Source organism: Schistocerca gregaria, chromosome X, assembly GCF_023897955.1.
Source record: "Schistocerca gregaria isolate iqSchGreg1 chromosome X, iqSchGreg1.2, whole genome shotgun sequence".
Classification (NCBI taxonomy): domain Eukaryota; kingdom Metazoa; phylum Arthropoda; class Insecta; order Orthoptera; family Acrididae; genus Schistocerca; species Schistocerca gregaria.
The window spans coordinates 312,530,436-312,602,524 of NC_064931.1; the positions used below are offsets into that span (position 1 = coordinate 312,530,436).

Genomic DNA, 72,089 nt, shown 5'->3' on the forward strand with positions numbered 1-72,089 from the left:
ATTAATAGTTCATAGGTGTTAAACCTGGAGACTATTGAGGGAACTAAATGTTCCCTTTTTGTCCAATCCAATGACCCAGAAAACTGTCAACCAGGAAACCTCAAGCATCTAGGTGATAGTGGGGTGGTGGCCAATCCTGTTGGCAGAAGAGCTCTTCATCAGCTCCATAAAGCACATGTATACCTGGAAAAAGTTATGTGTGTAACATTTCCAGGTACACATATCCAGTAACAGTAGCTTCAAGCAAAAAGGTCCTGCTAAGACCCTAGATGATTGTCCACACCACATATGAACCCCTGGTAGATTTACTGTTTTACCCACATAACCATGCGGATTTTCTACTGCCCAGTACACACTTTATGCTGATTCATGGTTCCATTAAGTTTAAATTGTCCCTCGTCACTTCACACTACCTTTTCCACAAATTGTTTATCATTAGTTACCATTTGCTGATACCAATCGCAAAATTGCGATAAGGATCGTTGTCATATATTGTGTGCAGTAAACATGGAATGCAAATTGTACACATTGAGCTTTGTGAATTTTTGTACACTTCTCCTGCTAACCCCTACTTCACATGCACATTGCATAGCAGACTTCTGTACAGAATTAACAAACATTTCCACCACGAGATCCAACGATGCAGAACTTGCAGCTGTACACTGTTCTCCTGATCTACCTTTGCGAATATCATATATTGTTTCATGCAATTCAGACTTGTCAATTATACGTTTAACTGTTAGGCAGAATGGTGGCTCTGTTTCAGACTCCAACCTCCACTGATGTTGCACTTCAACAGAATTATCAAATTTGAAGAGCCACTTTACAATACATTTTCGTTGCTTGAATGTCAAGTGTGCTCCAGCTATCTTGTTTTCTAAATACTGAAACGATAGTACTAACATCTGTTGAGCCAAAGACCATACTACGACACACATGTTGCTCAAATCTAATGACAATGTCGATATTTTGATAGAGCCTGAAAAAGAGTGTATATACTTTTCTGGCGGACTCTATATTAGTAAACATAACTCATGCACAATACACACATCAAAAAAAGTTTTGAATCACCTTGGGTCAAAATGGCTCTGAGCACTATGGGACTTAACTTCTAAGGTCACCAGTCCCCCAGAAATTGGAACCTAAGTAACCTAAGGACATCACACACGTCCGTGCCCAAGGCAGGATTCGAACCTACAAGCATAACGGTCGCGCGGTTCCAGACTGTAGCGCCTAGAGCCGCTTGGCCACCCAGGCCGGCCGAATCACCTTGGTTCCGAGAGTTCCGGAAGCTGGACAGAAAATTGGGATAGAGATCAACATAAACATCATTTCCGCCCTTTTCCTTGCTCATGAAAACCACACATTGCATGCTACACCAAGACCTCCAGAGGTGATGCTCCAGATTTGTGTACACACAGGTACCTCTAGTAGCCAGTAGCACGTCCTCTTGCATTGATGCATGCCTGTATTCGTCATGGCGTACCATCAACAAGTACATAAGGCACTATTAGTCCAGACTGTCCCATTCCTCAACGGAGATTCGGCGTAGATCTCTCAGAGTGGTTGGTAGGTCACCTCATCCATAAACAGCCCTTTTCAATCTATAGCTCAAATGGCTCTAAGCACTATGGGACTTAGGTCTGAAATAATCAGTCCCCTTTTCAATCTATCCCATGCATGTAGGATAGGGTTCATGTCTGGAGAACATGCTGTTCACTGTAGTCGACCAATGTCATTATCCGGAAGCAAGTCATTCACAAGATGTGCGTGAATTGTCGTCCATGAAGACGAGTGCCTCGCTAATACACTTCCAATATGGTTGCACTATCTGTCAGAGGATGGCATTCACATATCGTACAGCCATTATGGTGCCTTCCTTGACCGCCAGTGGCGTACATCGACAGCAAGGAACATCCACATTGCTGCACTCGCTGGACAGTGTGTCTAAGACATTCAGCGTGACCGGGTTGCATCGAAACAGGTCTTTTATGATTGTCTGGTTGAAGGCATATGCGACCACACATTGGTGAAGAGAATGTGATGCCAATCCTCAGCTGTCCATTTGGCATGTTTTTGGGCCCATCTGTACTTCACTGCATGGTGTCGTGATTGCAAAGATGGACCTTGGCACGGACGTCAGCAGAGAAGTTGAGCATCATGCAATCTATTGCGCACAGTTTGAGTCGTAACACGACGCCCTGTGGCTGCACGGGAAGGACTATTCAACATGGTGGCGTTGCTGTCAGCGTTCCTTCGAACCATAATCCGTAGGTAGCGGTCATCCACTGTAGTAGGAGCCCTTGGGCGGCCTAAGCGAGGCACGTCATCGACATTTCCTGTCCCTCTGCATGTCCAAACAACATCACATTGGTTCACTCTGAGACACCTGGCACTTCCCATATTGAGAGCCCTTCCTGGCACAAAGTAACAATGCGGTCGCGATCGAAACGCGGTATTGACAGTCTAGGCATGATTGAATTGCAGAGAAGATGAGCCGTGTACCTCCTTTCTGGTGTAATAATTGAAACTGATGGCCTGTCGGACCCCTGCTAATGCATGGTTGTTAACATATTTTGGCATGTTTAGTGACATCTCTGAGCAGTCAAAGACATGTGTGATACAATATCAGTCAGGAGTTCTGGGAACTGGTCTGATGCAAAGTTTTTTTATGTGTGTAGTTAAAAAAAGCAACACACATGACCATCAATTACGTCATCAAAATTTTGTATTCTGACGATTATTTTTCCCAGACAGTTAAGTAATTGTGGAATATTTCCCCAATGTGAATCAAAAGCAAACTTTGTATCTTTATTTTTATAATAACAAATCCAATGAGTTCCAACATGTCTGCTAGTTTTTAAATTTACTATTCCACATTGTACATTTTTTAGTAATTAGCTAATTCATCAGTCACGAAGATGATCAATTTTTAGTTGTTTAAGTAACTCTTCTGTGTCAAAATGAGATAAGGTCTATTAAATTTTTCGATTATTTCTTTGAATTTCTTTACTCTTTTTCCTTTTTTCCTTTTACAAATTATGTATTTTTGTTCTTCTAACTCTGTATCACCCTTTTTTCGTGTTTATAACTGCATTTGCAACTGCTGAGTTCCAGCATCAAGTGAGCCAATTATTGCTGAATAATGTAATGCAGCTAATTATAATGGTAAAAATTCACCTCGATATTATGTTTTTTTGTTTGTTACATATTCATCAGTATTTTTCACAACTGGAATAATTAATGAAACAGTTTATTTTCTCTTTCTTACTGTTTTGTACGTCATTTACAATTGCTCAATGGTATTTTATTGTAGAATATTGAGTTTAAGTTTAACAGACTTTGGTTTAGTTTTACGACTTGGTAGCAAAGTGTAATCAATCGAAAGGCTGTTCATTTATATGGATTAAAAAATAATAAAAAATATTTATAAATCCCATAGATTTTTATCAATATTTAAACCCTGTTCCTAATTTTCGTTTTCCATACGTAATTCTTCTCGTACCAGTTGCAGCAATTTTTTCTCCTAGTGAAGAATAATTTGCAAACATTATTTCTTTTCCAAATCACTGTAATTTTTTATTTGCTACATGTCTTTTTCTTCAATCTTTATAATACCTACAAAAAGTATCATGTTCTTTAGATCTAATGGATCAATTCCCTTGTCATTTCTAGCTAATCTTTCTTCTAGTTTTGTTGCTGGATTTCAATAATTGTAATCAGGTAATAAATATTAACTGATAGTGTGTTAATTACAGTACTAACTAAACTTTCGCATATTTTTCATTTTCCTAAAATGTATGTTGTAAATAATTCAAATATCTAATTAAATAACGAATTCCTATTAGATCTTTAATAATAATGAAATCACTAAATTTGTTTGTTAACATTTGAGTTATTCCAACTGTTACAGTATGATAATTTTTATTTTGTGCTAATTCTTCATCATGAATTACTCTATATCTATGAATTTATTCATAAACATCCTTCAGCCAAGTATATTAACTGGTCTTTTTGGATATTGTTTTGCTAAACCTTCACCAACTTCTTCAAATGTGTCACCAAGATTTCTTTCTGAAAAGCTAGGAACATAATCTTCAACAATTGTTTTTGTCAAATAATTATATTTATTTCCTCCAATTCACTTTACTTTATTGCGATTACTTTCATTTCATACAGCATTTCAATTGATTAAATTCTTGCACAATTTTGTAAATCATTCTGTACCTACATCACCCACAATCATTTGGTTTCTAGTTTTAAACTTCATCATTCCATCTGTTCCTTCATATTCTTTTTCACAAATTTGTAATTTATCACCATTGAATTCTACTGGTAATTTTCAAACAAATGAAAATGTAAACAGGTCTAAATCAAATACGTTATATTCACTATGATTAACAAATTATAACATTCTTTCACTTATATTTATTTTTTAAGATCTTTGTTTTTTACTTTTCTTTCTTTGCATAGTTCCATAATGAGATATTTATTTTTCTTAGACTTAGAGTACCATCCAACTGTGGATATTCATATTGTTTAATTGTTGGAGTATCATTAAATTCTTCTAAATAATATTGACTACATGGATCTATTTGTTTTTCCATTTCTCTACTTTCTTCAATTGCCTTTAAAACTTTTTTTCCTAATCCCCAAATTCCTTGGCTAACTTTTTCTATTCTATAGATAAATGGTAGGCTCCTTTTGAAATTTTTCATACTCTGCTCATCATTGTTTTTCCACTTCTTAAACTGTGCTTTTAATTTTTCTTTTACTTTTTTATTTACTTTGGCTTTTTTAACATTTTCTGGAACATGCAATGTAAACATTTATAAAGAATAAAAATATGGTAATCACTTTTTAATTTTAAGTTTAATGTTTATATATATATATCATTTATGTTCAATGGTTTATTGTTAACATTCACTTTCAATGTTTATGTTTAATGTTTATGTTCAAAGGTGATGTTCAACATTCATGGTCAGTGTTTAAAAAATTCTTCATATTTTATCTTTGTTAACTGACATTTATTTTCCTTGTCATATCTAATCACCACCAACAAAATACTGATAAATTTGATTTGAATCATATTGTCCAAAAATATTTAAAAAATATAAACTATTGCTAATTAATTTTTGGTATTTTTGAATATGTTTGACTTATATAAATTCCCTTAGAACTTTCACTAGTAAAATATACTCTAATTATACGTTGTTTTTCAGTAGTGAACTCATCAAGAACTACAACTAAATTCTCTTCACATTCATCTACTGCAATAATTTCACAATTTGTTTCAGTAGGTCTACCAACATTTCATTAACTTAATCTTCAATTCTATTCATATCTTTCATAGACTCTTGATATTTAGGTTTATCTAAACTATTTGAGTAAATATACAAATGATTGTTTTTTTCCATTTACCCATCCTACTGCTAAATTACAATTCTCGATCATTAATGTTGTTTTTCCAAAATTGCTAGGTCCTATAATTTCCCACTGAATAGAATTTGGTAAAGGTTTACCATGTTTCATTTTTTAATTTCTTTTCTGGAATTCTTAATTATGGTTCCCATTCAATCTTTTATTTACATAATTTTCACAAGTATAAATCAGTAGATTACTTCAACTGAGTGATAACTCTTGTGTTCTGGAAAAACGGTTCACTGTTCCAATAGCAGAAACTTTTCAGTAGTGAACTCATCAAGAACTACAACTAAATTCTCTTCACATTCATCTACTGCAATAATTTCACAATTTGTTTCAGTAGGTCTACCAACATTTCATTAACTTAATCTTCAATTCTATTCATATCTTTCATAGACTCTTGATATTTAGGTTTATCTAAACTATTTGAGTAAATATACAAATGATTGTTTTTTTCCATTTACCCATCCTACTGCTAAATTACAATTCTCGATCATTAATGTTGTTTTTCCAAAATTGCTAGGTCCTATAATTTCCCACTGAATAGAATTTGGTAAAGGTTTACCATGTTTCATTTTTTAATTTCTTTTCTGGAATTCTTAATTATGGTTCCCATTCAATCTTTTATTTACATAATTTTCACAAGTATAAATCAGTAGATTACTTCAACTGAGTGATAACTCTTGTGTTCTGGAAAAACGGTTCACTGTTCCAATAGCAGAAACTTATAAAAGTGTTTCTCTAGTTGGTTTTTATTCAACTTTTTCAACATCAAATATCACATCAAAAAGTAGTTGACTTAACTTTGATGGAGAAACTTATAAATTCCTGTTGGTCAATGCAGTTTGAAAAATTTAAAAAAAATTATTCATTTCAGAGGTCCAAATATTCATATTAAAGCAGATAAAATTTTGAAAAGAATTGATATCGAAAGTGATAAAAAATTATACATGGATAAAGAAGATTGTGTTGGTCAAGTTTTAGGATTTAATAACCACATTATTGATGCAAATAAAAAACTGTTGCTAAACATGTTCCAAAAATCATTCTGTTTGAATCAATTAATGTGAATTTAGATTTGGCTGATAGAATGTTTGTTAAGCATAATGATCATTTTCATAGAGAAATTAACGTTATTGTTTCATTTAATACTAACTCTGAACTTGGTTGACCAGTAATTTATGAACCAAATTACCCTATAATTATTCCAATTTTTTATAATATACAGAATTTAGAAATAGCTATAACTGTTCTAAATGATAATATAATAGACTTTAGTGGTTCATATGTAACAGTTGTTTTAGAATTGAATTAATAAATTATCCCCTTAATAAATCATGAACCAAATCGAAAGTTATGTATTTTACTCATTTCCTGTTAATGAGAAAAAAATTCTATATTTTTCTATTGAGGAAACTGAAATCAATATTAATATTGGTATTGCTTGGATTCATCCTATATTTTTACAGCTTGATATCACTTTTAACGATATACACACAGGTGGAACTGATTTTTCTACATATAGTGAAAAATCAAATATTAAAATAATTGATAATTATGTTTTAAAATAGTGATTCTTGAGTTTCTCCCGGCGTATTTGATAATCAAAATATCCACGGGTGTACAGCCGGTCTATAATGTCCAACGGGCACAATATTTCGGCAATCAAACATGTCGCCATCATCAGGTGAACTGACGGACCGAGCTCCTGTGAACGTGCCGGCACGGAGATCCGTACGCTATGGCTGCTCAGGGGGAACTGGGTTCGGTCGCGGCGGCGGCCGATTTAAATACCCTCCGCCCGCGGCGCGCTCCCTCCGCCGTCCGCGCCCCGCGCCACGGTAGCGCGGTGGAACAGATTGCGACGGCGTCTGAGATGACGTCGGTGTGATGGCTCTGTCCGCCGTGGTCGTCACAACTACGCGTTTGCTCGATTTACTCTTGATTAACCCAATCGCTGGTTCCCAAGCCTTGCTAAGATTATAGCCACAGTCACGGTTTATGATGTCGTCATTGGTGCGAATTTCGATAGCCTCTCTAACAATGCTGTCCCAGTATCTCGACGTCTGTACCAGAATCCTCGTGCGGTCATACTCCATAGCGTGATTTTCCGACAAACAATGTTCAGCGACCGCCGACGTGCTCGGATACATCAGTCGAGTGTGCCTCTGGTGTTCACGGCATCGATCCTCGACGGTACGCATCGTCTGACCAATATACGACTTGCCACATTGACACGGAATCTGGTACACGCCAGCCTTCCTCAAACCGAGGTCATCTTTGGCGCTCCCCACCAGTGCACGAGTTTTATTCGGAGGACAAAACACAGTTCCGAGCCGGTGTTTCTTCAAAATGCGGGCGATTTTCCCCGAGAGTGCGCCTGTGTATGGAATAAATGCAGTGCCTACCTCCTCCCTCGTGACTTCATCCATCTCAACAGGTTGTACTGCAGTGGTTCGGCGGAGAGCACGTTGGATATGCCACTCTGAGTACCCATTTTTTCGAAACACAGTTCTCAGATGTTCCAATTCCTGGGGTAGACTCTCTGTGTCAGAGATAGTGCGCGCCCTATGTACTAGAGTTTTAAGTACCCCATTCCTCTGTGAAGGGTGGTGGCAGCTGTCTGCGTGCAAATACAGTTCAGTGTGTGTTGTCTTTCGATGCACCCCATGACCTAGGGTGCCGTCAGCCCTTCTCCTGACCAAGACGTCAAGGAAAGGTAATTTACCCTCCGTTTCAGTCTCCATAGTGAATTTGATGTTGGGGTGTATGGAGTTTAGATGTGTAAGGAAGTCAAGGAGTTTATCCATACCATATGGCCAGATGACGAACGTGTCGTCCACGTAACGGAAAAAGCAAGTAGGTTTCCATTCAGATGACGACAGGGCTTCCTCCTCGAAGTTCTCCATGTACAAATTCGCTACCACCGGTGAGAGTGGGCTACCCATGGCGACTCCCTCCGTTTGTTCGTAGTATTCTCCATTAAAAAGAAAATACGTGGAAGTCAAGACATGCCTAAAAAGTTCAGTGGTATTCTCGTCAGACCTCTGACCAATCAACTCTAGCGACTCTCGCAGGGGTACCCTCGTAAACAAGGAAACGACGTCAAAACTCACCATGATATCTGACTCATCCAACCTGAAGCTATCAAGGAGTTTAACAAAATCCACGGAATTACGGATGTGATGAGGGCATTTACCCACATAAGGACTTAATATTCCCGTCAGGTATTTGGCCAACAAATATGTAGGTGCCCCGATTTTGCTGACAATGGGGCGTAATAGTACCCCCTATTTGTGAACCTTCGGGAGTCCATATAGGCTAGGCGGTACCGGACCTTGGGGTAACAATTTCTTAGCGTCCCCCTCCGGTAAATCTGCGTCCTTGAGAAGAACCCTCGTCTTGTTCTCCACCTTCTTTGTAGGGTCACCGGTGGTAGCGAATTTGGACATGGAGAACTTCGAGGAGGAAGCCCTGTCGTCATCTGAATGGAAACCTACTTGCTTTTTCCGTTACGTGGACGACACGTTCGTCATCTGGCCATATGGTATGGATAAACTCCTTGACTTCCTTACACATCTAAACTCCATACACCCCAACATCAAATTCACTATGGAGACTGAAACGGAGGGTAAATTACCTTTCCTTGACGTCTTGGTCAGGAGAAGGGCTGACGGCACCCTAGGTCATGGGGTGCATCGAAAGACAACACACACTGAACTGTATTTGCACGCAGACAGCTGCCACCACCCTTCACAGAGGAATGGGGTACTTAAAACTCTAGTACATAGGGCGCGCACTATCTCTGACACAGAGAGTCTACCCCAGGAATTGGAACATCTGAGAACTGTGTTTCGAAAAAATGGGTACTCAGAGTGGCATATCCAACGTGCTCTCCGCCGAACCACTGCAGTACAACCTGTTGAGATGGATGAAGTCACGAGGGAGGAGGTAGGCACTGCATTTATTCCATACACAGGCGCACTCTCGGGGAAAATCGCCCGCATTTTGAAGAAACACCGGCTCGGAACTGTGTTTTGTCCTCCGAATAAAACTCGTGCACTGGTGGGGAGCGCCAAAGATGACCTCGGTTTGAGGAAGGCTGGCGTGTACCAGATTCCGTGTCAATGTGGCAAGTCGTATATTGGTCAGACGATGCGTACCGTCGAGGATCGATGCCGTGAACACCAGAGGCACACTCGACTGATGTATCCGAGCAAGTCGGCGGTCGCTGAACATTGTTTGTCGGAAAATCACGCTATGGAGTATGACCGCACGAGGATTCTGGTACAGACGTCGAGATACTGGGACAGCGTTGTTAGAGAGGCTATCGAAATTCGCACCAATGACGACATCATAAACCGTGACTGTGGCTATAATCTTAGCAAGGCTTGGGAACCAGCGATTGGGTTAATCAAGAGTAAATCGAGCAAACGCGTAGTTGCGACGACCACGGCGGACAGAGCCATCACACCGACGTCATCTCAGACGCCGTCGCAATCTGTTCCACCGCGCTACCGTGGCGCGGGGCGCGGACGGCGGAGGGAGCGCGCCGCGGGCGGAGGGTATTTAAATCGGCCGCCGCCGCGACCAAACCCAGTTCCCCCTGAGCAGCCATAGCGTACGGATCTCCGTGCCGGCACGTTCACAGGAGCTCAGTCCGTCAGTTCACCTGATGATGGCGACATGTTTGATCGTCGAAATATTGTGCCCGTTGGACACTATAGACCGGCAGTACACCCGTGGATATTTTGATTATGTTTTAAAATTGTTTGATATTATTATCATTAAAAAAGGAAACAATATTTTATCTAGAATCGAACATCCACTTATTTTGTCTTTAATTCTCATTCGATTTGCTTCTTCCCTTTCAAAGGAGTTGAAAATGGAAGGACATATTCTTATCAATGGAAAAATTAAAACTAAACAAAATTAAGTTATTTATCCAATAGAATTATTTGTCGAATTTTTTAAAGAGTATAAGGAATTTATGTTTGAAGGTGATTTACTTGGTTTTTTTTTTACTTGGAGTTCAAAAGAAGATGAAGAAGATGCAATTCTTCGTTTGACTACAGAAAATGATAATTCTACATTTCCAGAAGCAGGTAAAATTCTTGTAAAAGGTATCGAAATTCGAGTTCCTGTTCTAAAATATGAATTAGAATGTCACTTGAATTAGAACAAGAAAGACTCAAAAATCCAAAAATGTAGATTTCTTTCTTTGTAGTTCAAACAGTTGAATTTGCTGGCTTATAGGGTACAAGAAATTTTGAATTAGATATTACTAATGATTATAATTCTAGAGAATTTGATATGACTTCCTTTATTGCTGTTGCTTTCCAAATTAATAGAAAAAAATGAATATGTTAAATTACGAAATAGCTATGTTAAAATCGACATTTTTCCTCAATCATTACGAAATCTTGAACCACCAAGTAATTTCAAAAAAGCTTGTCATTCTTTTAGAGATTTTAAAAGAATACCTGAATTAAATAATGATGTAAATGTAACTCCATTCAATTACATTTTAAATTATCCTATTTGCGTAATTAATATGTCTAGAAAATGGATCTTTTAACAACTCAAAAAACGACAATTAAATAATATGCATTCTTCAATCAAAATATTCAGAATGATTCAATTGTGTATGTTATTAAGTATGGTAAAAATAGTTTTACCTTTGATTCACAACACTGAATGCTAACTGAAAATTTATGATTACATAAATAAATGAAAAATTAGAAAAAATAAAAGAATTTTAAAATTTTGTTTTCATTTCCTTTCAAACTATTTTCAGAAAACTGGAGAAGATAAGAACAGAAAAGTTAATTTTTAAAATTAAAGTGTTTACAAAACGTTTAGAAAACATTTTAATACTTTATTCCTTAAATTTTATTCTACATAAATAAAAATGAACATGAATGGTAGCACTGAAAATCTATTATATGAATTTAAGAATTACAGTAATGCTTGTTCAGAAGTGTTCAGTAAATTATCAGAACTTAAAAAACATAATTCTTGTATTATATCAAACACTTACCAACTACATTTGTGGATAAAGCTTTAATATTTAGATTATAAATAGTAATTACTCTTCCAGTTCGATATGCTAATAGATCTTCACAAATAATGATGATAAATCAGATAAAATTGTAGGACTATAATTAATTTATCATGGTATAATTACTAAGCATTCTTCTCTACAAATGTTTATTATTCGTTTTGTGTGAACAAGCCATATTTCAAATCTAAGGATCATTGTCCAATATTCAGTTGATTGTAGGCCTGAATAAAAATTCATTCATGTATCTCTGAGTGCTGACAATTTAGAAAACTAGTGGAATGTTGGTTTGATTCGCCAGTCAGTATGAACAAATCGCAAGTGCTGTGACAACTGTACATCCCACGAGTTGCGAGGTATCTGGTGTGATTAGATTTTTGCTGGCAAAAGGATCTTCAGCTCCTGAAATCCATCATAGGTTCTTCCTAGTGTGTGAGACTGAAATAATGAGTAACAAACAAGTTCGAAAATGGTGTCAAGAATTTCAAAATTGCCACACAAATGTTCATGATGAACAGTAGAGTGGCAGGACCAGTAATCAGATGGACGACGTTGTTGATCACGCTAACCAAGATTTTCAAAGTGATCAGTGTTTGACGATTAGTGATCCAGCTAATGAAATCCAAAATGGTGCTCAAGTCTCAATTTATAGGGCTGTCACTGAACAGCTTACATATCACAAACAGTGTGTGAGGTGGCTTCCAGACCTGTTCACAGATCAGCTCAAAAGCAAAGAATATTAGCACACCTCATTTTTAGAGCGCCATGGACAAGATGGAGATGTTTTTCCCCCACATTGTTATGGGCAACGACACATGGATATCGTATACCAACACAGAATCGAAACAACACTTAGTGCTGTAGCCCCATTGAAGTTCACCAAAAACAAAAAAAAATGTTTACGCAATCTTCGTCCTCAAATCGAAAAATGGTGGCTTCCGTTTTTTGGGTAGAAAAATGTATCCTTTTGATTGATTTCATGGTCTGTGAGTCAACAATTACATCTGACATTTACTGTGGAACACTAACAAAACAGGTGTGTGACCAAAAATCGAAGTCGCCGAAACTGTCACCTGGCATAATCCTCCTTCACGACCACACACGCCCAGACACCGCCGTCAAAACGAAGAAGACTCGATATATTGTTTGGGAACTTTCTGACCACCCTTCGTACAGCCACAATCTTGCACCATACGACTATTTCCTCTTCTTCAATTCGAAAAAGTGTGAGTAGACAACGATTTGAAAACCATGATGAATTCAAGACTGGCATTAAGAACTGGTTCATTTCTCGGGTGGCTGACTTCTATGCAGAGGCTTTCAAGAACCTCGCCCAGCTTTACCCTATGTGTGTAGATGTGAAGAGCGATTTAGTGGAAAAGTAAAGTACATTTGTAGTAAAATATTACTACCAAGATAAAACTTTTGTCATGAGATTATTTTTTATGACCAATCAGACCGTAGTTTTGGAATCGCCTTGTGCATGTAAATGTGTGATTTTCATGGTTGTCTTTTATTTCTTCTCTCAGCACTACAGCTCACTGACATATCCATGGCAGTACTTAATACATCTGATCAGCAGAAGTAATCAATGCAGCACACAGACCAACTATTTGGCGCAGCACCTGCTGTATCACAGCAGGTATTATGTAATCGTTCCCTTCTAAACATCTCCTGTACTAATACAAAATCAGAACTGAATTAATTAATCATCATTGTGATACGAAACTTATATTATTAGCTGGAATGTTTATTTACGTTCTTATTCGGCTTTGCATGGTGTATATAAGTATGAAGCCATTTGGAAACTCACTGGGACAAGCTGCCTGTACTTGGGTGAGCAGTGAGGTTCCGCAGCTGAATAGAGGGACAACCCCCCAGGGAAATCTCAGAAAGGTGTGTCGAACAGGATGCAGATCAATGCTGTTTCCTTCACCAGACTTTCTTTTTGAGCTGCATCACTTTGATGCCAGCCACCCCACAGGCAACATATACGGTCTCAAAAAAAGAAAAAATGGCTCTGATCACTATGGGACTTAACATCAGTCAGAACTTAGAACTACTTAAACCTAACTAACCTAAAGACATCACCCAAATCCATGCCAGAGGCATGCGACCGTACCGGTCGGGCGGTTCCAGACTGAAGGGCCTAGAACCACTCGGTCACACGGCCGGCTATATACTGTCTCCATTACCATAAGGGCTCCAACAGTGACTGTCTTTACGACTTGAGGTAGAAAGAGAAGAAATGTTGTTTTTAGCAAGGTCCAGGACAGGAACTGTTGTGAACAAACTGTACAAAGCTGTGTTTCTTTGGAACACACAGGACAAGAGCCTGCAGTTTGGGATATATGTAAGCGTGAAATACCACTAAAAGTAGAGTCAACAAAAATTAAACGTTTACGCATTAGAACGGCCAGGATTAGCTAACGTAAATAAAGTGGCAGCTGATGAGAGACAGTCAATTGTGCTGTTGATTTCCAACTTAAATGGACACAGAAAGAGAGTAAGATACCTGTATTCAACACCAAATAGTAGGAAGCAGATCACCTGAAGAAAAACTCAGAGAAGGATACTGCCATATTTTAAGGAATAAAGAGTTTATTACAAATTTGTCACATTTGGAATACATATGATCGCTTCTCGAAATAAAAGTGTTGCTGGTCCCACATCAACGAAATGTTGAAATTGCATAATTTTAAGGAATCGTTTTACTGGTTGGCACAAGGAATACCAGTAGCTGAGCAACACGAACAAAATAATGGACGCAAAATATATAAATACGTGTTTTCCTTTTTAAGTATCAGTCGGTACATATTCATTAAACATTTAGCAGTCGACTGTTTGACTTCTTCTTCACTTGATCAGCGGGAACCATCTCCTCCACTAGCCTTCATTACCATCAGAGTCTATTCGTGAGCAGGATTTTTGGATGCGAAATCTCCTGATGACAAAATAAGATTCACAGGATTTAAATTTGACAGAAGGACTTAAGCTGCTATCCAAGAAATAACCAAAATAACAAAATTCACAAAACCTAAAATGATTGTTGCTGGCACACTACCATTTGTGTATTGTTTCCAGTGAGGTGTCATTGCTAAAATGCTTGTATATGTCCATCATTGCGCAGATGAAGAACATCATTTAAATTCTGGAGGGGATTTTATCTATTTTGTGTAGCTGGAAGCTTTGTTGGCCACAGTCAACAAGCTCCAGAGTGCCACCTCGAGGTGCAGTAGGGATTTGGTGCCTGGGGCAGCCTCTGCTGTACTAGATGTAAAGGCGGGGATGTCACAGCTTTCTGTCACTGAGTCGACCTCAGGTGCGACTGAGCCGGCAGGCCCACTCTCACCTCAGTGTGCGTGGCAGACTGTGTCGAGGTCTTGAGCCCCAAGGCAAAGGCTGCATGGGGGACGCATGCTCCTGCCAAATCCCATGCACTTTGCAAGTAGATTCAGTGTGCTACCTGATGCTGGGGGGGGGGGGGGGGAGAGGAGGTATGAGCCAGATCAGAATGCACTTTCTGCTAGGATAGTACCCGCTCCTTCAGCAAGGTCTGGAAAGGCACGTGAGGGTAGGGGTTTGTTAGTTATTGGGAGCTCCAAGGTTAGGCGGATCATGGAGCCCCTCAGGAACATAGCGGCTAGGGTGGGGAAGAAGTCCAACAATCACTTGGTGTGCTTGCCGGGGTGCCTTGTCCAGGATGTGGAACGGCGGCTATTGAGCGTGCGGTAAGCAGCCAGCTGCAGATTGTTGCGCATATCGGCACCAACAATGCCTGTCATCGGGGTTCTGAGGAAATCATTGGATCCTTTCGATGGGTGGCTAAATTGATGAAGGCGGCGTCCATCTCTCGAGGAGTGGAAGCCAAGCTGACGATCTACAGCATCGTACCCAGTGTGGACCGGGGTCCTCTGGTTTGGAGTCGAATGAAGAATCTAAACCAGAGGCTATGTCAACTCAGTGACGAAAATGGTTGTAGATTCCTCGACCTACGCTATGGGCTGGAAGGTTGTAGGACTCACCTCGATAGATCTGGGGTGCCCTACACACGGGAAGCAGCTATATGGGTAGCACAGTACTTGTGGCGTGCACATGGGAGCCTTTTAGATTAGGTTCCTCCCCACGGGAAACAAACCTCTGGCCTGAAAAATTACAAGTTCATGACACTGATGTGGGTGTCCCAAATGTAAAAATTGTTAGTTCGCCTAAACAGGTCATTCCAAAGGATTTAAATATGCTTAATCTCATGTTAGTAAATTGTCGGAGATTCTGTAGCAAGATCCCCGAGTTAATCTCCGAAATAAAATAAACAGTAGCAATGCCAATATTCTATTAGGTACTGAAAGCTGGTTGAAACCAGACATAAAAAGCAGTGAAATTTTGAACTCGGATTGGACAATGTTTAGAAAGGATAGGACTGATGCTATGGGAGGTGGTGTGTTCATTGCAGTTAAAAGCTGTTTAAACGCAGTTGCGATCAATACTGGGTTGGACTGTGAAATAGTCTGCATACAGCAGTCAATCAGACAAGGACTAACCATCGTATTAGGATGTTTTTATAGACAAGCAGCAAGCACAACAAACGTCGAAGAATGTTTCAGGGAAAGTCTTGAGTACAAAAGAAGTAAATATCCAAAATATCCATTGACTGGGAAAATTACACGTTTCGTGTGAAGTTATTCCAGGAGCGCTCTCAACATACAACCTTCAGCAGTTGGTTAGAAAAGCAACTCGAGATGGGAACATATTAGATATCTTGGCGACAAACATACCTGATCTTTTTGAGGAATTTAGTCTAGGCGAAGGTATTACCGACCATAATATAGTTGAGGCTTCTATTTCAGTGGAAGCTGCGAAAAAAAAACAAAGAAGCAGCTTAGAGTTTTCTTGTTTGGGAAAGCAAATAAAAGTGTCATTCATGAATATCTTCACAGTCCGCTCCAAGCATTCACCACGGGATACAAAGATATTCAGCATCTTTGGTCGGAATTTAAAGGTATTGTCCACAATGTGCTAGAGAAGTATGTGTCTAGCAAAAGTATAGGGGAGGGAAAGGATCCACCTCGGTACAACAAACATATCAGGAAGTTGCTGAGAAATCAGAGAATTTTGAACAGTCGTTTTAAACTCAGTCACTGTCCCACTGACAAACAGAAATTATGCAAAATGAAAGCAGTTGTCAGAAGGACAATAAGAGACTCTTTTAACGAATTTGAAAGCAATATTTTATCTACAGATACTAAAAATTACTCGAAAAAAATTTCGTCGTACGTACAATCTATGAACGCTACAAATAATTCAATACCTTCTCCTGCTGAAAGTACAGGTAAAGTAACTGATGATGATAAACAGTAGGTCTAAATTCTAAGCCTAGCCTGCAAAAACTCGTTTACGGTAGAAGACTGCAGCACGGTTGCCCCTTTCAGTTATCGAGTAAACGAAAGGATGGCTGACATAGTATTTAGTGTATCTGGGACTGTAAAACAGTTATGATCCTTAGACGCCAGGAAGGCATCTGGCCCAGACGGTATCCCCGTAAGATTTTATGTTGACTATGTACAAATGTAGCACCATTCTTATCCATCATCTATCAGAGATCAAAGGAACGGCGGAAAGTTCCATGGGAGTGGAAGAAGGCCCAGGTCACAGCAATTTATAAAAAGGGTAGAAAATCGGATGCACATAATCACCAGCCAATTTCACTGATATCGATTTGTTGTAGAATCATGGAACATATTTTGTATTCAGACATAATGACCTTTCTAGACTCTGAGAAACGAATCTGCAGAAACCAGCACAGTTTTAGGAGACAGCGGTCCTTTTTGTGCATGGATTACAACAGGCTCTAGATACTGGCTCAAAGGTTGATGCCATATTTCTCGACTTTCGAAAGGCGTTCGACTCAGTTCCGGACTGTCGCTTGCTACAAAAAATGCGCGCATACGATCTATCCGATGACATATGCGGTTGGATAGAAAGTTTTCTAACAGACAGGAAGCAGTATGTCATCCTGAACGGGGTGACTTTAACAGAAACAAGAGTAACTTCAGGTGTGCCCCAGGGCAGCGCAATAGGTCCTCTACTTCTTACGATTTGCATAAACGAGCTAGTTGATGGTATTGACAGCGGCCTTAGACTGTTTGCCGATGATGCTGTAGTCTACAGGAAAGTAGTATCACATGAAAGTTGTGAACAAATCAATGAGGATTTTGCAGAAAATAAATGCGTGGTGTAACGACTGGCAGTTATCTTTCAATATTAGTAACTGTAACCTACTGCGTATCACAAGGCGAAAATCCCCATTAATGTACGAGTACAAAATAAATGTGCACTCTTTGGAAGCGGTAACGTCCACCAAGTATCGTGGTGTGACTATTCGAAATGATCTCCAATGGAATGATCAGATTTCACAAGTAACGGGTGAGGCGAAATCTAGATTGCAGTTTATTGGTAGAATCCTGAAGCGATGCAGTTCTTCAACAAAGGAAATAGCTTATAATACGTTAGTTCGTCCAGTCTTGGAGTATCGTTCGTCTGTGTGTCACCCTTACCAGTTGGGTCTGATTCAAGAGATTGAGAAGGTCCGAAGAAGAGCGGCAAGATTCGTGACTGGTACATTTAGCAATAGCGAGAGCATTGCAAATCTCATAGAAAGTTTGAAGTGGGACACTCTTGCAGGTAGACGTATTTAGTCCTAAACAGAAGGGGCCGATCACTAAATTCCGAAATCCGATTTTCACCGAGGATGTCGAGCATATATTATTTGCACAAACTTACAAATCGGACAATGATCATCATTCAAAGATAAGGGAATTAAGAGCTCGTACTGAAGCATTCAGACAGTCGTTTTTCCCTCGCACGACCCGCGAGTGGAACAGAGGGAGGGGAGGGGGGAATATAACTTTGGCGCGAATTATGCCCTCCGCCACACGCTGCTTGGTTGCTAGCGGAGTATATATGTAGAGGTAGATGTATATGTAGGTTACGTTTTGTATATTAGGAGGGAAAGAAATTTGAAGTTTAGAAATCGTGTTAGGGGGTGCTGCAGTTTGCCAGACCGATAGTGAGGAGTTTACCACAGATGAAGAAGGCAGAGAAGGAAGTTTCAAAAAATTTTTAAACATTAGACAGTAGTTTAGACTTGGAGGCACCACAATAAAATATGAAGGAAGTAAGCAGTGTGAAGTAGCATCTTGCAACGAAACTAATATGAATAATGAGCATGGTCTGGAGCAAATTAATGATGAAGTATGTGAAACAGGGCTTACGAGAACGAATGAGAATGAAAAGTTACATACAGCAGAACATTTAGGAAGTGCAGCACAGAGTGGTGCCAATCGTGTAATAACACCGCTGACATCAGCACTTTTCGACTTTTACAGCTTTCTAATTGAACAGTTTAAGAGAAGCGAAATTTTACTTAAGAGGACTACTCTGTCAATACTACGGGAAACCTTGAAAAATCTGTTAGTTTTCTAAACAGTGTAACTCAAAGAATAAGATTTGCAAACCAATGTAACGCTCACCAACTTTTAAGACATCTTTTGGGAATATTTTTACATATAAAACACGGCTTTAGCTCTCACACTTCTTTTTTTTTTGTTGCAAGTGAAATAAACCATACTAGTTATTTAGGTACTTATTCACAATAGAAACAAAGTAGAAGGTTTATTTTTTCTTGTAAGTTCTTTTCACTATTATGTTTAAAGCAGACTACTGAAAATACGGTGTTGTCATAAATGGTGGTACAAAAGAATTTTAAGTATGATAATCAAAAATTTTGGAAATGAATTCGGAGTTTTTCTTCAAAAAAGCATTTTATTTTCAAAGTTAGTCACAGGAGCAGTCTACTTTATAGTTAAGCATGCTTTAAGACAGTATACAAAATTTCAACTCTCTATCTTTAACAGATTTTAGCAAATGTGTAACACAACATGAAACAATTTAACTTTCAGAAAATTCAAATTAAAATTAAAACTTGCTTTCTCTATTAAAATTGCATGGCATAATGCATCCCAGGTCCATATTATTGTTTTTTCATTTGTTGTTCTTCCTCTCGTCTCTTTTTCACACTTCTTCTTATTCTTGCTTCTTTGGTGGCTTCCAACACTGACCTTTCTGCTTGAAAGAGTCTCCTTCAGCCAATGGCTATTAGAGCTCCATGAATATTTAGTCCGCTGGGCACCCCCATCAGTTCCATTACATTAAGCCTTGACACTGTACCATCATTGAAACACAGAACAGCACATAAATCACACATATTTTCAAAGTATTTAGTCCTACTAGAAAAGTTTTTGGTACCCATTCCCATATAAAATTGTTGAAACTTTCATTTGGACTTTGAGGCCTACCATGTAAACATTTCTCTAATAATGTTGTGTCACTTAGATCCCTATATATAGATTTTACAACTATCATTATAGCAAATGGCAAAGAATAATGTTTATGGTTGTAGGTCTCATCTTGAGCAACCATTCTCTGGTAGCCGCACCATGAATCTCTGCCAGGTGGGCAGAGTGCATGACATGGGCTGTCGTCTGTGGAGGATTTATAAAAGAAGATAGCCCATAATGCCTTTTTCATTTCATCAAGGTCATTTTTATTTTGTCTTATGGCTTGTCTGTAATAATACTGCAACATGTCTATTTCTTCGTCTGTAAGCCAACAACTTCCACTAATGCACATACCATCAGCTAACTTCATTCCCTTCAAATTCCTCAATTTTGTACCTCACATTTCCTGGACATGTCCAACACATTCTATTTTTTCCAATTTTGTGTCAGCAGAAGGTTTGGATTCACAAACGTTCTGGAACCATTTTGAGTCTCCATCTCCTATGTAATTACATCCCTCAACTATAAACACTAAAATTAATCAAACATTTATTATTTTCAGTTCACTAGTACAGCCATAATAGTACTTGGTAATACGTCCACATCAATGACTTTACCATTGTCCAATAAGGTAGCTGTCACTACACAATTTAGGGAACTGTGGCCCATTTATGCCAGGATGCATCTAGGGCTGTAGACATATGTGTACTGCTGTCATTCATGTCTACACTTCCCTGAACACCATTTTTCATACTATCATTTGCTACTTCTTCTAAAATCCGTAGAATAACTTTATTGCACCTGTCAAAACCTGGGGAGGGAGGTAATTCTACAAGATCACAGAAAATTTGTGCAGTTCTGTACCCTTTGCCTATATACCTCATAGCATAAGCAGGTTTTATATTTGTGTTATACACTCTCTGTTTATTTACGCCACAGGTATAACCACATTCGCTCAAATCACAGAAATTACAAACAATTTTTAATTTTGATGCACAACCCCTTGTAGCCTGTATTTCCTCAAGTACCTTCGTACCACTATTACCACATTCTTACATGGAAAAGCTTTAATCATTAGTTTAGATGGAGCAGAGAGTTCAGCAATAACACAACCTGAATGAATAGTTGGCATCTCTATATTATTAGCATTTATACTGTCAAATCTATTGTTCAAATATTTCAGCTTTAGCTTCGAAGCACTTGGAGTAGTTGAAGCTGATCCAAGTGTTGTATCACATTGTATTTTAATATTAGCAGAGTTTATCCGTTTGGTCAACCGATTTTCGTAAAACTGACAATGCTTAACACTGAACTCGTTAATTCTTCTCATTGCTTTCCAGTGGAATACGAAACTCACGCACACCATAAAAAAAACTCACACACACAATTACTTCACTGTAATAAAAATATTAGCGCCAAAACAACAGCAAACAATTATTAAACTCTCTGTATAAACAAAAGATAAGCAAATGTAAAAGCTTTTGCAGGTTAGCCACCTTAAAAGACTAAAAAGTCATAAAAACGAAACAAATGAGAGCAAAACTTTATTTTTAACAGAGCTGACTGTGTGCCATGGGGATGTCAAGGTGTGTGCAGCCACTTTTAAATTCCTCTAATTTTGGTATTTTCTGTGCTCCATTTTTCTGGAAGTAATATTCTTCTCGTTCAGAAAACTACAGAGAACTTTTTTAGACAAAAATAAAAAATCGATTTTTTTACAGTTAGTCACAACTCCCCTTAAATAAAGTGACGAAAAAAATGATGGATAATTTTAAAAAACGAATAGAAGAATGACGCTGAATTTCAAAAAAGGGAGGAAAAATGGGACACCCAATTTGAAGAACAAAAGCAGCAATTCAAGAAGTTAAACGAAAAGGCAGATGGGAAATAGCAGCCTTGAAGTAGCAGCTAGCATATCACACCATGAAAAAATGTGAAGATCAGAGTAAGGCTTTAGACAAAAAATAGATAAGACATAAGAATTTGGTATTAGAATAGATAAAATAGTGCAGAACAATCAAGGGACGACTGAAGAACTGAGGAAGGATGTCAACATTAATACAGCGAATGTTGGAGGAGGAGTACATATGCTCACAGGGGAATAGAATGAGGAAGCAGTAGAGCAAGTCGAGGTGCAAACCACCGCCACTGAGCGGCTAGCGAATCATAATTAAGCAACATCAGACAGAACAGTTACAATAAACATAAGCAAACATGCTGAGATAAGACATTAATTCGAATTTAAGGAAGCATACGATACCATTAATTGTAGGAACAAGAAATGTTAAACGTTCTCATGAGAGAAAGGGACAGTAACAGATTTTCTATGAGTAATAATAGACGTGGAAACTTAACGATTCAAAGAGAGGAAGAAGGAAACGAGGGAAAACAGTATACCTAAGACCTTACCAAAAAATTATACGATACGTCCTTAGAGAAATGACATTACATTCAACTTCACCAGTAAATGCCACAGCTACTGCAGAAACTTTATCATGTGACATAGACGAGGAAAAAGTCTGGAAGAAATTCATGCCAGTACAAAAATTTTCATGAACCATCTACACTTGAAACTACAGACTGTAGAATTCTGAAAAACTTTACCCAAATCCTGGCCACACGTTTTAAAAATTAAGTTCGTATATACTCACTTCAGAGAGGAGGCAGCGACGAAAATGCGAGTAATTGATGGATCAATGCAAGACGTATGATGAACTTAAGCGTGTCTTCTCTGAAGAGTATTCAAAATAAATGCGAGAACAGACAAAGATGGGGAAATGATAGCGGCATAATGTGTAGAGTTGAGATGGTCGGATCTTTTTAAAAGATATGGTAGAGAGGAACCAATTCTTACACACGGCTTATGGGCCAACAGAACTCATACACCCTTACTTGAAGAAGCTTCCACGTCAGATTCAGAGAGAAAATTAGGTTCGCTGGCTGAAACATGCACAACTTTTGCAGATTCCAGCATCCGTTGGACGAACTGGGGTGTAACGGAGTGGAGAAGTAATGCAACTATAATTAGTTCATCATAAGAATAAACCTGATGTAAACAAACAAGAACGCGATAATGGGTCAGAAGCTGTAGCACACGTACACTAGTGTTGTTACACTCTTGGAAGTAGGTCCCACTTATGTATTAAATATCTTATTACTAAGTTAACGTTAAATGAAACTTTATGATATTCAAATGCATTAACAGTCATCAACGTTTTTCTTAATCACGCTTTAGCTATGTAGTTTTATTTCAAAAATCGTATACAGTCACAGCCTCTGAAGCGTTGTGCTCTGATTGTCGCGCTGTTAATTCGCCGTATGAAAATGGCTGAGGTGGCTTTCTGTTCCATAGTGAAATACGCACGTAGAAAATGGTTAAAAAGTGCCGGAAAATAGGCTGTTCTTAATGTTTTTCATAAATTTACGGAAGCAATCGGCTTTGAAGTTTTCCCTGCACTGTATCTACTGCAGTTGATTATCAAATTTAGACTGAAAGTGTAGCGCAGTAGGTCACGTAATGGAAGGTGAAGCTGATTGGTTAATTCGTGGGTAGATTCAAATTTCCCCACTATCATTTTTTTCTGGTTCAATTTTAAATACCTACATCTTGTAACTATAAAACTCATCATCATTTTTATGAATAATGCACGTCTTCTTGTTTCTAGTTACATATTGGACTCAAAACTCCTGTTTCCATTTCAAATACATATTCTTAATTATCAATGTTTTATGGAAGACTGTTCATAAAATTTGATGAAATTAAGGAAATATAACAATTTAATTTTTTTAAGGCAAAAATGAAAAACCAAACCCTCTTTATTTGAACTATGTGCACCGTTTTATACCACAGAGGTAGATAAGTATCGTAGAAACATGAAAAACAACCATTTTGACAACATAGAGCACACCATATAAAAGCTACATTTTTACATTTGCTACTGTACCATCAGAATATGAACACAACAGCACTGATCTGGTGTCAAGTTGTGGGATTTGGCCTGAGAAGTAACAAGACTCTTAAGCTGTCAGACGTACTGGAACTAAACACGCAGCTTTTTCACACGTCACTGCCGAACACTGGCGGGATACGGAAGGGCTCGTCATAAAAGAAGAACAGAAAATGCTGCGCCAGGTTGACTTAGTGGATTCTGTTGTTGAGAGGCTCGTTATCAACGTAGCAGGTGGCACTTCCAGAACTGAAATGTATTTCTCGAGAGATTACCAGACGACAGACTGTAATACATTCAGTGGCTTCAATATTTAACTATAAAGTGAAATCCTTCAATACTCTCTTACGATACACACAGCTTAAGCAGAAAAATTACCGTGTGGTTAAGTCAGGAATTTCCATCATTCTTCTTTTTAATTACAATAGCACGTTAGCCAGAAACGATAACGTGATGCGGTGTTCGTCTAGTCGTCTAAGGAGCGTATTGTGGGAGATTTGTAGTGTATTATTTCATTCCAGTTAAAAATTAAATGACATTCGAAGCTTTATTGCTCCTCAGCTCGTCTATTTTTACGTGTGAACTGCAGCAGCCCACGTCCCTGCAGGCTAGCTGTACCAGCTGACCGGCCAGTGCTGTCCAAGTTAAATGCTCCGGGAAAACTGTTGTCCCGTATTATCGCTAAGTCGATGTGCACGTAACGCCCAGCACAAAACTTACCTTTATTATCGTACTTATAGTACTCGAGGCAGCTTGGCTGCAGTCCCACGTGCAACGGGAATCCAATTAGGTTCCAGCAAACGTGGAAGAATAGTTAGCGCAACGTTTACATCAGGTTTATTATTGGGATGAACGGATTATAGTACACTTCATTTAGATGAACTTCCCGCCTGAAAATCAAGAAATCACTAATCAAAAATGAATGGCAAGGAACCCACCGTAATGGCATAGAAATGGATGTGATACGAGAAATGATGGTTGTCGCTGGATACCTTACAATCACCCACATAACATAACGAACAACTGGAGTCGTGACGATAGTCCAAACAGTGAAAGATGAGATGATAGACAAGAAGGGAGAGTAAAGATTGTTGAAGTACTTGAACCAGGCCCAAGAAATAACCGGTGAAGTGAGAAACGAGAAAACACTCCAAGAAGGTAACTAGCAGTGGACGCTCCTCCCAGTTAGTAACGGCCGGTGTAGCGACAGCGCTTTTCACTGATTGTTAGGAGTTAAAGGTAGCTATAGCTGACGGATTAAACTATTTAATAAAAAACTATTTAATAAAGAACGCCTACCCGATTTTAAGCATTACAAGTGGGGGAAAAGAGGTCTAAGGAACTATCGATTTAGGCTGACAAGTCTCGTTAGTGCATAAAGAATTATACGAATTGTGAGACAAGGAGCAGCAGTGGCCATTATTTAAAATGAAAGGCATGAAGATATGAGGTGCGCTGTATGGTAAATGCGCGGAAAATAAGGAACAGCTAGGGCGGATGGCGAATGTCAATAATACATTTGATACTGAAAAAGTTGACAGCGAAGGCTATACTTCGACTCGATTTTTTAAACACTAACCCATTGTGCTGCATTTGAAAGAGAGATTTGTGCTAGTAAAATTAAATGAGGAGAATGTCCAGTTGAAATTCTTAGACAATACAGAACCCAGAGAAGAAGGAAGTTATTTATTAGGTTTGTTTCCCGCGAAAGGAGAAGGGGAAATGACAGAGAGAATAAAAAGGAGCGGGCGGAAGTATCTGCAGATGAAGTTAGCCACAGATCAACGAGAACATGTGAGGAGTCAGAGAACTTGTAAGAAATTTTTTAACTTTATCTTTAACCGCAGAAACCATTCATATAACCTAAGGCATAGTTCCAGTTTTGATAATAGAAAGTGGGAACTCAACGAAAGGCGTGACCGCAGCTTCGGTTGCAGCACTCCTGAAAAGAAAAAATGAGTCAGAAGAAGGCGTAAAAGATGATGACGAATGTGAAGATATATGGACTAAGATTAAGGATCAGGGTATGTAGGGTGTAACTTAGAGGAAAGGGATTTTCCGGTGTTTGTCTGAAGAGGCTTTGTCTACTCTCTGAAAGGTAGAGAACGTAGGCAAAGATGAAGAGACATCAGATGGTAGGGAACATTCGGATATGCTCATAGTCAGAACAGAGAAGAGTTCTTATGAAAAGAATAATGGAGTGGTGTCTGACAATGACTGCAGAGACAATCTTTCGTGTGACCTATTCGAGTAAAGAGAAACTAGTTATAAAACATCACTGGGGACGTTAGGAAGGCAAAAAACATAGTGTCGTCACGCCAAACAAAATTTTATGTAATGAGTGTGCAAATAAATTTTTGTCATAAAGAAGAGAAACAAACATTGAAGGGACAAAGTTATACTAAGGTGAAGGAAAAGGTCAAAGAAGAATAAGTATTTGAAAAGTAAATTTTTCTATATATTTTGTGAGCTTTACAAAGAACGAAGAATTGACCACCATAATATTATGAAACCGAAAACTCTATGAAGTTGTAATTCGTTCGGAAACAACCACATTTCGCGCATCAAAGCATTTAGGGAATGAGAAGAATTGAAAAAATTAATAGAGACGCAATTTCTAGTCTTCAGTCTATTGTGAAAAAACGCAGTAATAATAATGTAAGGTGAACCTATGAAATATAAGAGCTATGTAGCTGAAGAAGGCAGTTCATGGAACGAGTGCAATGACCAAAAGAAGGAGTCAGAAAGATGTTAGAGGAGACACTGAGAAGATGAACATTAAAAAGATCATTGGCTGAACTTGCCCTGATGAAGAGATGCATATTAAATGAGGTTCAATTTTTGTAGTAACGCCAGATGCGGTCACATTGAGCAAGAAGACATGGAGCTTAAAGTTTTATTAGCAGACATGAAGGAACACAGCACACTTAAGGTTTACCAGAAGTGAAGGGATGCTGCACAATTAACGTTTAACAGACATCAAAGGGTGCTGCCATATATGAGTGATAAATCAGCCTTTTGATACACTTATTTGGATGAGTATTTTGCAAGTTGATGAGGATGTGATGTAATGATTTTATGTACCTCCATCAATTGTTGACAGGATGGAGAGCTGAAATATAGAGAGTAATGAAGTCGAAGATAAAAGCATAAGAGAGAATAAAGGGAAGCAGGAGAGAGAATAAAAGGAAGCAAAATTTAAAAGTTTTGGTTCTACCTCTAAAATTGTGAGACATGCTGCGGATCATGGTAAAAAATGGATTTTGGTAACATGTAAGACTGAAAAGAGGCAAGGTAAAGCACTGTCACAGTTTAGACAATAGAGTGAAATGAAGTACAGTGATTTTCGTATGTGTTGAGAGCCAAAAGATGCTTGTGTTTTGTTTTTTTTTTTTGTTGCAGATTTGCGATCTACAATTTTAAACGAACCTACAATATGAAAGCTGATATGATGCATGGGTTGAAGATGCAGTTTTAGAGAAAAAATAATGAATTTAAATAGCAAAAGAGTAAGAAAATTGGGTAACTCTAGTGTAGACACAGAATTCTTGGGGGTGAAGGATACTATATAATCATGCATAGGTAACTGAGTGAATGCTATTGAGTGCTTGAGTACTTCTGGTATAACCTGTAGTGCATGAAATTGAGAGATAACCCCTTAAATAATTAATTATAATGTACAGAAAGTTCTGATTGAGAATAACGAATTATTTCAGAATAAAGGAGATGACACACCTAAATGCAGATGTGCTGCATCGTCGACAGATACACACACAAAAGGTACAGAGATTTATTTTGCTAGCTTTCAGAATGGAATTGCTTTGTGAAGCTGTAGGAGAAACACTACAACTATTACTACTACTACTACTACTACTACTACTACTACTACTACTACATGATCAGGCCCAGTGGACCGCGTGCATGTAAGAGACACACACATAAACATACACATACTCACGTGCACATTCCTGTCTCCCTACATTGTGCTCAATCGATGCCAGTGCTTTCCTGGCCTACAGTGAGTGTGCTAGGGTGAGCTGGGGATGCAGTGTGGGGTCGGGTGAGGGATGGAGTGAGGCAGGAGGCAGGGAGGGGGTTGGGGGCAAGCTTCTGGCGGGTCATATGAGAGTGGGGAACCGTCTGTGGGACAGCTAGGGATGCACATAGAGGGGACACGTGGCAGATGGCTGAGCACTAGATTTTACAGACTAGGGCATGAGATTGCAGCACACAGCTAGCTGACACCTATTGAGCAGGAGTAATGGGAAAGGGGTGGTGTACACACACACACACACACACACACACACACACACACACACACACACACACACACACACACACACACACACACACACACACATGCAAACAAACAAAAATGGCTCTGAGCACTATGTGACTTAACATCTATGGTCATCAGTCCCCTAGAACTTAGAACTACTTAAACCTAACTAACCTAAGGACATGACACAACACCCAGCCATCACGAGGCAGAGAAAATCCCTGAACCCGCCGGGAATCGAACCCGGGAACCCGGGCGTGGGAAGCGAGAACGCTACCGCACGACCACGAGATGCGGGCTGCAAACAAACAAACACATTATTTGGTGTGGAGTGAGGGGACTGTGAGTTACCTTAGATTTAGGCCAGGGAGGTTACAGGAGCGACAGATTTGCTGTGAGGATAGCTTCCACCTGCACAGCCCAGAACTACTGGAGGTAGTGGGGGAAATCCTGATGGCATGGGTTGTGAAGCAGCCATTGAAATCTCGCATGATGTGCTCTGCTGCATGTTGTGCCATTGGATGTTCCACCTAGTTTTTGGCAACAGTTTGACAGTAGCTGTTTATCCTGGCTGGTGTAATGGTTGCAGCAGAGCTGGTATGTAACATGGCTGCTTTCGCAGTTGGGCCAACCCCTGATGAGGTAGGCTAAGCCTGTGATGGGACTGAAGTAGGAGTTGCTGGGTGGGTGGATAGGGCAGGTCTTGCATATGGGATTTCCATAAAGGAATAAACCCTGCAGCAGGGGACTGGGGGTGGGAGTGGCAGAGGGATGGACTAGGATGTTGTGGAGGTTGGGTGGGCAACAGAACACCACTTCGGGAGGGGATGGGAGTATCTTGGGTAGTATATCCCTCATTTCAGCTCGTGGTGGTAGATAATGAAAGCCCTTATGAGGGACACGGCTCAGTCGTTCCAGTCTTGGATGATTATTGGGTGACAAGGGGGGCACTCCTCTGTGGTTGGTTCTTGGGATGGATGTGAGGATCAAATGTGGGGGGATATGGCACAGGACACCTGTTTATGTATTAGGTCTGGGAGGTATAGCCTGTCTGCAAAAGCTTTTCTCAGGCCTTCAGCATACTGGTGGGCAAAGGAGGTCTCATCACTCCAAATGTGTCTGCCAATAGTGGCCAGGATGTATAGGACGGATCTTTTGGTGTTGAAGGAGTGCCAGCTGTCAAAGTGCAGGTAGTGTTGGTGATTGGTGGGTTTGATGTGGACTGAGGTGTGTATTGAGCCATATGAGAGGAGGAGATTGACATCTAGGAAGGTGGCACGATGGGTGGAGGAGGAACACATGAAGTGGATAGGAGAGAAGGTGTTGAGATTATTGAGGAATGAGGATAAAGTTTCCTAACCTTGGGTCCAGATTATAAAAATGTCATCAACAAAACCTGAATCAGATCAGGGGTTTGGGGTTTTGGATAGCTAGTAAAGTTTCCTCTTGGTGACCCATGAAAAGGTCAGCGTGGGAGGGTGCCATGTGAGTGCCCATAGCTGTGTGACGAATTTGTTTTTATACCTTCCCTTCAAAGGTGAAGTAATTGTGGGTTAGGATGCAGTTGGTTAGTTGTATGAGGAATGAAGTTGTGGATTTGGAATCTGCAGGGCGTTGGGAGAGATGATGTTCAATCACAGCAAATCCATGGGCATGAGGGATCTTGGTGTATAACGAGGATGCATCTCCAGTGATGAGTAAGGACCAGAGAGGTAAGGTTGCAGGGATGGTGTAGAACTGCAGGAAGTGGTTGATATCTTTAATGTGGCAGGCTAGGTTTTGGAGAATTGGTTTCAGGTGTTGGTCAACAAGGGCCTAGATTCTTTCAGCGGGGGCACTGTAACTAACCACAATGGGATGCCCAGGATCGTTAGGATTATGGATTTTGGGGAGCATGTAGATGGAGGGTGGTGGGCTATTGTTGGGATGAGCATGCAGATGGATTCAGTGGAGAAATTCTGGAAGGGGCTAAGGATTTCAGCAGGGTTTGGAGGTTATGTTGGACTTCAGGGATGAGATCAGTTTGGCAGAGCTTGTAGGTGGAAGTGTCAGACAGTTGGCAGAGACCATCCACCAGGTAGTCACTCTGGTTCATCACAACAGTGATGGAACATTTGTCTGCCGGGAGGATGATGAGGTCAGCATCTGCTTTTAGGTTGTGTAGGGCAGTCTCTTCTTCTGCTGAAAGACTGTTGTTCTTAGGGAGGGCCCTGGGGAAGATGATGAGGCCAGGATGGAAGATAGGAATACTTGGAAGATGTCTAGGGGATGGTTAGGTGGGAGTGCGAGAGGGTCATGGTTGGAAGGTGGTATGAATTGAGACAGGCAGTGGTCGATGTTAGGATTTGACTGGCTTTGGTTGGAGGGGTTGATGGCAAAGAATTGTTTCCACTGTAGGGAGTGGGAGAGGGAGAGTTGATCTTTCACAAATCTAAAAGGGTTCAACATGGGAGCAGGGCTGACTGTGAGGCCTTTGGATAGTACTGAAACTTCTGTGGGGCTGAGGATGTTGGCGGAGAGGTTAACAACAGTGTACTGGGATTGTTTCGGATCTGTATTTTGTGAAGTGTTGGTAGGGCATTTTGCAGGATATGGTAGGTTCAAAAGGTCAGTTAGGCTGGGTCTGGGTGCCAAGAATGGGTGACAAGGAGGAGCATTGGGAGTTGGGGTGGGGATGGATAGTGGTGCCCCAAGGTGGGACTAGGATTTCTGCAGGCTGGATAACCTGTGGGGGTGATGTTTGGAACGTTTTTCTAGATGTTGGAGTGTCAGGATTTCCATTTGGGTGATGAGGCGTAGGTAGTGGGGATTGCACAGTAGTAGTACTTTGTGGAGGGAGTGGAGGTGGTTCAGGGATACCTCTGCCATGGAGACGTATTGTTGTGGATATGGTTTGTGAGGGAAAGTGAGTAGTAGAATCTGAAAAGAGGAAGGTCATTGTGGAAGGAGGTGTGGGATTCAGGAAGAGGGATTTTTATAGTTAGGCCATTGGGGGGGAAAGGGAAACTTTTCTGAACTGTTGCAGATAAATAGACCAGGGGTCCACTGTGTTGGGGGTGAGGGGGGGGGGGGGCACTTGGGAAGGAATTTTGTATTGAATGTGGCGGGTAAAGGCTGCAGGTGGTTGCAGGGAGTTTGAATAACGTTGATGAGTTGAGGAGTGAAAGGAATTGTGTTGGGAGCAGGGTGTAGTGTCGTGACTGAAATATATCCGATCGCGCGTGAAATGACGTCACAAGCGCGAAATAAATTCGATCGCGGTGATTTATCTTCATCCGTAAGAGACAAAAAGGAAACAAGGACAGCCAGATCGGGAGCGATATGTGAGGGAGGGGAGGATTTTGCGTTGCTAGAAGTATGTTTTGCTGTTATAGGGAGTCGTATCTCACATGGTGTTGGGTGCGCGGCTGACGTAACGGACTCAGCCATAACTACTGGGTGCAACACAAGTCGCGTGCAACCACAGGTGTCGCGGCCGTTACGTGAGGGATGAAACCTAAGAGAAAGAAACGATCTTACAATAGAGGGCAGCTAGATCAAGGAGATAGTAACAAAGGCCGGGCGACAAGAGATTTGGATAGAAGGGAGCATCTAGGCGGTATAATATTGTACAGAAAATTCTGGTTGATAATAACGAATTCTTTTGGAATAAAGGAAACGATTCAACTAAAAGCAGAAGCACTGCGTCGTCGACAGATGCACACGCAAAAAGTACAGAGATTTATTTTGCTAGCTTTCGGAATGGAACTCCTTTCTTAAGCTGTAGGAGAAACATGCACATAAACACACACACACACACACACACACACACACACACACACACCTGTCTCCCTACATTGTGCCCATTCGACTGCCAGTTCTTTCTTGGCTCTTGATGATGTGCTGGGTTGAGGTGGAAACACTGGCTAGTAGTAGTTGAAAATTGCCACCCAGTGCAAGAACTGCGATCTGGACAGCAGTTTTCATCTATTGTGACTGTTTGCATTCTTCATTATAACAAAATATGTTATTTTCAAAAGTATTGTGAACTTCTCTTTTGCTTAATTAGCTGACTCTTCTTTCTACTTTGCACTTATGTTTATTATTATTGTTATGTCTTGTTACATTTCTCACAAAAATATGATTATCAAAAGAAAGCTGACATACTGTTACACACATTAAAATGGTTTTCCTTATTGTACAGAAATATCTTTATTGCATTTACAGAACCATATTTGATAACTGAACTGAAATTCTTAGTACATACATTTTTTTTGGATATCTAGTAGTTCCTCAACATTCCTAATATAATATACAGTAAATCCATCTTCGTGGTATATTCGTAATTGGTTGCATAATATCCTAGTTTACTCTTTTTGTATTTTGAATTATCTCCTTCTCTAATTTTCTTAATGTCAGCTGTGGTTAGTTCTCTGTCTTAAATTATTATAAGTGTGATAAGTTAATGTCACCCCTATAGATCTAGTTCAGTAACATAGAATATAATTATTATTAATCCTTGTAATATATCTCTAAGTCTTTTCGTCATCAGCCAAATTTATTATTCTATTACCTCTGCTCCCTCCAGGAATTGTTAACATCTGAATATTAAATGTTGTATCTGCTATATCAACAGACTCATCAGGTGATAATAAATCTACGATTTTATTACACTAAATTTGAACAGATTGTTGAGTATTATCAGATTTTTTAGACTGAAGCACCAAAGAAACTGGTATAGGCATGCATATTAAAATACATAGATATGCAAACATGCAGAATACGCCACTGCAGTTGGCTACGCCTATATAAGAAAACGAGTATCTGGCGCAGTTGTTAGATCTGTTACTATTGCTACAATGGCAGGTTATCAACATTTAAGTGAGTTTGAACGTGCACTAGCGATGGGACACAGCATTTCTGAGGTAGCGATGAAATGGGCATTTTCCCATACAACCATTTTTTTTTAGCCAAAGGCCCACTCATGTTCCCTTGATGAGGGCATGACACAAGGCCACCAACATTGGACTGTTGACGACTGGAAACATATTGCCTGGTCGGACGAGTCACATTTCAAACTGTATCGAATGGATGGATGTGTAGGGGTATTGAGACAACCTCTTGGACCCTGAACGTTAGCAGGAAAGTGTTCAGAGGTGGAGGCTCAGTAATGTTGTGAGACGTGTGCAGTCGGAGAGATGCGGGACCCCTGATGTGTCTAGATACCAGTCTAACAGGTGACATACACATAAGCATCCTGCCTGATCACTTGTGTCCTTTCACGTCCATTGTGCATTCCGATTAACTTGGACAATTCCAGCAGGACAACGCAACACCCTACACATCTAGAATTGCTACAGGGTGACTCCAGGAACACTCCCATAAGTTTAAACACCTGCTGGCCGCCAAATGGAGCAGATATGATCCTTATGGAGCATATCTAGGATCTCCACCCCCTTGTACTCTTACGGACATATGGACAGCCCTGCAGGATTCATGATGTCAGTTCCCTCCAGTATTGCTTCAGAGTGCATGCCATGTCATGTTGTGGCTCTTCCGATTGCTCGTGGGGCCCTACACAATAATAGGCAGGTGTACCAGTTTCTTTGGCTCTTCAGTGTATATCCTGTAGAAATTGGATAAAGCATTTCGGATTTATGATTGTTATATTCAAGTTATCTCCTTTTCTTAAGTTAGTTCTCTTTTCAGCTATTTCTACCAAACAGTTGAGTGCTTCAGTTAAATAATCTGGTTTTTCCTTTAATGGTATCCAGTTCACTAATATTTGTATCATTAAATATAATTTTTCAGTCAACAAACCATGATTTAAATTTTTCATTAAATTTTACTCTTACTTCTTTGAATTCAAATAGCTCTTTTTCAGTGACTTGTCCTTTTTTCTTGCTCAAATAATTTATGACTGAATGCCAATATTTAATCCAGTTCCGTTATTTTCTATTTTTTCTGTGGTCGAGTCTTTTCAAATAGATCATCGTCAAATCTGTAAAAATGGTGTATTTTAGGTATATGTTTTATTCTCGATTTAGTCATCTGGAGCAATTCAGTACTGAATGGGAACTCCTGTAACATAATGAAATTAAATAATTCAGATTACTTTAAATGTCTGTAGCCTCTAATGTTAAAATTTTTAGCTGTTGTTTTTAGCTCAGTTTCTTTCACACTATGGAGATATGAAGCAAGATTAGTAGGGGCTGGTAAATAATGTGAAGTAAGTAAACTAATTAAACCATCTCTTCTTAAACTTATGTACTTAGTTAAATTATTTATCCTACAAACTTCACAAAGTTGAGCAATATAAAATGTCTCAATTTGGTTTACAATTACTTAGAAAAAATTTGTATAACATTAGTGAAAAAATGAGAAACGGAAAAAATATACGACAAATTTAAGAAATTCTATACAATAATCTCATAAAATCGTAAACGCAGTGATTAACTTAAATTTCATTTTCAGTTAATTTTACATTTTTGTGAGATCAAATATTTTGAGACGTTTTCCAGTTATTTCTTTTCTATATTTACCATATTTCTTTTATACCTGTCTTCTCGTTGACAAATCTTACATCTATTTGAAAGTTTGTCCCTAGATGTTGGATTTTAGTAAACTGTACAAAAAGTTTTAATTTCTTGACAGTGAATACATTGTTGTTGGATTGTAACACTTAGTTTGGTTGTTCTCATTTTTCATCGATAGCAATAATTTTTTTCTTTGTTACTAAGAATTCGTTTGAAGTCTTTTGTGATAATGTTTAGAAATATATTTTCCACATACACATACAATTTTGTTTACAATTATTACGTTTCTTACAGTATTCATTAAGACATTCCCTGCATGAACTATTACATTTATCCTATATCAACATTACAAACAGTTTAGCAATACATGAATTAATTAAGCATGATCCAGTTGGTATGTACATTGAAAATTTAATGAAGGTAAAAAATATATTAAATACAAAGCATTCTATTAAGTGACATCCATCATAGATCTTGTCAACAACAAGTTTACATACCCCTTTCCACCATGAAACCCTTTTTTTGAAAAGTTGAATTATACTTGGGCATAGTAGACACTGGGAAGAATAACAAAAAAACTCTTCCACAAGAAATGTAGCGTGAAAACAACTAGCACAAATGTGAAAGTCAGGTTTTATTTCACCAAAATTATTCTCTGACTTATTGCTATTTGTTTGATATTATAAGTTACCTGAGGAACAGTAATGAATAAAAAAATATTCTTTCATTACTTTTATTTATTAGTCATAATAAAAAAAGTTACATAGATTGCAAATCATATTCTGTGGCAAAAAAATTAAAACACAAAGTCATGATTCACACTGCTTCACTTTTCGAGAAATAAATTGAAACAATCCTTTCCTTTTGCAGTACATAACTACTGACCGCATTTTATGCACCTTGCCTTTGTTCTGGAACTGCAGTGCTCATACAGACATGTTGGTGGTGACTAAATTTCATCCACTGTCGGCCAGTGATCATACCCATCATATCGCTTGTCCAAACCTGGTTTCGGATGGCGTTTGTAAACTTTTGCCTTTGTGGAGATACTTAACGTATCATCTAACGGTGTTTCAAACTCTTCAGCTCTCCTCTTTCTGTCTGGACATTACAGAAGAGCCTCAGATAGAGACATTCTAAATTTCAAAAGATCCATTATGCTCTTTTTGGCAGTCTGGTTTTCACGACAGTGCTCTCTGTAGATAAACCAGCAGTTGACCACCGAAAGGTCGATGAAATGCAGCAAGCACTTGAGTGTCCATTTTCTGGTTCTGAACCACATTTGGTAACACTCAACCTGCTGGTCATGAATGTCTACGCCACCCATATTGGCACTGTAAAAGGGCAATCTACATCAAGATAGTGACCCTCCTGCTTACACCACCTTTGAACTTTACATTTTGGCTCAATGCCAGCACAAATGGATGCTATCACGACCCTCTGACTGTCCTGACACTCAGTAAATACTACAGCTTCATCTGCTCTAACATATGAATGACACTCTCCTCTTTTCATTCTTCCTTCTTTCAAATTAACATTCTTAATTCTGTTTACCATTATTATGCCAGCAGCCTCAATTCCTTTCTCCTTAAGCTTTGCTAAGAGAGAATCTGTGGTAAAGTACCTATCGAAATAAACAAAACTTCCTTGTGGGAGACTCTGTGTTAGTCGTAAAATAGCAGAAGGGTCTAATCCTAATGACATATCACCAAGAGGTGTAGTAGCCCCCCAGTAAATTTCAAAATCCAACACTATAGCTGATGCTGAGGTCATGATAAAGTTTTTAACACCTACAGGCCTTGGTTTTCCTTTAATATATTGCTTCAGTTTGCAATGCCCAGTAAAAGGGATCATTTGCTCATCAGCACTGTAGTAATTAAAGTTACTGAGCAAACTGTGACATCTTCTTCTTACTGTGTCAATCACTGGCTGAACTTTCCACAGTCTATTAGTTTTAGCCTCTTCAGGTGGTTTAATAGTATCAACAAAGTGCACATTATTCCTGAGTGCAAGGAACCGGTCTCTAGATATAGTGTCACTAATACCTGATAAAGAAATAGATTTCTTCCAGTACGTGGGTAGCCTAGGATGCCTTATGCACCCTATCATTAAATTTATCCCAAAAAACACCTTCAGTTCATGAGCTGTAGTCCCTAGGGATTCCCATGTCTTTGCAACACTATACATATTTGTATATTTCGTTGCCTCTTCAAAGAACGTTTTACAGAAATATTCAGCAGGAGTTCCAATTGGTGAAGGACTCTAGAGTTAAAAAACAAGATATTTTAGTAAGAAAACGGAAATGATACGTGAAATAGGTAACTCAGATCGCACCTCTTTGTCACTGACCTCAATAGCACTGTAATTAATGTTTGGTGGATAAATCTTCTGAACAAAATTTGATCTCCAAAAAAGCTGTGGTCTGACACCTTCTATGACATTGTGTGAACTCCTGCGCTCTTCAGGAACTTCTTCAGCATTCAAATCATCATCAGACGAGTCGTCTGCCTGCTGAATATTTGAAGGAGAAGGAACAAACTCGTCGTCGCCACTTAAATCCGAATCCTCTAATAGAGAACGGATTTGATTGTCTGATAAACTTGCATACAATAACGTAAATGTGCATAACAACTTTCCCATTAAAAACTGTATGAAAAGCATTAATATAGGGAGGCCAATGACACAATCAACAACACCCACTCGTGGATGAAGTTACACAGTCAACACCTAATCTGCATAATCGTGCAAGTACATATTTAACGCGCAATTACTGTGCAAAGATATGAAGTTACTAATAATTATCAATATCACAACGTTGTACACATCAGATCCAGCAAATCGCGGAAACAATTCAATTTAACTTAATCAGGAGCTACTAAGTAGGCGCCGGCATAATGCTCACTTCTCCATCAATTTAAACAACATGTGATGCAATGTGTTGGCGCCGAATGGCAACATAAACATGAGAAACACGTAGCGCACAACCTGCACGATGGTTGCAGGTGAGTTCGAAGCAAGGCAAGAGATTCAGTTGTCGTAAAAAAAATAAAAACCGAACCATCACGATCGTGTGGGTTCGGGTGGAAATGGATACAATGGCAAGCACATATATATATATATATATATATATATGATAGCTGATGAATCCTTAATTTTAAGCAAAAGATACTGCAGAAGTCCTCAAATGCAAAGCCTCCAGAAAAGCCATAAGGAATAAAGTTGTTGTAGAGGATACGAAACAATAGAAAATTTACAGGGATTGCCAGTCACTTTATCATAAAAATTAAATTTGGGTACTTATAGATGGAGCCACTCCCAAGTGCATCTACTTCAGCTGCCACTACTGTTACTTGCTCTTCAGAAGCATCTTAAATGAACATATTTGAACCTATTTACCATAACAACTATCAACTAAATTTAGGTACTTGGTTTCAAGACATAAGGGTTTGAAAAAGAGTATATGTTGATTACTGATGATATTTTATATTTTATTCATTACTGTGTTTCAGCTATTCAACACCATTGGCTGAAAATTATTCAAATATAAAATTAGTTCAATCATTAAATAATTACAGTCTTTAATACAAATATATGAAATATATAATGCATTTGCTTATAATACTCACCCATTCAAATTTTTTCCCTTAAATTTTATTTCTTTATAAATGGTGTCGATTCCAGGCACAACTATTCATAATCAGGTATGATGAATATCTTTGAATCCATTATCCATAACACTTATCAGCTGAATTTAGGTTCCATTGTTTGAAGAGAAAAATATATTGATCAAAATGATACTTTATGCTTTTATTACGAAGGTCTGAAATAGAGTAAGTATTTGCCCTCTTACAGTGACACAGATCTTTCGAGTCATAAAAGACAATATAAGAGTTTTTTACAGAAAAATGATGTTCAATTTGAAGAACTAAAATATTACACCACTATACTGAATGGAATGAGTACCCATTTACAGAAGATGAGTTATTGTCCTACAGTAAAACCGTTTTGGTACAAAAGACATGACTTAAATTATCAACTGAAAATTTTATAGAACCAATAATCAAAACAAATAATCAGAATAGCAAATATACTACAAAACACTATATTACTCCTTTAAATATATTATCTGATTACATGAAGTATACTCCAATTGTTGAAAAACTAAGTTTCAAAAAATTATGGACCAAGAAGGTACAGAATTGGAAAACAAACTAAAAATAGAAGAAGAACAAAAACAACTACTACAACAACAATTGAAAGATCTAGATAAAGAATGATTACAGCTAAAAGATATGATATCTGACATTGTAGAAATAAAGAAAGAAAGGACTATTTACATTGCCCCATCGAAGGAATATTCTAAGAAAAACTGTTTCAAAGTTGGCAGTGTATAGTCTAAAAATCATATTTCTAGAAGATTATCAGTTTATAGCAGTGGAGGACCTAAACTAGATAAAATATTTTATGTCAGAATCGACACAGGCACAAATTAAGAATTAGTAGAAGACATGCTTAACACTAATTTTGGTGCACATGAAGGAGATAAGTAAAGAAATGTACAATAGTCACTTCAGCTATCTATCCTACTTTGTTCAGAAACTACGTACACAATCGGAAAACGTTATTGGTGAAATAAATGACAAGAGAAAAAATATATACGAATAAATTTTCACAGGGCCTAGTATAGAATTTCATTGCCCTGAAGGGCTGAGTACACATTCCATTCATGATAAAATTTTAACTGAACAAGAAATAAACTCAAAACATACTGCATTCGATAAGTTGCCTAGGGAGAAACTAGCTTCAATTGTTTCTGAAATCTACAAAGAATATCAGGATAAGCTTAATGTGGTTAGAAAAAAACTGGAAAATCTTCTTGAATCTCAAGGATATTTAAAAATTATGCGAAGAAAATGATATAGAACGATAGAAAGAATATTTTAGGAGAAATTAAACCAAATTTACAAATAAGCTTTAAATACTCATAAAGAGTTTTTTGAAGTATTAATAAATAATATAGATTTCTTGTCCATCTACACTCTATAAATAATTCACACTTTCATCAGTTAACTGATTTATGAATGAAGGATAAAATATAGACAGAAAAAATTAAATTGCTTGTTTCTCATTGGTAGTAATTTGAACAAAAAGTTTTATAGACTATTTTTTCTTTATTTACCCAAGTATTTTGTGAACCATCAAATAATAACCAACAGACGTATACTTTGTCTCCTTTCTTCCTCAAGACTTTCTTACAAGGTACATATCAGGCTTATTAGTTTTCTGTAACTCATGGTCTCAAAAGTTTCCTTTCACTTTTTCTACATTGTGTGCCTTTAGTTTGTTAATGACTGCACCAGAAAGAAAAACACTTTCTGTTTCAAAAATTTCTATTACCAATTCAATGTGTACCCTTTTTCAAAATTCCTTTCAATTTGCTTATTCTCACTTCATCTCCTATTTTAAATTTCGGTTTATCGTCAGATACAATGGCGCAGCCTTATAACTTTTATCAATAACTTCTATTGGTTTGTTTTTATTGTTGTATGGTTTTTACTATTGTATTCACCAGCTACTTCCAAAAGCATATCCAGCCATTAATAATTTCCTTGTAAGTCGAATTATTTCAACATTTTTTCCTTCAGTGTTGTATTAAATTTATTTACAACAGATTCTTTTAATTCTGTAGTTGTTGAATAATGGTTGACGTCAGACTTCATCTGTTCTAGAAAATATTATAGAATATTTTTCCACTATCTGCTCGTAAATTTCTTGTAGTTCTAGTGACGGCTAAAGCAGCCTCCACACTCTCTCCTACTTTAAATGTTTCTTCAGAGGCATCAGCTACATTTTTACACGTTCTATCTTTAACTGAAATAGCCCAAGCAAATTGTGAAAAAATGTCCATTATGGTTAATAAAGTTGCTTGAATCCATTTCTATTAGATCAGCTTGCGATAAGTCATCTATATCAAGTAAAACAGCACTTCCTCTTTTAAAATTTTTTCCCATTGGTTTATACAGTTCATTAATATTTCTTCAGGAATATTATTAGGTTGTGGGCCAGTCTCCAATTTTTAACAGACTTACTCTTTTCAGTCATGCATATTGTACAAAGGCCTTCAGTTCTCTGCCATCCACTTTCAGTTATTACTCTTTGAGGATGAACCATATCAGTAAATTTTCTGCGCTTCCACCACTAAGTGTGATTGTTCTGAATGACAGAGTGCAAAGCATGATTATCAATTTACATAGATTGAAAATTTAACCTCTTCAGTCCCGAAGATAAACAAAGAATGGAAAAATGTTTTAGTTGGTTATTTCGTGCATCTGAATTCAAAGTAACACAAAAAACTAATTTTGAAATTTTATTTTATATAATGTTTGAGTAACTGAATGTACACATGTGTGTACATTGTTTCTCAACAGAGAAAAGAATGCCGATCTCATAGTATTTTCATATTTCTATTACCAATGAAAAATGTACACATTACTTCTCATTTTTATGTACATATTACATTTTCTGAACACATTACATTTTATGAACACATTACATTTTATGAACACATTACATTTTATGAACACATTACATTTTATGAACACATTACTTCTCATGTTTATGGAATTTAGCAAAACAATTGTTTTTTAATATGCACAAATAAACTTTCTACTTTTTACGCATAATGTGGGAATGTGACTTGCACCCTGGTAACCGACACCTTGAGGCAAAACTACTCTCAACGTATTCATGTAGGTGGTCAACCCTGTCACATTTGCTATCTCTAGTTGGCTTTGGTACAATTCGCCTTCGTTTTGTGGGCTGATGCTGCTCATCTTCATCAGAACTGCTGACATACTCCTGTGTCACACTCGGAGAAATTTCTTTCGACAGTTCCAGTGAGTCTACAATTTTTGAAGACTTTACCAAGTCGTGGGACAAGTGAATTCTGAAGTTTATGAGAGACATCCACTTTTGTTTTGGTATCCCTTCTTTTTGACAACACCTTTTGTACATAATCCATGAATTAATTATGGCTAAATCAATGAAGTGGTTGAATACTCTGACAGTCCACAATTTTTATTCTGATGTTTGACCTATAGTATTCCATGTATCTATCACAAAGATAAATGCCACCCATATTACGATTATAGCTTTTCATGATGGCTGGTTGTTTGACACTAACCTTTGCATTTTCTGTATTACACCATCGTTTGCAGGTACCCTCTGGTTCGCTCCCTATGCACGAGGATAAGAAAGTGACGGATTTATTGTCCTTCCATTTGAGGGCACAAATTTCCTAGTCCTCCCTTGTGTACTTATCCCATTGCCCCCGCTGCAGCTCCTGATCTCTCTTGAACTTAGAAGCTGCTTCTTTTATTCTATTGGCCATCACAGTTCCTGTCTGAAATATATTCCTGTCTAGTAAAAGCTGAGCAGATTTTGAACTGGTGAAAAATCTGTCACTGTAAATTACACGATTGTAATCATTGGGTATAGTTCTAGCCAGTAGTTTGAGTATACCCGCTCCCAGGCCATGTTCTTTTTGATCGCTGTCAGGAATTGTTCCTTTGCCAGTGTATATAGCAAAATCAAGGACAAGTCCATCTGATGAGGTTAAAATAAAATTTTTGAGGCCAAGTGGATTATGTCGGGAAGGTACATACGTTCGCATCTTACATCTCCCCGTGAATGGAATCATCTGTTCATCAACAGAAAGGTGTTGAGACCTGGGTAAAGTAATACATTTATTTCTAAAAGCATCAATTAAAGGTCTAACCTTCTAAATTTTGTCATTTACGTCATGACCTCCCAAATTATTTACAAAACGCAGATTATTTCGTAATTTGTAGTATCTATCTCTTGTCATGGTTGATGATAAAAGTGGAATATCCAGTTGCATATACCAGCAAAGTCTTGCCTGGGGCAATTTCAATGTACCCATCAATATCTCAATTCCGAGAAGGGACAAAATTTCATTAGTATTTTTATCCAGATTTTTTGAGTTCTTTTGGCAATGATATAAATTAGTTTGTCCTGCAACATTTTTCCAGAATTTTTTATCGAAGTACTCAAAGAAAAACTGTAAAGGGTTTCTCAGTTCACCATCAGTCTGTTCTTCAAAGTTGTCGTCAGAAGGCTGTCGATTACACATCCTGCAAACAAATACTACTACTGAAAAATATTGATCTAAATCGTGTCAGATGACACACAGAACTACACCAATGTATCGCTTACTTAGATTGCCTCCATCTTAGTGGACGACAGAGAGAAGATGAAGCTCATGCAGGTGCCTCAGGAGTAACATCCACATTGCATCCTTCAACTTCAAGCACACCAATTCGTTCAGGTGGAGTTGGAGGTTCATCAACAGGATCATCTTCGTCTGACAAGGAATTCAAGTCACTCGCCTCGAGCAGTTTTATAATTTCATCGTCTGTTAGAGCTGAGAACCGAAAATGAAATAAAGTGAAAGTAACTGTTGATGTAATGGAATAAAGAAATGAAACTAAACCTAATAACAAAATTAAAAATTTTCGAGTTTTCACCAGGATTAGAGCCCAGGATCTATGTGCTCCAAATCCAACACGCTTCCCATTACACCACAATAACTCAGGTGCTCTCCTAGAATATTAGTAGCTAAACTTTCGACTTTAATTTAGATTACGTTTTAAATTACGATTTCACAATGAGATCAGTCTTAGCGTTAGTACCACAACATTCTGTGAGCTAAGACCTGATGTACACAAATGTGTACTTCAAATTCAACAGTCGATGTTTGTAAAACTACGAAACTATCGTTTTCATTCATACACATATCACTTTCTTGATGTCTTGTTTGGAATAAGACATGATAAAAACAATAATACAATTCAAAAAGGATTATTGAAACTGAATTTACTTTTCTCGCGTGTTGCAGATGACGCCATCATTCAGATCGGAAGTTTCAGGATGCAAGAAAACCCGCCAAAACTGACTTGCGCACGACCTAGCGGCAGAAAAAGAAACCGCATGATGTGCACAGTCGTGCATTCAGGAAAACGTCATTTGGCAGGATAACACTACAAAGACCTGATGTATACATATGTATATGTCGGGATTGAAGAGGTTAATGATTATTGTTCTAATCTATTATCATCATTTGATTCTAAAAACTATTTATCAAACATGTACAATTCACATGAAACAGGTACAGTTTTAACAGACTGATTTTAATGTCAAGTGATGGATTATTTAGTTCAGTGGTATAAAAAAATTGCGGGTTGTTGAAATTATATTTTTTATCTTTATTTCAAAATCAATAAGTGACATGTCAACATTTACATTGGCTCCAAAAATAAAATTATTCCCTCAGTTTTTACATCATGTTCAAATTTTTACCTTAATATTCCCTCACCAACATCAGAATTAAATTTCACATTATGGTTGTCACAGATTCTACCATGAAAATTACTTAATTCGTTTAAGATGATGGTAAATCTGCATTGAGAAATAATTTGTATTAGTGTTTTCTGCCTCCCTTTTTACCTGTTGACTATGAAGCTGATTATTTTTTTTCAGTAAGATGTTTAGTAGTGACACTTACTGACTTTGGTAACAAGACTGTCTGTAGGAACTTCGTGCAAAGCACAATTACTTCATTCATTTTCTAAGTACTGCTTCCCAACTCCATATAAACACTTATAGGGTCTTTTAAATCTATTGATTCTCTACCTATAAAACCAATATACCGTTTAGTTCCTTCCCGGATTTTATGTTGTTGTTGTTGTTGTTGTTGTTGTTGTTGTTGTCTTCAGTCCTGAGACTGGTTTGGTGCAGCTCTCCATGCTACTCTATCCTGTGCAAGCTTCATCATCTCCCAGTACCTACTGCAGCCTACATCCTTCTGAATCTGCTTAGTGTATTCATCTCTTGGTCTCCCTCTATGATTTTTAGCCTACACGCTGCCCTCCAGTACTAAATTGGTGATCCACTGATGCCTCAGAACATGTCTTACCAACCGATCCCTTCTAGTCAAGTTGTGCCACAAACACCTGTTCTCCTCAATTCTGTTCAATACCTCATCATTAGTTATGTGATCTACCCATCTAATCTTCAGCATTCTTCTGTAGCACCACATTTCAAAAGCTTCTATTCTCTTCTTGTCTAATCTATTTATCATCCATGTTTCACTTCCATACATGGCTACACTCCATATAAATACTTTCAGAAACCAATTCCTGACACTTAAATAAATACTCGGTGTTAACATATTGCTCTTCTTTACAAACGCTTTCCTTGCCATTGCCAGTCTAGATTTTATATCGTCTCTACTTCAACCATCATCAGTTATTTTGCTCCCCAAATAGCAAAACTCCTTTACTGCTTTAAGTGTCTCATTTCCTAATCCAATTCCCTCAGCATCACCCAACTTAATTCGGCTATATTCCATTACCCTCGTTTAGCTTTTGTTGATGTTCATCTTATAACCTCCTTTCAAGACACTGTCTATTCCGTTCAACTGCTCTTCCAAGTCCTTTGCTGTCTCTGACAGAATTACAATGTCATCGGCGAACCTCAAAGTTTTTATTTCTTCTCCATGGATTTTAATACCTACTCCGAACTTTTATTTTGTTTCCTTTACTGCTTGCTCAATGTACAGATTGAATAACATCGGGGAGAGGCTACAACACTGTCTCACTCCCTTCCCAACCACTGCTTCCCTTTCATGTCCCTCAACTCATCTAACTGCCATCTGGTTTCTGTACAAATTGTAAATAGCCTTTCGCTCCCTGTATTTTACCCCTGCCACCTTCAGAATTTGAAAGAGAGTATTCCAGTCAACATTGTCAAAAGCTTTCTTTACGTCTACAAATGCTGGAAACGTAGGTTTGCCTTTCCTTAAACTTTCTTCTGAGATAAGTCATAGGGTCAGTATTGCCTCACGTTTTCCAACATTTCTAAGGAATCCAAACTAATCTTCCCTGAGGTCAGCTGCTACCACTTTTTTCCATTCGTCTGTAACGAATTCGCGTTAGTATTTTGCAGCTGTTCGGTAATTTTCACATCTGCCAACACCTGCTTTCTTTGGGATTGGAATTATTATATTCTTCTTGAAGTCCGAGGGTATTTCGCCTGTCTCATACATCTTGCTCACCATATGGTAGAGTTTTGTCGGGACTGGCTCTCCCAAGGCTGTCAGTAGTTCTAATAGAATGCTGTCTACTCCAGGGGCCTTGTTTTGACTCAGGTCTTTCAGTGCTCAGTCAAACTCTTCACGCAGTATCACATTTCCCATTTCATCTTCATCTACCCCCTCTTCCATTTCCATAATATTGTCCTCAAGAACATCGCCCCTGTATAGATCCTCTATATACTCCTTGCACCTTTCTGCTTTGCCTTCTTTGCTTAGAACTGGGTTTCCATCTGAACTCTTTATGTTCATGCAAGTGGTTCTGTTTTCTCCAAAGGTCTCGTTAATTTTCCTGTAGGCTGTATCTATCTTACCCCTAGTGAGATAAGACTCTACATCCTTACATTTGTCGTCTAGCCATTCCTGCTTAGCCATTTTGCACTTCCTGTCAATCTCATTTTTGAGACGTTTGTATTCCTTTTTGCCTGCTTCAATTACTGCATTTTTATATTTTCTCCTTTCATCAATTAAATTAAATATTTCTTCTGTTACCCAAGGATTTCTAATGGCCCTTGTCTTTTTACCTACTTGATCCTCTGCTGCCTTCACTACTTCCTCCCTCAAGCTACCCATTCTTCTTCTACTGTATTTCTTTTCCCCCATTCCTGTCAATTGCTCCCTTATTCTCTCCCTGAAACTCTGTACAACCTCTGGTTCTTTCAGTTTATCCAGGTCCCATCTCCTTAAACTCCCAGCTTTATGCAGTTTCTTCAGTTTTAATCTACAGTTCATAACCAATACACTGTGGTCAAGGTCCACATCTGCCCCTGGAAATGCCTTACAGTTTAAAACCTGATTCTTAAATATCTGTCTTACCATTATATAATCTATCTGATACCTTTTAGCATCTCCAGGATTTTTCCATGTATACAACCTTCTTTCATGATTCTTGAATCAAGTGTTAGGTATGATTGAGTTGGCTCTGCGAAAAATTCTACCAGGCGGCTTCCTCTTTCATTTCTTAGCCCCAATCCATATTCACATACTATGTTTCCTTCTCTTCCTTTTCATACTCTTGAATTACAGTCACCTATGAATATTAAATTGTCGTCTCCCTTCACTACCTGAATAATTTCGTTTATCTCATACATTTCTTCAATTTCTTCATCATCTGCAGAGCTAGTTGGCATATAAACTTGTACTACTGTAGTAGGTGTGGGCTTCGTATCTATCTTGGCCACAATAATGCGTTCACTATGCTGTTTGTAGTAGCTTACCCGCATTCCTATTTTCCTATTCATTATTAAACCTAGTATTGCATTACCCCTATTTGATTTTGTATTTATAACTCTGTATTCACCTGACCAGAAGTCTTGTTCCTCTTGCCACCGAACTTCACTAATTGTCACTATATCTAACTTTAACCTATCCATTTCCCTTTTTAATTTTCTAACCTACCTGCCCGATTAAGGAATCTGACATTCCATGCTCCGATCCATAAAACGCCAGTTTTCTTTCTCCTGATAACAACGTCCTCTAGAGTAGTCCCCGCCCAGAGATCCGAATGGGGTACTATTTTACCTCCATAATATTTTACCCAAGAGGACGCCATCACCTTTCAATCATACAGTAAAGATAAACGCCCTCGGGAAAAATTACGGCTGTAGTTTCCCCCTTGCTTTCACCTGTTCGCAGTACCACAACAGCAACGCCGTTTTGGTTAGTGTTGCAGGGCCAGATCAGTCAATCATCCAGACTGTTGCCCCTGCAACAACTGGAAAGGCTGCTGCCCCTATTCAGGAACCACACGTTTGTCTGGCCTCTCAACAGATACCCCTCTTTATGAAAAAATTTATTGACATTTATGTTTTTGGCTCAGTTTTTGATATTAAATTTCAGTTTCAGTTTTGAAATTTTCTGCTTTTCCATTGCTTTGATCATTATTGACAGAGGGAGGCCATGACGTTGGAATGATGGATTTACTTCAGACTTTCTACACCTTTAGTGGGCCATTAAGACAACATAATACGCAACTAGTATTAATGGCCTACTATAGGTGTACAAAGTTTAAAGTAAATCTGTGATCCTGGTATCATGGCTTCCAATCGTGACTTGACCTCTTGGCTGTGCCTTATTATCAGAAACATCCATTTATTAGATAAAATTTCATTGAGCTTGTAATTATCCAACAATATTTTTAAAACAAATAAACACAAATTACCAGATATTATTTCATTAAAAAATTTTATTCGCCATCCACTGTATAATAACTCACCTAAATCGAGATATTTAAATAATTCTTAAGGAAGATTTCCTCCACATGAGTCAAAGATAGGTTTTTTAATCGTTATTCTTATAATAGCATAGACAATGAGTGCTAGCATAATATAAAGTATCTAAATTAACTAATCCAGATACAATTTTTTTTACTAGGTAATTCATCTATCACAAAAGTATTGCAAAAATGCTTGATTTTTAGGTGTTTAGCAACTTTCTCTATATTAATTTTTAAAGGCTTAGGGCAGGCATCGATTATTTTTTGTAATTTTTGTTCCAGAACCCTTCTTCTCCATTGCCACATTGTGTCTTCTTTATTCTTCCAATTCTTTAGCTTTGTCCATTTATATAAAGTTTTACAAGGATGAATATTTTTATAATCCTAACCTTCATCATCAATATCGTACTTTTTACTCAGCACTTCAGAATGATCTAAACTTATTCCTAATTTGTGTTTATCATACATTGTTCCTCTAATTGCAGTTGAAAGCCATTTTTCTCTTAACTAAGAGTCACAAGAATGTATTCTTAGCAAGTTTGTAGCAAGCTATTCAAAAATTTAATTAGATATGCTATTCCTTTTGGATTACTAATAGTGATAGCACTGAAGTTATTTTTTGACATTTGTGTTATTTCCCATTTTCATAATAATAATTTCTATTTACAGCCAATTCTTCTCCTTGAATGACTGTTAATCCATCATACATCTAAATACACTCCTGGAAATGGAAAAAAGAACACATTGACACCGGTGTGTCAGACCCACCATACTTGCTCCGGACACTGCGAGAGGGCTGTACAAGCAATGATCACACGCACGGCACAGCGGACACACCAGGAACCGCGGTGTTGGCCGTCGAATGGCGCTAGCTGCGCAGCATTTGTACACCGCCGCCGTCAGTGTCAGCCAGTTTGCCGTGGCATACGGAGCTCCATCGCAGTCTTTAACACTGGTAGCATGCCGCGACAGCGTGGACGTGAACCGTATGTGCAGTTGACGGACTTTGAGCGACGGCATATAGTGGGCATGCGGGAGGCCGGGTGGACGTACCGCCGAATTGCTCAACACGTGGGGCGTGAGGTCTCCACAGTACATTGATGTTGTCGCCAGTGGTCGGCGGAAGGTGCACGTGCACGTCGACCTGGGACCGGACCGGACCGCAGCGACGCACGGATGCACGCCAAGACCGTAGGATCCTACGCAGTGCCGTAGGGGACCGCACAGCCACTTCCCAGCAATTTAGGGACACTGTTGCTCCTGGGGTATCGGCGCGGACCATTCGCAACCGTCTCCATGAAGCTGGGCTACGGTCCCGCACACCGTTAGGCCGTCTTCCGCTCACGCCCCAACATCGTGCAGCCCGCCTCCAGTGGTGTCGCGACAGGCGTGAATGGAGGGACGAATGGTGACGTGGCGTCTTCAGCGATGAGAGTCGCTTCTGCCTTGGTGCCAATGATGGTCGTATGCGTGTTTGACGCCGTGCAGGTGAGCGCCACAATCAGGACTGCATACGACCGAGGCACACAGGGCCAACACCCGGCATCATGGTGTGGGGAGCGATCTCCTACACTGGCCGTACACCTCTGGTGATCGTCGAGGGGACACTGAGTAGTGCACGGTACATCCAAACCGTCATCGAACCCATCGTTCTACCATTCCTAGACCGGCAAAGGAACTTGCTGTTCCAACAGCAGAATGCACGTCCGCATGTATCCCGTGCCACCCAACGTGCTCTAGAAGGTGTACGTCAACTACCCTGGCCAGCAAGATCTCCGGATCTGTCCCCCATTGAGCATGTTTGGGACAGAATGAAGCGTCGCCTCACGCGGTCTGCACGTCCAGCACGAACGCTGGTCCAACTGAGGCGCCAGGTGGAAATGGCATGGCAAGCCGTTCCACAGGACTACATCCAGCATCTCTACGATCGTCTCCATGGGAGAATAGCAGCCTGCATTGCTGCAAAAGGTGGATATACACTGTACTAGTGCCGACATTGTGCATGCTCTGTTGCCTGTGTCTATGTGCCTGTGGTTCTGTCAGTGTGATCATGTGATGTATCTGACCCCAGGAATGTGTCAATAAAGTTTCCCCTTCCTGGGACAATGAATTCTCGGTGTTCTTATTTCAATTTCCGGGAGTGTACTTTTTACTAAGCCTTTCCCTGTTCCTGGATCTGAATATTCTGAAGAATCTGACTCCAGGTTTTTGATTTTGGAAAATAAACTTCAACAATTTCTTTTATAAAAGTATTATATGTAATACCTCTACTTGATTTTGTTCTATTTGGAGTCTTTTCAGAATATAATGCTCCTGAATGAAATATAATATCTGCAGAACTTCATACATTGACAGCAACAAATTTCACACCCATATCATCCATAGTAACTTCTTCTTCAGTTAAAGATTCATTAATCCATCTGTACCTTTATATGCTGTCATCAATTGTTAATGTATCTCTATCCAGTTTCACTAGTAGTTTACAACAAATTTATATGTGCCAATAGATCTTAATCCAAAAACTTTATCTTCACTATAGTTAATATATTCCAGCATTCTTTCACATATGTTTGTTTATTTATTTTTTTTAACATTTTGTTCCTCATCTTTTCACTTTTCCTGTTTTTAAGCTCTTCTTCATATTTGTTGAATGGAGCCTGTGATCTGATTCACTTAATGTATAGTCTCTACTATCACTCTTAAATGACTTAATTTGTGGTATATTTCTAGATTCCTCTATATGGGGATGATGTGCATAAGGAATCTTTTGTTTTTCAACTTCACTGTTTGCTTCAATAGCTTTAAAAATTATCACCTAAACCTTCAATTCTTCGTTTTACTAGTTCGATTGCATTAATAACAGACTGATTTTCTGTTTTATAGTTTTCCATACTCCATTCTCAGTTTTTCCTCCCGTGTATTAAATTATTCTTTTAATTCCTCTTTTTTCCTTCTTTTTGGTCTAGTTCTTTTCGTAATTTCCGGGTCATAAGCTTTCTGCATTCTAAGCCCTTTAGATTGTTGTATTTTCCAAACATTTAACACAAATAAAAAACATTAATAACATATTTAACGTTTCTGTTGATGTTGCTAGTGTTATGAAATTTGTAATTCTATCACTGTACTTCTGTTAATAAAGCTTCCTGTTCACGTCTATCATAAAAACTCGACACTGATCCCCATTCCAACAGTTGCTACAATATTCCTGCAAATCATCAAATTTCATCAGCAAACTCATGGTAAGTACGAGTTAAATTTGTGTATTTTTGTAAATTCCTGATATTTTGGTTCATCTAAATTTTTGGAGTAAACATATAAATAAATGATTTTATTTCATTTCAACCAACCTAGAGCTAAAACATAATCGTTGGTCATTAATGTTGCTTTTCCACAAACATTTGGTCCTCCTATTGCACTTTGAATACAATTTAGTAAAAGTTAACTTTGTTTATTTTTTGATATCTTCTCTGTAATTCTTTTCTTCAGTTCCCAGTCAGTTTTCACTTTATTAATAGTACTTTTACTAGTAGTAATTAACTATTTTCAGCTGAGTGGTAAGTAATCTGTTCTCAAACAAGAATTGACTATACCCATTAGAAACAGCAATAATAATATTGGATTGTTTAGCTTTTATACAACATTTTTACTCCAAATATCATATCAAAAAACAATAAACTTTATTCAATTGGGTAAACGATAGAAACTCCTACTTTTCTAAATAGTTTAAAACGCTTATAAAAATTTGTTCACACAAAAAAGCCTAACATTAGCCTTAAAGCAGGTGAAATTTTAAATAGAGCTGTTATTGAGAGCGATATTAAATTTCATATGGATTAAAAAGAGTGCATTGTAAGTGTGCTTGGTTTTAGTAATCCAACTACTGCAGCTAATAAAAGAACTGTTGTTCATAATATTTCTAAAATTAATCCATTTGAGTCAGTTAACATTAATTTTAATACAGCTGCTGGAATATTTGTAAGAAAAATTATGATTACTTTCATTGAGAGACAAGTATAATGACCAGCATCATTCCCACACCTAAGTTTATCACATGCTGGTAGCTGACCCAGCCGATCGAATTTTACATATCAGTATACATTACAGGGTCGATTCTGTGCTACACAAGAGGAGAATCTTCCCAATGGCACTGAATCTTTTTTCAATTTTGTTGCACTGTATGTAGCATCCATCCTATAATGTGTATGGGAATCTTGCTAAGGTGTCGTTACTATATCTAAGGAAGTGTAGACTCAAGCTCCAGTTGTGTCTTATGCTTGCTACAAAGAATATTGTAGCAACTAGCCTCCCCACACTACATCAGTTAGGAAGCTATGGAAACAATTTTTGAAAGCATCGAATATAGCACCGAAAGCAATGAAAATTTGCACCTTCAGAGGTGTAAACTTTCCCTCTCCAGATGATTTTGCAGGGATGATGATTAAAGAGCTCCAAGTTCAATGCTCGAAATTTATATGAGGATGATACTACTACTTTTTACATCAAATACAACGTCGATTCAGTCTGACACAAACCATTTTATTAGATTCTGGTGGGGTATATCATTCCTACATTGCTTGTATAATGTTTGTAATGATGGTACACCCAAAGCCCAATGTGACCTAAATTCAAATGAAGGAATATATCAAACCTATAGCCCAGGCATATGAGCTACTCAGATATTAAAAATCGAGAGATGGACATTCATCCTCTTATGTGGCAAATAAAAAACGGTACTGTAGCTGCATAATTCACCCCACATTTTTATGGAGTGGATGGTGGCTACTTCACTGGCTGTTATGAAGCTGTACTCATGATTGACATATAGTGATTCTTGTATTGGAAGTGTATGATTTGCACACAGTATTGACATTACCAACATCTTCTATGCTCTTTACATTACAATATATAGCATGATCCACCTCTTTTCACTGTAGCGATTCTATGTTGCATGGACTGGTCAAGCTCTTGACAGGGCGAAAGTGATAAAATATCTGTTGTTATTCTGTCTCCAAAACGGCACAGGACGTTTTCCACAGTTCAACTGCTGACTAGGAATATAGTCCTTTGGTTGTGCACATTACCTCGATGGTGCTTCACATAATTCATTTTACACTTCATATTCACAGAACAGGTGTAGTTCTGACATATGGTTGTACTAACCATTGAATTATCACTTGAAGGTATTCGCATTTCCACCACAGAATCGAAACCGCAATAAATTTGAAGCTGGATATTCTATACATGTGGCTGATAAGCAGTGCAATTTTTGAACTGAGACCATTTTTAGTTGTTCTTGAGACTCAGATGTATGCACACAACATGGTAGTCCAGACCACATAAATTCGAGCATGCCATCCAACAGTCCTTAAACAGAACATCCAGCTAACAAGTTCTACACACTGTGGTCACATATTTTAAGAAGGTGAAATTACTACCTTGGACTCCGTATACAATATTCGTTTTGTCTGACACAAAGCATTTATAGGTTCCTTAAGTTGTATAACAGCAACTGTTTATTAAATTCATATCCAATTACAGTTCATAAATTGTGGTATGTTCACATCATCCCGTATAAAATTATTGTCAGAGATGATAAATATACGAGATGAAACAGTGACCTCTTATGAGAGTAACTACCAGGAGGAGAAGATTAGTGTAACATCTCGTTGACAACGAGGTCATTAGAAACAGAGCACAAGCTTGGATTAGGGAAAGATGGCGAAGGAAAGCGACCATGCACATTCGAAGGAACTATCCTGGCATTTGCCTTAAGTGATTTAGGGAAATTGCAGAGAACCTAAATCAGGATGGCCGAACACAGGTTTCAACCATCGGCCTCCTGAAAGTGAGTCTAGTGTGCTAACCACTGCACTACCTATACCCAGTCTTTATGACTACCAGTCATAGGACGCACTGTAAGAAGCAATATAAAACAGCAGATACCCATTCCTTCCATCAATGTATCCTGTTGTAATGAAGTTTCCCATTCCTTACTAGTGATGCAGATCACTGTTTTTTTTAAAAAGTGTGATGTGATGTGATGTAATGTCATACTCAGCAGAACAGTCTTGACAAAATATAAGCGACTCTGTACAACAAGAATTAGACCTACAGGCCCAAAAGGAAGCCACTGTAACTGTGCCCAGAACTGTGGTGATAGTTAGTTACAATATGTCGCAGTGCAATATGCAGAAGACTTTTATATTAATGTAACGATTTTTTTTTCAAAATGTGATCATTGATAATTAATCCCATCAGTGAGTAAGCAAAATGTGAAGTGGTTTTATTTCTGCCAAATTGTTTCAAGAATTGTCTGAAATAGGTTCCACAATGAACACTGAATATTACCCTTGTAATATGCTTCTGCCCATTTCACCCTTCTTTTTCCTTAGCGATAAGTAACTCAAAATATAGGATGTATCAAAAGGAATCTTCTGATTTAAAGAAATAGTAACTATTATGTTACTTGAGATATTACATAAACAATATACTGTTGGAAAGAGCAAACTCTTGAGTTTTATGTGGTTCCCACTAAGTAGCCATATTGGCAGGGTAATGCTGGAATTTGTAAATCAAAGGATTACTGTATTATGGATCGTTCACACTGGAATAAATGATTCCAACTTACATTACTGGCCCCCAAGATTGCAGGGCCTGACAGTATGTGATTATTTCTTGTGGGGGTTTATAAAAGATTCTGTTTATGTGCCCCTATTACCAACAACAATGAATTAACTGAGATATCACATAACAGCAGCTGTGGAAGCTGTAACTCAAGACATGCTCGCTGCTGTGTGGAAACAATTTGAATACCGCACTGACATGTACCATGCGTCTCAAGGGGGCATATTGAATACCTATGAAAAGGTGTGAAAAAACATGGAGTTTCTTGTTCATCAAAAACCAAAATTCATTGTATATGTTTATTAGTTTCAGAAATATAGATGTGCCAAAATCGGGTGGTTCTTTTTGATACGCCCTGTATTATGACATTATCTACATTTTCAAACAATGAATAGTCCAGTACACCTGATTAGCAAATGAAACTATATGTAATTTCCAATATGTATTTGGATCTGATCATTATGGCGGCAAGTAGTATGGTCACAAGTGAGTTAGCTCCCAAGAAAAGTAGAATTTTGATGAGTATAAAGTGCATAAAGCGTAGTAAAGTTGTGAAAAACGGAATTCTGTGTGATGAGTGGTTACATTTTCGATGTGCAAAGTTAGAAGAAGACAATCTTCCAGACGAAAACAGCGAATGGCGATGCAATGTCTGTCTGAAGAGTAAGAACAATATGGCGCTGATGGAGGAAGATAAACATGAGGTAAACACTGACTATAATTTACAAGCTATCTTATCAGTGGTAATTGAAGAAAACCTAGCTCTGGCCAAAGAAAACGAACAACTGAAGAAAGAATACGCAGCAACTAATCAGGAACTCATTAAACAAGTTTCCCAAGAAGAGGTTAGTGTCGTGTACACAGAACCAAGCAATCAATGTAGGCCATTAGATCGCCTACAAAGACAATGGCAGGCTGTTCCTGTCACAAAACGCGGTAGAGTGTGTAAACTTTCCACCCTTGGAAAGCAGATTTAGTGTTCTTGCTACAGAAAAAAACATTAAAGTAGACTCACAAGTCAATGTGCTTGACACAAGTCAATGTGCTTGACACAAGTAAGGTTAATGAAAGTGAAGTGAGTAATAGGTGTAGCAACAATATTACATCAACTGTCAGTAGAAGTGAAGTGAATAATGGGTGCAGTAAAAATATTACGTTAACTGTCAATAGAAGTAATGAAACTGTCAATAGAAGTGAAGTGAATAATGGGTGTAGTAAAACCATTACGTCAACTGTCAGCAGAAGTAATGAAACTGCAAACCACAAGAAAGCAAGCCGCAATTGCAGACCTAGGCCTGTGAAAATACATTTATATGCAGACAGTCAATGAAGGAAATTAAGGGATATAGTTGAGAACAATTGAAGCCACCATATCTCAGCCACAATAAAACCTAGTGCAAAATTTAAAGATGCAGCAGGTTCTTCACCAGCAGAAGCCATGGAACTGGCAGTTTTTCTGGCTGGATCAAATGATGTAGCGAGAAATGAAGGAAAAGACTTCTTGTTCTCATTAAAGAAGAAACTGCAGGCACTACAAAATACAAAAATCCTCATCTTTTCAATACCATTCCGGTATGATCTTCCATCCTGGTCTTGTGTGAATGTTGAAGTGACAAGAGTAAATGAAGTAATGAAGAAAATTTCTAAATACTTTAAAAATGTCTGTTTTGTAAACATAACTAACTTAGATTCAAGATTTCACACTGTTCATGGTCTCCATCTGAATCAACTCAGAAAGAAGTATGTGAGTAATGAAATCATAAAACTAGCCAATGAGTTAGGCATAACAAAAATCGAAAGCTCTAAGTCAATACCACTTAGATTTAAGGAAAACTTTTTTAGAGGTAGGAAAGAAGGGCTGAGACTAACAGCTTTGCTCAGATTCACACTGGATGACCGGATTAAAGATAAGAATAATATAATAATTGTCAGTAACAGTAGAGAGAAATATAGCAGTAATGATGAATGCCCCATTCCCAAAAATCACTCACCAACTTTGTCTTTCAAGACAGGTTATCTCAATATTCAAATTTTAAGTGGAAAACACACAATTTTAAACGAATTTGCAAATGGGAACTTATTAGATGAATTATGCTTAAGGGAGCACTGGTGTAAAGGAAATGAAATATCTTTTCATGTACTAGATTTCCACTTAGCAAACAGTTTTAGCAGAGAGCAGCATATTCATGACAGTGCATCAGTTTACATTAAGAAGGGATTAATAAATTGTAGTAACCAACTACAACTAGGATTTTTGTGCAGTGAGATACATTGTGAAGCCACAGGCGTATATCTGGATCATTTAAAAATTGCTGTTGTATCTCTTTATAGATCACCAGATGGAAGTCCATTAATATTTTTAGAAAAACTTGAGACTTTACTAAATTTCTTTCTTAGTCCTCAGTGGAAGAAATATAGTATTGTGATTGGTGGTGACATCAATGCTGCATTTTATGTAAACAAATATGTGCACACTGTAAATGAATTTAAAAACCTGTTACGACAATTAAAATTCATTTTTACGAACTGCAAACCCAGAAGACAGTCCGCTTGTCTCGACAACATACTTACAAAAGTCAATAGAGTGTTACTGTCTTCAGATGTAGCCGTGTTCGATTTCTCGGACCATGACTCACTTTGGATAAAAATAGGTACAGATAGGCCTAAAATGGAGTATAAAGAGTTTAAAGAGCCTAAAATAGTCATCGCAAGACCAATAATGCAGGAAAAATTGTGTAATTTCATGGTCTCACTCAGTAATTATGACTGGTCACATCTGTTTAACAATAATGCTCAGGGCTCTGTCAATACATCGTTTGATAGATTTTTCATTATTTCTTAAATATATTCGAGACCAACTGCCCTCAATACAAATGTACAATTAACCCTAAAAGTAACAGTAATAGACATAGGGATAAGAATCCATGGTATACTACTCAACTAGCCAATATGAAAAGAAGGTGGTTGTATAGAGATTCTTACAGACTTCAGAAAACTGATATGGCTAAACAAAGGCACTCAAGAGCACAAATGGAGTATAAGTATATGCTTTAAATGAGGCCAAAAAACAACATAACCTAGTCATCAAAAAATTAATGCAGAAAAAAAGGTCTATAATAAATTCAGTGGCCAAAAGCAAGCAGAACGTTGAGATAGTAATTTCCGCAGATGAATTTAATAACTACTGTATACAATCTGTTAACCAAATTAGGGAAAGCATTGTGAGGCCAAAAGAGACTGTTGCTGCTGTCATTAAATACCATAATGTAGACTACACCCTGAACGACAAATTCCTTTTAACAGAGGTCACACCAGATGTTTTAACTCTTGTAAATAATTTTAGACCCTCTGATAGTGAAGATATATATGGTATTTCTTGTAATATGTTAAAAAAGATAATTGGCTACATACTCTACTAAATGTATAAATAGATGTCTAATTGAAGGAGTATTCCCAGAAGTATTAAAATTATCTAGGGTAGTGCCCATTTACAAGAAAGGAGACAAAAACTGCGCATCTAGCTATCGCCCAATATCCCTGACACCTATTTTATCTAAAGTCTTGGAACCCATCATCAACTCCCAGTTGTGTGATTATCTGACATGTAATAACATTATTACTGCGGTACAATTTGGCTGTAGGAAGAGCAAATCCACAGTCCATGCCATTGACTCCTCGATTTAAAAAGTGCTTAATGCTTATGAAGGAAAAAATTTTGCTCAGGCTACCGTTTGTGATACTAGCAAAGCCTTCGATTCTGTGGAGCATATTTCACTCCTCAACAAATTAGTTTATTACGGAATCACAAACCATGAAGTTGACAACATTTTTGAATCTTTCCTCAGCAACCGTAGACAAATTGTTTGTATTGGTAAACAGAGATCACAGCTAGCTGAAGTTAAGTGCGGTGTGCCACAAGGCTCAGTATTAGGACCTCTGCTATTTATACTAATGACAAACGATCTACAATCCTACATAAATACTCACTCAATTCTCTATGCAGATGATACCACTTTTTTCAATATCAGCTAAGACATTGATATGCTCGAATCTGTGGCAAATGACACAATATCACAGGCATCAGTCTGGTTCCGAGCTAATGGGTTCCTGCTCAATTAGAGTAAAACCCAAAATATTGTATTTAGTTTGAGAGATCCGCCAGTAGAACACTTCAAGAATAGCGTTAAGTTCTTAGGTATTGTTATAGATAGTAAATTGACTTGGGAGCCACATATTAAATACATTAGTGCAAGGCTGTCTAGAGTGCTGTATTTGTTAAAGAATTTAAAAAACCATATACTTGCAGCCTATGTAAGATCAGCCTACTTTGCTTTTTTTAAAGTATTATATCTTATGGGCTTTTAATATGGGGCAATAGCTCACACCTTCAGGACATTTTGGTACTTCAGAAGACAGTAATTCGAATTATCACAAACAGTAAAACTGGCCCACTGCAAACCACTGTTTATCAACTTAAAAATAATAACTGTTATAAACATGTATATTTATACTGCCCTACTGCATATAAAGAGCAACTTGTCAGAATACCAGCGTACAAGAGATGTACACTCTCATGGAACCAGAAATAGTAGCAATCTTGACATACCTTACTACAGATTATCCAAGTCATTGAACAGCTACGAAGTTGTGGGTGTGGAGATGTTTAATAATTTCCCACTAGAATCGGTAGAAGCTCCATTTGATTTATTTAAAGACAAATTGTTAAGTTGGTTAGATACAAATCCATATTCAGGAATTTTACGACTGTAAAATATCATAGTGGTACCGATTTGGAGAGTGCAGCATAATTTCTTTAACTGAACAAGTTATGCTGCAATGTTTTCATATTATTTCATTTTAAATATTGTATTTTATGTAAAACCTATGTCACATATTGATGTTTAACCCATGTATATATGCTGTATAACTTGTATATATGTAACTTGACTTGGTCAATTGCTGTAATAGCTGAACGACAATACAATTTCATTCATTCATTCATTCATTCATTCATTCATTCATTCATTCATCATATGTCCATCTAAAGCTACTCAATAAAGTAAATAAATTAGATACCTAAAAAGAACAAATGTGGACTCGATATTGACCCCCTTGTGGTGATTATTCCTGTTTCTGAATATATTGATACATTGGTATACTTCTTGCATTTTCTTCTGCAAAACAGTGCATCTTTTGGTTGGACTAGATGAAAACCAGTTACCACTAAATTTGTTATACTATAATATCTGAGATTCTCTAATGAAATACTGTCAATTGGGCAATCAAATATATCTGCAATGTCCATTAATAGCAGTTGGCAATATTTACTATTTAAATATTGTATAAGCTGATGAGTCAGCTGAAAAATTGTATGTTCTATCAACAGACCCACCTGAAATCCAGATTGAGATTAAATTGTTATTTTGAGACAGGTGTTATGGTTTTTGCATACATAGTATTTCCAGTTACCTTCAAAGAGGTGCTGATTGGTGATCATCATCTGCTTACTGCTTTTCTTATAAAGGGGCCTGACAGTCACATATTTCAGCTCATCTGGAAATATCCTCCGAAACAGCGATGTTGAATACATTGCATGTATGTGAACAACAGGATTTCAATACTATACCTGAATAATTGTCAACCCATTTTGAGGGTACCAATTAGATTCTTAATTTTCTTGGCAGAGATTGGAGTAATTGCGTTTTGCCTGTACATATGAAGGACTGCTTTTTGCATGCATTCTATTGCTTTAACACTTCTCCTGCCAATCTTCTGAAATACTCATTGTATGTGTTTACTATCTGACAGCCGTATTTATTATTTGGCTGTTTTCTTACCTATAACGAAGCCATCCCACTGCATAACTGTCTCCCTGGTTTCTCTTCATTGCGCCTCACACATATTTAGTTTCATTATCTGCGTTATTAATTTCGCTTTCCTCAGTACAGTGCTGTGTTTGTTCCACTTCTCTGCTTGCCATAACCATGTACACTATTTCCTTCTCCTAGGACATGGTATTATTATTCCTTTTGTGATTCAAAAATGTTTTCTTGGGAAAACATCTGTTAAAGATAAATGCAAACTTATCTATAAATACACTTAATTTGGTACTGAAATGTTTCACATTATACACATTTCTCCAGTCAGGATACTGTGAAACTTTGTTGGCTGTGTGTTAATTACTCTGTTTTTCATTATATCACTTAACTGAAATCAGGTAAGCTATTTAGTACAGCTACTTTTGCATCAAGGTCAGATGGGTTGTTCATTACTGGACAAACATACACTCATGTTCAGAAAAAATAGCACATTTTGAACAATTAGGATAGGACATTCATATTCACAGGAGATGTACATTAGTATGTTCTGCATAATGATTAGCATTTCAGTCACCTTGGTTCACCAAGTGTCCTGTTGCCTACTAGGCATAGGGTCTGCCATGGACCCTGATAACTTGTTCCATGTGTGATGGCATCGATACATTTCAGGCGCGAATGGCATCCTGTCATACAGCCATCCACTCTGCATTCACCTGGTTCCAAAGCTCATTTGCGGTGGTGCAGCACTCATCGTTTCACCGTATCCCACTCATTTTCTATTGGCAACAAGTCTGGTGATCTGACAGACCAGGACAGAAGGCTGACGTCCTGTGACACCAAGAAGGCATGTGTTCTTGGAGCAACATGTGGTCATGCATGGACTTGTTGAAAAATGATGTCTCAGGTGTTGTGCATAAAGGGTACGGTTACGGGTCACAGGATGTGACTCACGTAGGTCACAATCATCACAGTTCCATGGACATGCACCAACTGTGATTTGTGGTTGTACCCTATACCACCCCACACCATAAAGACCACTACTGTCTTCCGCGTTTCTGCACATTCAAAGGTTGGTGGAAAAGTGGACGCTGTGCACACAACCCATGCTGTAATAATTGGCGACGTACTGTCACCCCTTATAGTGTACTATGTGTTACAGTGTTCCACTGTTGCGCCAGAGCTGAGGAAGACATCTGTTCTGCAATGCCACTCGGATGAGGTGGCAATCTTCTCAGCAGACGGTCTGGGTGGTGTGACCTACCTATCTCATCCTGTTCTACAGCATTCCATGAACCATTCTGTACATACCAGTTGCATTGCCAAAAAACTTTGTCCCACAAGAGCAGCAATTTCCTGGCTGAACCCATCACACACTCTCATGCCAACAATGTACCCTCTTTCAGACTCACCGACTTGACTGTGAGGCATACTGTACGCTTGCTGAAGTCACAATTATCCATTATCTTGGATTTATAGCGACAATCAGAGCTGTATGCACCTATTACCTGTAAATGCTGGTGCTTTGTGATATCGATGTTAAACTTTAACGCACAGGCAGACACAGGTCAAATTTTAATCATTTCTGCAGAACATACTAATGTACATGTCCTGGGAATATGAACGTCCTACATCTAGTCGTTCAATATGCTCTGTTTTTTACGAGCACGAGTGCATATAGGGTCATTCCATGTCAGTTCAACCAGGAGCTCCAGCTCAGTCTCAGATTTGACTGAAATTCAGTACACTAATTCTACGATGCGTGGAACAACCGTGTACACAGTTTTAGTTTCCCCTGCCAATTAGTTCCTGAATTATGAGATGTGAAAGAAGGCGGCGTGACCCGGGAATTGCAACCCGCATCTGGCAATATCTTCAAACCCAACTTCAGGTGTTAATAACTTGGGAACTATTCCGCACAGCCCAGTGAAATTTTTAGAACCCAGTAACATCCATTTAGAGAACACACTCCATGAATCAAAACACGAATAACATACTTCTGAGGGAAAATAAAAAATTCCAAAAGTGTGATTAAAAATGTAATACATTTAAAGATGCATATTGTAGGTGCCCTCTATGCAATATATAATTCACTCAAAAAGGGTATAATTTTTTTGTGGTAAGCTTAATGTGGCCTAAACACACACAGAACTCATCATGCCCATATCAGTCACAAAACTGAGTTACATGAACACGAAAATACAAAAATTTGAAAAATTACCTGAAAAACATGGATTTTCGAAGTGCTGTAGCACAAAAGGGACAAGTGGTATCCAAGCCAAATTTCACACACTGCATAAGAAGACCATAAGGATACATATCTCAAAATTTCAGCATGTTATTGCAATACATTTGTGTACAATGGAAGTTGACAGACATATTTGATGATGTGGCCATTATTCCACAACGCAATTTTGTAAAAACATATCGTTAACTGTTCTGCCCTTCTTATCCTCTCCCCCAATTGTTTAATCACTAAGCAGCAACATATAGACAGATTAACACAACCTATCGTTAATGTTTACTGCACCTGAACTGCTAAAAACCAGTCAATTGTGCTTTGAACAGAAGTTCTCCCACACTGTAGCTACTGTAATGGCAAATTGTACTGTCTTCCTGACACTGTGGTAGGAACTGGAACTGTCATAAGAGTATGTTCCAAAGGAATCCAATGTGGCCAATGAAATGATCTTGCTGGTCCTGCTGGTGCCATGAAGTTCACAAATACATAACCTTCTGCTTCACAGCACTTTACAACACATCCTAAGTACCATTTGTCATCATAGACAGCAATAACATAGCAACCTGGTTATATGTTGCTGCATTTGCTTCTGAATCCTGAGTCAGACATATTGTGAAGACATGTTGCGCATGACCCTATAGTTATAACCAAACGGTCTGCTAATCTGCACATTATCAGAGTCCGCTGGAAAGAAGTGATGATGCCTCCTTGTGCCTGCAACAGTTTTAACGTGTTCTAGTCCGCTTTTTAAAAACTCTTCGACTGATTTCACCTCATATTTCGAAACATAGAATGATTGTATGCCAGAGATATTTTTCTGTATCCAGGTAAATAACTGAAGAGGTGTTAGAATGTGACCTCCTGTAGGGTGCTGCAGACTAGCTCGTGATGCCATGCACTTAATGGTAGCACCAATACCATCACATACATGTTTACCATGACTTGTTGCGAAAAAATTCCATTGTGCATGAATCCGAAAATCATGGTAATGCATGCATAAATTTGAGATTTTTTTTACAGCTTTTGTACTGACTAGTTGCCCCATCACTGAAGTATTTCGCAAAATGTATGTGAGGCAGATTGTTTTACACATATGCCACGACAGTGCGAATATGGGCATGAACTGCGATGGCAGTCACTAAAACGCACACATTCATGACAGACATCACCTGATTCACCTCTATGGTAAATCGTAAATGGCTGAAGAGTTGCTTGACTGTTGTACCAATGGCATCTTGAACTATAAATGCATAATTTTCTGAAAAGTCTAGTATTACTATAATTTCATCTTGTTTCAAATTATTGTTACAGAACTGAAGATAAGCTGATTGTGCTGTTGCTGTGAAGCTGTGTGTGGTCAGTTTGTCCGTTTTTTTTCTTTTTTTTTACAACACATTCCAACAAAATCTTCCACTGTACTTTGCTTTGTTTCAAGACTTGGGCGATCCATGTGTGTCCATTGTTTATAAGAAATGAACAAGTTCATCATCGTCGTCATCCAAAAAGAGTTCACCATACAGTTTTTTATTCATGTGATCTGCAAGATTTGCCTTACCAGAACGCTTTTCACATCTGTATATCATGCACTGGTAGGAACTGATGTCACACACTAGCAGCTTCACTGCACCTTTGTGAGATCAATCAAAATGCTAAGCTGATATTTGCTGCTATAAAGGATTCTGGTCTGGATTACATACACGAACATTGTGTGTGCCCCTTTCACTTTCAGGCACAACCCATTTTGGCTGAAGATTGAGAAAAGATGATAAACCTACTTTGGTCTTGGGATATTTTTCCACGAATTCTACATATAGTTCTGGTATGTTGCATAGCAAGTCCTTTTTTTGCATCTGTATACGTGCATTTCCCATTTTCACTATTACTTAGACTTTTTTCCAGGCATTATTCGTCTGTAGTCATTATTTTCATAAAACTCCGACACTAGCACCTTTATTTCTGAACTCAATTGCTTACCCTGAGCCTGCTGAAGTTCTGTAAGCACTCCTCGAGTTGCTTTTATTTTCCTAGCTTGCTTTGCCGTATATGTAGAAACACGGAATTCCTTTGCAGTGTAGGCAATAGACCAGCTGGAAGGTGCAAGGGTTAGAATAGCTACTTTTTTTTTTTGGCGTGTAGATATGGCACATTTTTCTTTCGAATCATGCACAATTTTGTCCAAATCAGAGAATTTCTGGCACGATTTCTGTTCCTTTGCAGTAGACAGTTATTCCTCTTCCACAATTAGTGTGTCAATTATTTAGTGTTTTAATTTCATTTGAGCTTCTTGTAGTTTTCTTTTACTATAGCTGGGCCTGTCTTTTTCCCCATCTTTGTGTGTCTTCATGGGAGACAAACCAAGAGCAGTCAATGAAGTATTTAATTGCTCAACCGCTGTGGTTGTATGTGGCTGATACTCTTCGTCACTGTCATGTAAACTATCAGAATATTCTTCATTTTTTAACAGTGTGACACTTGGAACATAACTTTTGTCCTGGTTTCATCTTAAGTCCCATGCACTGATTCACTTTCAATACTGATTTTATATCAATTTCTCTGAGGCTACACTTCTTTGTCTTGTTACGAAATCGAAATGGAGCATAACTCCTTTGTAGGAAAAAATACATATCCAGAAACATTTTCATATGATAAACACTAGAGTTTCCTGGAAGTGTACTTCTTGTGCCCACAAGGTGTATCCCGGGTCTCCATAACAACACCGATTCATCCAGATCATACAGTACAAAGCGAATGCCACATTTTGTTCCATTTGTTGTTTTATGACATTCAGATGCTTGTGCTCTACCAATACTGCAACTTGTTTGAACCACTAATACACTCTTCTGCCTCCATACTGACTTTCCACAACAGCACTGACCAGACTGAACTAGAATCTTAAAAACATGAGTAGCCTGTAAGTGTTGCTTGTTTCCTTTGTTGTTGCTCCCTAAAAATGACTCATTCTGTCCCTGAATACTATCATAGTTTAACTTTGTTGCCTAATGGCTCCCAACAATTGCTGCAGCTTTATCTGAAACAAGCTGTCTGAATTATCATTATTACTTGCTAAATAGTGTTAAACTTAAATTTTATTGTACACAAATACTTTGCAACAACAAGTTGAAATTTTGCCACATAGTATTGTATTATGGTCTACTTATGCAGTGTTTGAAATTTGGCTTGATATCATGTGTCCCTTTTGTCCTACGACACTTCGAAAACCCATGTTTTTCAGGCAATTTTTCAAATTTTTCAAATTTTTGTATTTTCGTGTACATGTATCTCTGTTTGTGTGACTGATATGGGCAAGATAATTTCTGTCTGTGTTTAGGCCACATTAAGCTTACCACAAAAAAATTTATACCCTTTTTGAGTGAATTATATTTGGCATAGAGGGCACCTGCAATATGTACCTTTTAACATATTACATTTTTTAAATCACATTTTGGAATTTTTTATTTTCACTCAGAAATATGTTAGTGTTTTGATTCATAGAGTGTGTTCTCTAAGTGGATGTTATTTGGTTGTAAAAACTTCACTGGACTGTGCAGAATAGTTCCAAAGTTATTAAGACCGGAAGTTGGGTCTGAAGATGGATTGCCAGATGCAGGTTGCAATTTCCAGGTCATGCCACCTTTCACAAGCTATAATTCTGCAACCAGTTGGCAGGGGAAATTAAAATTTTGTACATGAGTGTTCCACACTTGGTTGCATTGGTGTGCTAAATTTCAGACAAATCTGAGACTATCAGCTGGAACATTTTCTCCAATTCGTTGAACTGACATGGAATGACCCAAATAGGGTTTGAGATCTAAGACAGGCCACCCTAAATGTATCCGGAGTGAATTAACATAGCTAAGTACGGTTTTCGTCAAGTTATAGCACACAATATGGCATAGTATCTGATGTTTGCAAGCAATTTTTATTGTTTATACTTTACAACACCCACTTTTGTTCTCTCTAACTGAACTATGTACTTTTTCTGTGACATTTGAAAGATGCGTCTAAGAGATCTAGTAACAAAACATGAATAGGACTTGAACAAATGGTAAGAAGATAATTGCTGCAAAGCACTTTTCCACCATCACAATAAGGGACTCCACAAGCATCTGTCCTATTATACCAAATATAAGCAAACACCTAACTCTGATACAGTTTTTGTATTTAACTGTGCACTTGAAGCCCACCAGTTTGTCTTTCAGTGTTGTAGTAATCAGATAACTTGCTCATAAAGCAGTCGAAAAAGTGAATATCGTTTATGGCGATTGTCGCCAAACTATTACAGCAGCAGTGCAGTTGTATCCTGAAGAGTTTCTAGATCGTACCAACCGCTCACGATCTTGCCTTTGCACAGATTCCAAAAGAAGGTCTAGGGACTTTAAGTGTGGAGAACAAAATACGCCAAAGCAAAAATGGGCCAATTATCAAAGAAATTAAAGTAAAATTTTAGCAGCAGTAACACACAACATATGTGTCATCTCAGAAGTACTGAGGGATCAAACGAACGAATATTCTACGAGCACTACATTCCACTACATTTCACTCTCTTCACATTTCGCTGCTTCTGCAGCTCCATGGCAATAGCTTCTGAAATAGCTTACAGTTTTATAAAAGTTGTCTATGAAAATTGCAAAGTGGTGTGGCATATCTAGGAAAACTTTTGCTTAAGAGAGAAGCATCATTTACAAACCACAGACAAGTCAATCTACGAAATATTCACTAATCGTCAGTTGAAAATTCACGCTAATTCAAAGATGTGGATAAAAAGGCTTTTGGGCTATCCACTGTCTAACACAGCAGTCACGACACTCACTGCTGTAAAAGTTGTTACTGTTTAACAGTTAGATCTACACTAGCGCTCCAAGCGGCGAGAAAGGAGAATGTAAGCTGTACCGTAAGTATTATGTTTGTTTTGCATCCCTTACCTATGTGAGTTACGAAATATTTGAATTAGTTTTATGTCTCCAAGAGCTTGTGTAATATCAGAGGACACATGTTTCTATAAGTGATTCTAAAGTTCGCATAAAAATCATGAATCCACATTCGTGAAGAAACACTTGTGATGTTTATAGACCTGTAGCTTACCACGTAGAAATCAAAGGAATATAAAACACACAGATTCACATGTAAGAAGCACAGACATATATGTACCTCTGCGCGAGAAAGAGATCAACGCCCTATTTGTCGTTTCGTAGGCCTACTGTATTTTAGTCATTGTCATCTGTTGCCAGTAGTATGACCTCCATCTTTATATTACTCTAAGTGGGACAAGCAACGCCAAGTAGTGAAAGAAAAGTTTATCGTTATCTGAGAAATGCTGTACCTTCTGCTTTAAAAGGTGTAATATACTGTCACTTACCCCACATTTTATTTCCACATATAGATCTACATGGATACTCTGCAAATCGCATTTACACACCTGGAAGAGGGTTCATCGAACCATCTTCACAATTCTCAATTATTCCAATCTCGTGTAGTGCGCAGAAAGAATGAACACCTATATCTTTTCGAACGAGCTCTGATTTCCCTTATTTTATCCTGGTGATCGTTCCGCCCTATGTAGGTCGGTGTCAACAAAATATTTTCGCATTTGGAGGAGAGAGTTGCTGATTGAAATTTCGTGAGAAGATTCCGTCGCAACGAAAAACGCCTTTCCTTTAATGATTTCCAGCCCAAATCCTGTATCATTTCTGTGACACTCTCTCCTATATTTAGCGATAATACAAAAGGTGCGGCCTTTTTTTGAACTTTTTCGATGTACTCTGTCAGTCCTATCTAGTAAGAATCCCACACCGTACAGCAGTATTCTAAAAGAGGACGGACAAGCGTCGTGTTTGCAGTCTCCTTAGTAGGTCTGTTACATTTTCAAAGTGTCCTGACAATAAAACGCAGCCTTTGCTTAGCCTTACCCCTCAACATTTTCTGTGTTTTCTTTCCAATTCAAGTTGTTCGTAATTGTAGTACCTAGGTATTTAGTTCAGTTTACGGCTTTTAGATTAGACTGATTTATCGTGTAGCTGAAGTTTAACGAGTTCCTTTTCGCACTTTTCACACTTCATTTTTTAGGGTTAACTGCTACTTTTTGCACCATTCAGATATTTTTTCTAAATCGTTTTGCAGTTTGTTTTGATCTTCTGATGACTTTATTAGTCGATAAACGACAGCGTCATCTGCAAACAACTGAATACGGCTGCTCAGATTGTCTCCTAAATCGTTTATATAGATAAGGAACAGCAAAGGGCCTATAACACTACCTGCTTTACTCGATGACTTTCCATCAACTACTACGAACTGTGACCTCTCTGACAGGAAATCGCAAATACAGTCACATAACTGAGACGATATTCCATAAGCACACAATTTTACTACAAGCTGCTTGTGTGGTACAGTCTCAAAAGCCTTCAGGAAATCAAGGAACACGGAATCGATCTGAAATCCCTTGTCAATAGTACTCAACGCTTCATGTGAATAAAGAGCTAGCTGTGTTTCACAGGAACGACGTTTTCTAAACCCATGTTGACTGTGTGTCAATAGACAGTTTTCTCCGAGGTAATTCATAATGTTCGAACACAATATGTGTTCTAGAATCTTGCTGCAGATTGACGTTAACGATATGGGCCTGTAATTTAGTGAATTACTCCTACTACCTTTCTTGAATGCTGGTGTGACCTGTGCAATTTCCCGTCTTTGGGTACTGATCTTTCATCGAGCGAACGGTTGTATATGATAAGTATCGAGCTAATACATCAGCATACTCCGAAAGGAACCTAATTGGTATACAGTCGGGCCCAGAAGACTTGCTTTTATTAAGTGATTTGAGTTGCTTCACTACTCCGAGGATATTTGCTTCTACGTTACTCATGTTGGCAGCTGTTCTCGATTCGAATTCTGGAATATTGACTGTCTTCTTTTGTGAAGGCATTTCCGAAGGCAGTGTTTAGTAACTCTGCTTTGGCAGCACTCTCTTCGATAGTATCTCCATTGCTATTGTGCTATTGTGCTTGCCACTAACATACTTCACATACGAGCAGAATTTCTTTGGATTTTCTGCCAAGTTTTGAGACAAAGTTTCGTTGTGGAAACTGTTATAGGCGTCTCGCATTGAACTCCGCACGAAGTTTCGAGCTTCTGTAAAGGATCGCCAATCTTGGGGATTTTGCGTCTGTTTAAATTTGGCATGTTTGTTTTGTTGTTTCTGCAACAGTGTTCTAACCCATTTTGTGTACCACGGAGGATCAGCTCAGTCGTTTGTTAGTTTATTTGGTAAAAACCCCTCAATTGCTGCCTATACTATTTCTTTGAATTTAAGTCACATCTGGTCTACACATACATTATTAATTTGGAATGAGTGGGGATTGTCTCTCAGGAAGGCGTCAACTGAATTTTTATCTGCTTTTTTGAATAGGTATATTTTCGCTTATTTTTCGAGGATTTGGGGATTAAAATATTCAATCTCGCTACGACAATCCTGTGTTCACTAATCCCTGAATCGGTTTTGATGCTCGTTATAAACGCAGGACTATTTGTTGCTAAGAGGTCAAGTGCGTTTTCACAACCGTTCACTATTCGTGTGGGCTCATGAACTAACTGCTCGAGATAATATTCAGAGAATGCACTTAGCACAATTTCTGATGATATTTTTGCGTACCTCTGGAGTTAAATATGTATTTTCGCCAATATATCGAGGGAGAATTAAAGTCACCACCAACTATTATCGTATGAGACAGCTACATGTTTGAAATCAAACTGAAGTTTTGTTTCGACCTTTCAGCAACTGCATCATCTGAACTGGGGGGTATGTAAAACGATCCAATTATTATTTTATTCCGGGCGCCAACAGTGACCTCTGTCCATACTAACTCACAGGAACTATCTACTTCAATTTTGCGACAAAAAGTACTTCCTGTGAAAAACACGCCTTCACCAACCGTGTTTAGCCTATCATTTCAGGACACCGTTAGGTTCTTCGCAAAAATTTCCCCTGAGCTTATATCCGGCTTTAGCCAGCTTTCAGCGCCTATAACGATTTGAGCATCAGTGCTTGGAGCGCTGGTACTTTCCCAAGACAGCTACGACAATTTGCAACTGTTATACCAATGGTTCTTGTATTTATGTTGTTCCTGTGTTCAGCCTGCACCCTTTGTAACTGACGCCCATCTTGGGGTTTCCCGAGACCCTGTAACCTAAAAAACTGCAAAGTCCACGCCACACAGCCCCTACTATCCGTGTAGTCGCCTCCTGCGTATAGTGGACACCTGACCTAGTCAGCGGAACCCGAAACCCAACCACCCTTTGGCGCAAGTCGAGGAAACTGCAGCCTACATGGTCGCAGAACCGTCCGAGCCTCTGATTCAGACCATCCACTCGGCTCTGTACCAGAGGTCCGCAATCCGTCCTATGGACTATGCTGCAAATGGTCAGCTCTGCTTTCATTTTCCAAAGCAAGACTGGAAACCTTTTCCCCTTCTGTTAGCCACTCGAAACCAGAGAGAATCTCTTCTGATCCAAAGCGACAATCATCATTGGTACCGACGTGAGTAACCACCTGCAGTTGGCTGCACCCCGTGCTCCTCATGGCATCTGTGGGGACCCTTTCCACATCTGGAATGACTCCACCTGGTATGCACACGGAGTGCATATTGATTTTTTTTACCCTCCTTGTCAGCCAAGTCCTTAAGGGCCCCCATAACACACCTAATGTTGGAGCTACCAACTGCCAATAGTCCCATCCTCTGCGATTGCCTGGATCTTGCAGGCTGAGTGGTTTCCTCTGAAACAGGACAGATGACAGCATCCGGCTCAGTGACAGTGTCAGCCACAGACAGCACCTGGAACCAGTTTGTCAGACAAACCGGGGAGGCCTTACGTGCGGCCGCATGGGAAGTCTTTCACCGCCTGCTTCGCTCCAGGGCGACCTGCTGCTCGACCACAGATGAGGACCAATCGGAGGTCTCTGATGCACTGGATGTCCATTGGATCCCCATGGCTGGCCCACAATAGTGGTGCCCATCCACTGCAGCCTCAAACTGTGTAACCAAAGCCATCACAACCTGAAGCTGAGAGGTAAGTGTCACCAACTCAGCTCGCATCCACACACAACAATCGCAGTCCCTGTCCATATCAAAGACCGTCAAGAACTAACCTATGCAGATAGATGGACGATTGACATGTGCTGCGCAACTCTAATGTAGACCATGACGAAAACATAAAAAACTGTGTCTAGTAATACGCAGATATTCAAGAAATCTCAACTATTAAAGCACACAGATATAAAATTCGCTACTGGTTAGGAACTCGTAAAAGTCACAAAAGCAGATTACTTATCTGTTGCTGCGTCTGTCGCAGTTGGCTAATACTGCTTACTTCTGTAATGTACACACTGATGGAAGCATAAAACATTGTGACAAAACCTGTATGTCAGAGTGCTGTAATATTATAAATTTAGAGCCAACAGCTTATTTTC

The 72,089-nt window shown here is 38.4% G+C and overlaps 3 protein-coding genes across 3 annotated transcripts in view; 1 reads left to right on the forward strand and 2 right to left on the reverse strand.

The window, feature by feature from the left end:
- Window positions 1-35,670: 35,670 nt before the first annotated feature.
- On the reverse strand, window positions 35,671-37,223 carry LOC126298046 (piggyBac transposable element-derived protein 2-like). Its single transcript, XM_049989367.1, has 3 exons — window positions 36,912-37,223; window positions 35,947-36,824; window positions 35,671-35,896 (listed from the first exon to the last, which is right to left on the reverse strand). The coding sequence occupies exons 1-3, from the start codon at window positions 37,221-37,223 to the stop codon at window positions 35,671-35,673; spliced, it is 1,416 nt and encodes a 471-aa protein (XP_049845324.1).
- Window positions 37,224-41,859: 4,636 nt separating this feature from the next.
- On the reverse strand, window positions 41,860-42,714 carry LOC126298047 (uncharacterized). Its single transcript, XM_049989368.1, has 2 exons — window positions 42,361-42,714; window positions 41,860-42,261 (listed from the first exon to the last, which is right to left on the reverse strand). The coding sequence occupies exons 1-2, from the start codon at window positions 42,712-42,714 to the stop codon at window positions 41,860-41,862; spliced, it is 756 nt and encodes a 251-aa protein (XP_049845325.1).
- Window positions 42,715-66,139: 23,425 nt separating this feature from the next.
- The window catches only part of LOC126298048 (proteoglycan 4-like), a 9,399-nt gene continuing 3,449 nt past the window's right edge, over window positions 66,140-72,089 (forward strand). Inside the window, exon 1 of the mRNA XM_049989369.1 lies at window positions 66,140-66,287. Coding sequence (XP_049845326.1) covers window positions 66,140-66,287 — 148 coding nt within the window. The remainder of the gene's footprint in view (window positions 66,288-72,089) is intronic.

Bases quoted from the DNA above. Each gene is read 5' to 3' on its own strand.
- LOC126298046 (XM_049989367.1), bottom strand. From the start codon at position 37,223: ATGCTTTTCATACAGTTTTTAATGGGAAAGTTGTTATGCACATTTACG. The intron at 36,825-36,911 runs GTCAGTGACAAA...TTTTAACTCTAG, and splicing joins TTAATTACAGTGCTATTGAG to AGTCCTTCACCAATTGGAAC. The intron at 35,897-35,946 runs GTGGTGTAAGCA...GCCCTTTTACAG, and splicing joins CCAAAATGTAAAGTTCAAAG to TGCCAATATGGGTGGCGTAG.
- LOC126298047 (XM_049989368.1), bottom strand. From the start codon at position 42,714: ATGTGTAATCGACAGCCTTCTGACGACAACTTTGAAGAACAGACTGAT. The intron at 42,262-42,360 runs GTAAATGACAAA...GTTGATGAACAG, and splicing joins ATAATTTGGGAGGTCATGAC to ATGATTCCATTCACGGGGAG.